The following is a 69,541-nucleotide window of genomic DNA, read 5'->3' as shown; positions in this document are numbered from 1 at the left end:
ACTGTAGTCAGACTCACTCGGTGCCGGACTGTAGTCAGACTCACTCGGTGCCGGACTGTAGTCAGACTCACTCGGTGCCGGACAGTAGGCCGTCTCACTCGGTGCCGGACAGTAGGCCGTCTCACTCGGTGCCGGACAGTAGGCCGTCTCACTCGGTGCCGGACAGTAGGCCGTCTCACTCGGTGCCGGACAGTAGGCCGTCTCACTCGGTGCTGGACGAGGTACTGTTGGCGGACACTCTGGACGAGGTACTGTTGCCGGACACTCTGGACGAGGTACTGTTGCCGGACACTCGGGACGAGGTACTGTTGCCGGACACTCGGGACGAGGTACTGTTGCCGGACACTCGGGACGAGGTACTGTTGCCAGTTTGGGGACACGCACTTCAGGGCTAGTGCGTGGAGCAGGAACGGGCTGAGTTGGACTGGGCTGACGCACTGGAAGCCTAGTGCGTGGTGCTGGTACTGGAGGTATCAGACGAGACACGCACTTCAAGGCTAGTGCGAGGAGCGGGAACAGGACATCCTGGACTGGGCTGATGCACTGGAAGCCTAGTGCGTGGTGCTGGTACTGGAGGTATCAGACTGGAGACACGCACTTCAAGGCTAGTGCGAGGAGCGGGAACAGGACATACTGGACTGGGCTGATGCACTGGAAGCCTAGTGCGTGGTGCTGGTACTGGAGGTATCAGACTGGAGGCACGCACTTCAAGGCTAGTGCGAGGAGCGGGAACAGGACATCCTGGACTGGGCTGATGCACTGGAAGCCTAGTGCGTGGGGCTGGTACTGGAGGTATCAGACTGGAGGCACGCACTTCAAGGCTAGTGCAAGGAGCAGGAACAGGACGTACTGGACTGGTCTGATGCACTGGACCGTAGAGGCGCACTGGTGGTCTCGAGCGCAGGACTGGCACCGCCCGTACTGGCTGGGTGCCCAATTCCCCCTGGCAAATGCGGGGCGCTGACACTGCGCACACCGGCCTAAAAACACTTGGCCTCTCCACAGTACGCAATAACCCGACGCACGGGACCTGTCCAGTCAAAGGTTGCTCAACAAAAGCACGGGGGTTTGGCTTGGGGCTTAATCCTTGCCCAGCCAAACTACCCGTGTGCCCCCCCCCAAAGAATGATTGGGGGTGCCTCTCCGGCTTCCTTTCCAGCCGTGTTCCCCGGTAGCGTTCCCGGTCCTCACCAGACTTCCTCCATGGGCCCTCTCCGGCCAAAATCTCCTCCCACGTCCAAAACTCCCGATAGTCCATATAATTATCCCGTTGCTCCTTACCCCGCTGCTTGGTCCTTGGTTGGTGGGATTCTGTCACGGTTGTCGTAGGGTAAAGTGGACCAAGACGCAGCGGGGAAATGTGCACTCATCTTTTTATTTAAATGGACAAAGAAGGTAAACCAAAATAAATACGTACACAACAAAAACACAACGACTAATAACAGGCCGGTAAGGCAACAAAGCTATACCCAGCACAATCTCCCACAAAACACTAAAACAAACACATACCTCTATATAGGACCCTCAATCAGAGGCAACTAGAAAACACCTGCCTCCAATTGAGAGTCCAATCCCCAATTAACTAAACATAGAAATACAAAGAACTAGACTAAACATAGAAATACATTAACATAGAACAATGCCCAAAACCCAGAATACTAAATCAAACACCCTACAACTAACACAACCAGCCCGAACCACATAAAACAAATACCCCCTGCCACATCCTGACCAAACTACAATAACAAATAACCCCTATTACTGGTCAGGACGTGACAGCATTTTACATTTACTATACTTTTTGCCGCATTTGTTGATAACAAAATATGAAAATACTCTGGATACATTCAGTAAGACTATTCCTGGAAAATATGCGGTAGGTGCAACATGAAACAAAGCAATGACAAGGGTTTGAGTGAAAGGACTAACTGGAGTCTCCAAGTGGCCACATACCTCTCCAAAGTGTGCAAAGTTCCTTAGTAATTTCAAAGCACTTTTAAGTCTTAAACTATAAGGTGCTTTTTTGAGCTCAGCTAGCTGTGTTGTTGAGGAACTAGAGCAGGGATGGGTAAATTCGATGGGGGTGGGGGCCAGAAAGAATTTGAACTCATCATCAGGGGGCCGGCCGCAGTTGCTTGCAGGTCTGCGTACGCAGAGAAAGCTGCCAGTACTGCACTGCTGCCACACATTTCCCAACTTTAGGGACATTGTCTTCAAGAAAATCGCTATGAGACATTGTCAACCCAAGTGAGCCTGAAGGCCCAAATTTGTGGGTTTGACCCATGGACTATAAAGACCAGAGATGGGCAACTCTGACTCTGGAGTGCCACTGTGTGTGTGTGCAGGCTTTTGTTCAAGTGTAACACTAATGCAGGGGAGCCCATCCTGGCTATGGATGGATTGGGTATCGGGGTTTGGAAATGGTGTCCAGGGAACATGACTACTATGTATCTAGTCCAGTCTAGCTCTAGAGAGCCCAAGGGGGCATTTCTACTGTAATGTAATGGATGGAATTGGAGTCATGATAAGGGAAAAGTCCAGCCAGACAGTTGCATAAACCATAGGGCAGAGTCAAAGCAGGACCAGGCAGGCATGTAGTATGGCACAACATGGTGGAGGCTGACCAACTGAATTAGATGAGGGCTCACTTCCAATACCCTAGAAAGTGTCAGTGTTATTTATATATTTACGGTGATTTCGTTTTTTAATCATTTCATTGTAAGTTGCATTTATAATCTAATCAAGTTGTATTTGTCACGTACGCCGAATACAACAGGTGTAGACCTTACAGTGAAATGGCTTACTGACAAGCCCTGAAACAACAATGCAGAAAAATAAGTGTTAAGTAAAAAATAGATAAGTAAAAATGTTTAATTAAAATAACAAATAGTTAAAGAGCAGCAGTAAAATAACAGTAGCGAGGCTTTATACAGGGGGTACCGGTACAGAGTCAATGTGAGGGGGCACAGGTTAGTTGAGGTAATTTGTTCATGTAGGTAGAGTTAATGTGACTATGCATAGATAATAACCAGAGAGTAGTAGCAGCGTAAAATAGGGGGTGGGGGAATGCAAATAGTCTGGGTAGCCATTTGATTAGCTGTTTGGGAGTATTATGGCTTGGGGGTAGAAGCTGTTAAGAAGCCTTTTGGACCTAGACTTGGCGCTCCGGTACCGCTTGCCGTGCGGTCGCAGATAGAACAGTCTATGACTAGGGTGGCTGGAGTCTTTGACAAAACATTTTTTAGGGCCTTCCTATGACACCGCCTGGTATATAGGTCCTGGATGTCAGGAAGCTTGGCCCCAGTGATGTACTGGGCTGTACGCACTACCCTCTGTAGTGCTTTGCGGTCGGAGGCCGAGCAGTTGCCATACCAGGCAGTGATGCAACCAATCAGGATGCTCTCGATGGTGCAGCTGTAGAACTTGTTGAGGATCTGAGGACCCATGCCAAATCTTTTCAGTCTCCTGAGGGGGAATAGGCTTTGTCGTGCCCTCTTCACGACTGTCTTGGTGTGTTTGGACCATGATATTTTGTTGGTGATGTGGACACCAAGGAACTTGAAGCTCTCAACTTGCTCATCGTCGATGAGAATGGGGGCGTGCTCGGTCCTCTTTTTCCTGTAGTCCACAATCATCTCCTTTGTCTTGATCACGTTGATGGAGAGGTTGTTATCCTGGCACCACACGGCCAGGTCTCTGACCTCCCCCTTATTGGCTGTTTCATTGTTGTCAGTGATCAGGCCTACCACTGTTGTGTTGTCGGTAGGGTTGCACATTTTTGGGATAATTCAGAGGTGGAAACTTTCTGTGGGAATTAATGGGAATATATGGGAATTAACAGAAATATATGCAAATTAATATTAATACCATTTAAATGTAGATGTTTTTTGCATTGGATATACTTACCATATCATACGGAGACAGAAACATAAACATTTTATCTTATCATAAGTAGACATAATTGAAAATGATGAAATCCTTCCAATAGAAATAAAAAAAAATAATTGTTACGAATTGAACTTTAATTAAATGAGTAGACTCTTCACATGGGACGATTTCACTGAACAACAAAAGAAAGGGAATATTGAATGATCCCCAATGATACATCGCATCTCCCAAAAACGTTTTCAACATACATCTGTGAAATTATAGTCTAGAAACGAATGCTTTGGTTGTCTTCCTCTCAGGCTTCCATGTCTTCTCCCTGGACCTCCTCAATGTCCACCTCTTGAACGTCAGTGTCACGCCCTGACCTTAGAGAGCCGTTTTATTTCTCTATTTGATTAGGTCAGGGTGTGATGTGGGGTGGGCATTCTATGTTGTTTATTTCTTTGTTTTTGGCCGAGTATGGTTCCTAATCAGAGGCAGCTGTCTATCGTTGTCTCTGATTGGGAATCATACTTAGGCAGTCCTTTTCCCACCTGTGATTGTGGGATCTTGTTTTTGTGTAGCTGCCTGTGAGCAGCCCAGAACGTGATGTTTCGTTTTTTCTCCTGTTTTTGTTGTTTGGTGAGTTTCATCTTCATTAAAAGATGTGGAATTCCATGCACGCTGCGCCTTGGTTTATTTATGAGCGGGAGTTTGAAGATAGTGAACGTGACAGTCAGACTCTGAGGCCTCATCTTCACTGTCACTTTCCAACCTTGTTGAGGATGGCTCGTTGTCAGGCTCAAAAAGCCTCAAATTTGCCTGGATGGCCACCAATTTTTCAACCCTTCTATTGGTCAGCCTGTTGCATGCTTTGGTGTGTGTGTTCCCAAACAAGGACCAGTTGTGCTCTGAAGTGGCTGATGTTGGTGGGATTTGGAGGATGATGGAGGCAACAGGGGAAAGAGCTTCAGATCCACAAAGTCCCTTCCACCAGGTGGCTGATGAGATATGTTGGCACGACTGCTGCATTGCATCTCCATCCCAAAGCCCTTGCTTGGAACTGTACTTCACCAGACTGCAAAGAACCTTGCCCTCATCCAGGCCAAGGTGGTGAGACACAGCAGTGATGACACCATAGGCCTTGTTGATCTCTGCACCAGACAAGATGCTCTTGCCAGCATACTTGGGGTCCAACATGTATGCTACGGCGTGTATGGGCTTCAGGTAGAAGTCTTCATGCATTTTGATGTATTTCAGAATGGCAGTTTCCTCTGCTTGGAGCAATAGTGAAGTGGTCAGGGCAGTATGGATTTCTTCTCTTACATCTGCAAGCAGTCTGAACATCAGACAGGATGGCATTGTCTCCCTCAATCCGTGCAATGGCTAGTGCTATAGGTTTCAGAAGTTTCAGGCTACTTACCACTCTCTCCCAAAATACATCATCCAGGAGGATCCTCTTGATGGGGCTGTCCATATCGGCAAACTGTGATATGGCCATTTCTTGGAGAGACTCCTTCCCCTCCAGGAGACTGTTAAACATGATGACAACACCACCCCAACGGGTGTTGCTGGGCAGCTTCAATGTGGTGCTCTTATTCTTCTCACTTTGCTTGGTGAGGTAGATTGCTGTTATAACTTGATGACCCTTCACATACCTAACAATTTCCTTGGCTCTCTTGTAGAGTGTATCCGTTGTTTTCAGTGCCATGATGTCCTTGAGGAACAAATTCAATGCATGATCAGCACAGCCAATGGGTGTGATGTGAGGGTAGGACTCCTCCACTTTAGACCAAGCAGCCTTCATGTTCGCAGCATTGTCTGTCACCAGTGCAAATACCTTCTGTGGTCCAAGGTCATTGATGACTGTCTTCAGCTCATCTGCAATGTAAAGACTGGTGTGTCTGCTGTCCCTTGTGACTGTGCTCTTGTAGAATACTGGTGGAGATGATGTAGTAAATTATTCCTTTCCCACGAACATTCAACCACCCATCAGAGATGATTGCAATACAGTCTGCTTTCTCTATGATTTGCTTGACCTTCACTTGAACTCTGTTGAACTCTGCATCCAGCAAATGAGTAGATAAAGCATGTCTGGTTGGAGGGGTGTATGCTGGGCGAAGAACATTCAGAAATACACATTGCCTGTGAGCATCAGAGGTGAACCAGTTGCATACACAGCTCAAGCAAGACATTCATCAGCATTTCTCTGAGTACGTTCCTCCATTGAGTCAAAAAGACTTCTGATTCCAGGAGGACCATGAGCTGTTGCTGTCGATAAGATGTCTGATTCATCATTTTCACCTCAAATAGAAATAGAGGGACTTTTGTCAGAGGTTGCTTGTTGTGAGAGCTGGGGGAGCTTTATGCACTTGACCAGATGATTCTGCATCTTCGTGGCATTCTTCACATATGATTTGGCACAGTATTTGCAAATGTACACAGCTTTTCCTTCTACATTATCTGCAGTGAAATGTCTCCACACATCAGATAGTGCCCGTGGCATTTTCCTGTAATGATTAGAAACTAATGAGTAAAAATAATAATACAATTCCATGTACAGATAAATAGTTAAGCAGTTCAATTAAACAACTCCTTTGTAAGATACATGTTTTAAAATGAAACACGTATGGAAACAGGTGAATTAACACTCCTCAGTTAGCAGGCTCAAGCAAGCTAAAAAAAAACACGGTAGCAAAACGAGAAGAAATTGTTAACAAGTTAGAAATGATTTAAACACACTTTGCAGTAGGCTACTGTTAACCAGTGAATAACTAAATCATGTATGTCATATAAAATATATTCACCCCACCCAGTACAGTAATCAAAACTTACCAGAAAGCACGTCCTTGGCTCAGACAGTGTAGTAGTGTGGGCTCAATAGCATCTCATTAGTGTGCAAGATCTTGAGAATCAGCTGTACATGTGATGGAAGAATGCACTGTGCATGCAGAGGGTTGCAATTCCATTGAATTGGGGATAGTTTAACCAAAATATGCCACAAGACCTAGAATTGCCTTATGTGTATCCCACAAAAAAAGGTTCTCTGTTATAAGCTAACTTGTTTGATGAATGTAAGCAAAATTCACCAAATTCCAGGGCTTAACTTTCATTGGAAAATTCCCGTTAAGATTCTGGAAATTTACCGGAAAGTTTCCGACCCTTTGCAACCCTGGTCTTTGGCAAACTTAATGATGGTATTGGAGTCGTGCCTGGCCATGCAGTCATGGGTGAAAATCAAAGTTTATTTGTCACATGCGCCGAATACAACAAGTGTAGAACTTAAAGTGAAATGCTTACTTACAGGCTCTAACCAATAGTGCAAAAAAGATATTAGGTGAACAATAGGTAAGTAAAGAAATAAAAACAACAGTAAAAAGACAGTGAAAAATAACAGTAGCGAGGCTATATACAGTAGCGAGGCTATAAAAGTAGCGAGGCTACATACAGACACCGGTTAGTCGGGCTGATTGAGGTAGTACAGTGGGGGAAAAAGTATTTGATCCCCTGCTGATTTTGTACGTTTGCCCACTTACAAAGAAATGATCAGTCTATAATTTTCATAGTAGGTCTATTTGAACAGTGAGAGACAGTATAACAACAAAAAAATCCAGAAAAACGCATGTCAAAAATGTTATAAAATGATTTGCATTTTAATGAGGGAAATCTCCCCTCTACAAAACATGACTTAGTACTTGGTGGCAAAACTCTTGTTGGCAATCACAGAGGTCAGACGTTTCTTGTAGTTGGCCACCAGGTTTGCACACATCTCAGGAGGGATTTTGTCCCACTCCTCTTTGCATATCTTCTCCAAGTCATTAATGTTTCGAGGCTGACGTTTGGCAACTCGAACCTTCTGCTCCCTCCACAGATTTTCTATGGGATTAAGGTCTGGAGACTGGCTAGTGCTTCTTCTTGAGCCACTCCTTTGTTGCCTTGGCCGTGTGTTTTGGGTCATTGTCATGCTGGAATACCCATCCACGACCCATTTTCAATGCCCTGGCTGAGGGAAGGAGGTTCTCACCTAAGATTTGACGGTACATGGCCCCATCCATCATCCCTTTGATGCGGTGAAGTTGTCCTGTCCCCTTAGCAGAAAAACACCCCCAAAGCATAATGTTTCCACCTCCATGTTTGATGGTGGAGATGGTGTTCTTGGGGTCATAGGCAGCATTCCTCCTCCTCCAAACACGGCGAGTTGAGTTGATGTCAAAGAGCTCCATTTTGGTCTCATCTGACCACAACACTTTCACCAGTTGTCCTCTGAGTCATTCAGATGTTCATTGACAAACTTCAGACGGGCATGTATATGTATTCTTGAGCAGGGGGACCTTGCGGGCGCTGCAGGATTTCAGTCCTTCACGGCGTAGTGTGTTACCAATTGTTTTCTTGGTGACTATGGTCCCAGCTGCCTTGAGATCATTGACAAGACCCTCCCGTGTAGTTCTGGGCCGATTCCTCACCGTTCTCATGATCATTGCAACTCCACGAGGTGAGATCTTGCATGGAGTCCCAGGCCAAGGGATATTGACATTTCTGTTGTGTTTCTTCCATTTGTGAATAATCGCCCCAAATGTTGTCACCTTCTCATCAAGCTGCTTGGCGATGGTCTTGTAACCCATTCCAGCCTTGTGTAGGTCTACAATCTTGTCCCTGACATCCTTGGAGAGCTCTTTGGTCTTGGCCATGGTGGAGAGTTTGGAATCTGATTGATTGATTGCTTCTGTGGACAGGTGTCTTTTTTTACAGGTAACAAGCTGCGGTTAGGAGCACTCCCTTTAAGAGTGTGCTCCTAATCTCAGCTCGTTACCTGTATAAAAGACACCTGGGAGCCAGAAATCCTTCTGATTGAGAGGGGGTCAAATACTTATTTCCCTCATTAAAATGCAAATCAATTTATAACATTTTTGACATGCGTTTTTCTGGATATTTTTGTTGTTATTCTGTCTCTCACTGTTCAAATAAACTTACCATAAAAATTATAGACTGATCCTTTCTTTGTCAGTGGGCAAACGTACAAAATCAGCAGGGGATCAAATACTTTTTTCCCCCACTGTATGTACATGTAGATATGGTTAAAGTGACTATGCATGTTTGCTGAACAGAGAGTAGCAGTAGCGTAAAAGAGGGGTTGGAGGGTACAGGAGGGGACTGAACAGGGAGTACAGGAGGGGACTGATCACGCACCCCCGAGGGGCCCCGTGTTCAGGATCAGCGTGGCAGATATGTTGTTACCTACTCTTACCACCTGGGGGTGGCCTGTCAGGAAGTCCAGGATCCAGTTGCAGAGGGAGGTGTTTAGTCCCAGGGTCCTTAGCTTAGTGATGAGCTTTGAGGGCACTATGGTGTTGAACGCTGAGCTGTAGTCAATGAATAGCATTCTCACGTAGGTGTTCCTTTTGTCCAGGTGGGAAAGGGCAGTGTGGAGTGCAATAGATATCACATCATCTGTGGATCTGTTGGGGCGGTATGCAAATTTGTGGGTCTAGGATTTCTGGGAAAATTGTGTTGATGTGAGCCATGACCAGCCTTTCAAAGCACTTCATGGCTACATACGTGAGTGCTACGGGTCGGCAGTCATTTAGGCAGGTTACCGTAGTGTTCTTGGGCACAGGGACTATGGTGGTCTGCTTTAAACATGTTGGTATTACAGACTCAGTCAGGGACAGTTTTAAAATGTCAGTGAAGACAATAGACAATTGGTCAAATTCAGCTTTTGAGTGCCAGTGAGAGATGATGTGTCACAATTTAACCATTATCATCATGAAGTCCACATGGGCCTATTACAGAGGCTACAACCTTATAGAACATTCAGATAGAAATGTGTTGTGTAGAGAGAGATATGACTCGCTGTCATGTTGAATAGGGATATGATAGTGTCCATTGCAAGGCACTACAGAACATTCAGAAAATGTATATAATAAAACAGAAATGATAAAGTGCCATGTAGAATAGGCCTATTGGGAATCATGCCAGTCCTATATGCATTTATCCAGTCTTTATAGGCCTGTACGGCTCTATATTTAGTTACTTTCTGAACGTTTCAGTAGGCTCCTGAAAGTGGCCCGGTAGAAGCCAGGGGCCCTAAGGAAGGAAAGAAGAGAGGTGACTGAAAAACCTCAGCATTATAAAGAAGTATTCAAGAGTGTAGTCCTACTAGGCTATATGAAATAAGTTGTTGCATGGTGCAACCATTGAGATCCCATTAATGTATTCAAATTCCCATGTCCATAATTTACCACCATGCATGCAGTTGCAATTCTGATTTAACCAGATACATTGTATCATATTTGTACTGCATTGCAACATATAGGCTACATGTATTGAAATACACACTTTTCAACTATTGCATTTCCCAGACCCTGGAGATAACAGGCTATTTATTCTATCCTGCGCTGGATTTATTTCGCATCACCTCTTCGCCACAGCCAACAAGGGTTTGCTGCCCGACGTTTATGTTCATCTTATGCTTAGGGTGGCATAAATGACGGGTGTGATCATGGAAGATATATATTGGGACAATTTTCTCGCATCAGATGAAGCTACATGAGTTTAGAGGAGAGCCACGACGTGTGTCTCCCTCTCTCTCACACCGACCCCCCTCCTCCTCCGCTGGCAATTTATAAAGAACAAAAAATTCGACTAGGGAGGGGGTTGATACGCCGAAGCTGAAATCGAGAGGCGAACCCAGGAAAGGAGTATATTGTACACGCGACTTCCCCCCCCCTTCGTCCCCCAAAAGGAGGGGGAAAAGTCAGAATTGTGGAATCGAAAAGGAAAATAAGGTTCAAAAGACGTGAAAACGTCTTCCGTTGTGGATACCGTATATATTTTTAATTCGAAAAAATATGGCCGAGAACGTTCTGGACTCTGGCCCGCCTTCAGCCAAGAGGCCTAAACTATCCTCTCCGGCACTGTCTGTCTCCGCCAGCGATGGAAACGGTAAATGTTGTTTTTATTTGGTTTGTTTGGGTATTATGTTGTATGTTTTTATTTGGTATTATTTTCAATTAAATGTGATTTTTTTATTCGAAATAGGAAGGGGCCGTGCGATTGCCCCACTGTTTTTGTCGTACTAGCTCTAGCTAGCGAGTGTGTCGGACTTGACTAGCAATAGGCTAGTAATTTCAGCAATACGATGAACGCTGGCTACTACTGTAACTAGTTACGAATGCGGGGCTTCGATTTGTCGTTGGTATTTAGGTAATAAATACATGAAAATATAAATGGTATGTCAACAAAACGGTTAACATTTTAAATTACCCCCTATATTGACAAGTACTTATTCCTTTTAGGCGACACAGCTAACGTTAGCTTGCTAACTATTTGTAAGTAGCCAACGCGCTAGCTAGTGCTAAAGCTTACCGCTTGATCGGTGTGGCAAATGATGGTTGGAAAAACGTTTTATAATAAATTAGCTAAGTGGCAATCCATGAAACACAGATGGTTCAACTCGCTCACCAGTAAATTGACTTGCCTAGCCAAGTAGCTAGCTACTTTGCTAACTAGTTAGCTATTTGTAGGTTGCTAGTTAGCTCGCGAGCTGACTAAATAGCTAACTTTCAAAGCGAGTTATGACAAAGCTCATCGCCATTCCATGCTAACTAGCTAACGCGTTAACTCAAACGCACCAACGAACAGTAAAATTCAACACTGTCTGGTGTGTATATACATTTTCCAACAGAGTATTTCATAGTTATCATTAACTATCTATATAGCAAACGATATAACGTTAGCTAGTAAACTAATTGTTGAAGTTTCCTTCACCTGGTTACCTGGAAAAGTTAAATGTTTCCCATTTAGTTCGCTAGCTTAGTTTGATTGCTAGCTAACGTTCATTTCATAGTTAGATAGCTACTGCAGCAGGCCCATCCATGTAGCTAGCTAGCTAACCGAGTGATTGTTATGCTCAAATTGCCATTGTCAGTTTTTCTGAAGATGTGTGGGAGAGACTGGAGGATCCAAGCCAGCAACCTTATACAAAAAGGTGAACAATTACACGGTTAAGACAAAAAGCCATAGAACGTGGCCACATTATTTACCACTCTGATGTGTTAAAATGGCCTTCTGCAGATGCTCGCTAGTAGTTATGAGAAGGCATGTTTGAAATGGGACTTGAAACTGTTCGTACATTTTGTCATTGCATAGCTACGGCCTCCCATTGTCCATCTGATACGTGCTCAAGTCAGCCACTTGACACAAAATACTTTGAGGGTCCAAGTTACCCTAATAACAGAAAATAATGTACTGCACTTTTGAAATGTTTCCCCCCCATACTGCACAGAGAATGCTGTGGCGGTCCAATATATCCAGAAAAAAATCCTGTAGGCCTATATGTAATTTGTAAATTCTCTAGTTGTCGTTTTGTGATGAGCAGACTCATCCCTGGGTTGTGTTCAATACTCTAGCACAGCTTTGCATAACGTTGCCCCTCTTTTCTCCCGTTTGTTGCTTACTGAACATGACACGGTGATGGTCCAGAGGGTCTCTGTTATCCTGGCTCTCTGTGTGGTGTTAATGCAGTGTTGAGCCCCATCGGTGTAAACATGTCTCTGTCTGCACCGAGCTAAATCACGCTCGAGGTCCTGCACACAATCTGTGGTCGGCCACTGTGGTGGGGGGGGGTGTCTGTGTATCTGGCTGTGCCAATTAGCCACCTCATTTGATGCAACCATGTCTGAATGCAGTACACTGGATTTGGTTTTGTTACTAATAATTTGTTATGCCCGCAATGTACCCTAGCACACCTATCTTCCAATGCCCTCTTCTCTCACTCACATTCCCATCTTGCTCTTTCTCCCTCATCTCTCCATATGCTCTCGTTCTCTCCCTCTCTGCACAGACTTCGGCTCGTTGTTTGACCTGGAGCACGACCTCCCGGACGAGCTTATCAACTCCTCAGAGTTGGGCCTGGTCAATGGAGGGGACCTCAGCCAACTGCACACCAGCCTGGGAGGTGGGATGGGCCTGGGCCCTGGGGGAGGGTGTGGCCAGGACGCGGTGGCCAAGCACAAGCAGCTCTCCGAGCTCCTTCGGTCAGGCGCTCCACACGCCTCCACCCAGCAGGGCGCAGTGGGCAGCACAGGCGGGGCCAGCATGGGCCACCTGGGAAACATGAAGGTGTCCCCTGGGCCCCAGGGCATGGGCCAGCAGCAACACCTCTCCCCCCAGCAGCAGGCCAGCATGATGCAGCAGCAGGCGGGGATGGTGGGCAGCATGAACCGGGGAATGATGGGGGCCCAGAAGGGCAATGGTCAGCAGCAGCAATCCATGATGGGTGGGCAGGTGATGAACGGATCCCCCAGGATGGGCTTCTTGAACCAGGGGATTGGGGGGAACAATAACCTGCTGGCTGAGACTCTGCAGCAACAACAGCAGCAGGGGGCTGGTGGACAGGCTGGACTCAGAGTACAGCAACCTGGAGCAATGAACAAGGTATGCATGGACCCTTCAGACCACAGGGGAGAGATGTTTTTTAATTGACCTGTTCTTTATTTTACCAAGGAGGGGACATTGAGATTGGTGTCTTTTTTCCAAGTAAGCCCCCCTGACCAAGAAAGCTATAAGCAGTTTCTTTTGCCCACACAACGTTACTACCCAACAGTTTATTCATACGAAAAGAGAGCAGACTGAAAGAGCACGTTTCAGTACTCCTATTAAGGATGTATTAATCATGGTTTAAAAACGTACAAATTGGAGTTGTAGTGATCAAAAGCTTGGGATGGTTAAAGGCTCTGTCAGGGAGCAAGAAGACCATAGGAAAGAGCATGACTGGGATATGGAGGGAGAAAGCTGGGGAGGAGGGGATTTATGCAAATTGATAAACGTTCACTTAACCCCAAGTTCTTGGAGAGGTGGAGATGCATGAGCACACACACCTGCGCTGCTTCTTCTGCTTGCTCTTTGGGGTTTTAGGCTCGGTGTCTGTATAAGCACTTTGTGACAACTGCTGGTGTGATATTTTACTACAAATTGGGAGCCACGTGGAAGCCCTTGATTAATATTTCACATCAGTGGTCGTCTTATTCCAACATGTCAACGTGAAATGTGGGGCAACCGTGGCATGGCGGAGTAGTAATTGGTCTGCCTGTTCTGAGCCATCATTAATGAGTTAATTGAACCCACCAGCGCTACCTGCCGCTAATTGATTAGAAATGAAGTACATTGTCTCTTTAGAAGTGGTAGATTTAATTGGTGTGTAAATGGCAGGGAAGGGAAGTTGATTAGTGGTAAAAAGCAGCATGATTTAATCTCTCTCTGAAAGGAGATGGTGGTTATTTTAGCTTAGATGCTCTTCACTGTAAGTGGGTAATATCCCTGGGGTTGTGTTCATTTAACAGGGCTACTGTCTGAAATGACACATTTGACTTGAACACTTACATTTTCATACACATTATTTGGAGCAGCATATAAAAGCTGTAGAAATAATGTCAATTTATTAAACTGTTTTTCTTCTCTCCCCCCCCAAATCTCCTCAGATGGGTATGATGGGTAACCCGGGCTCCTATGGAGGCCCCTATGGAGGGCAGCAGGCAGGCCAGGGCCTGGGGGGAGCAGGGCTGGGCCCTCCGCTCCAGAACAAAGGCTCCATGCCCAACAGCCTGGCCCAGTTCAGCATGGACAAGAAGAGCCAGCCCATGCAGGGCATGTCTGCCATGGTTAGGAAGTTAGCTAGCTAGTCTCCTACCTATCACTTCTCACTTACCTGTCACAAAGCTTTCTTATGCAGGAGGTGCTACCGTTTGGGTACCAGTCAACTGCACTGACCAGCCCTTAACCGACTATCACAGTTCTCTTTTCGCTCTTCCTCCCCTCTCTATTCCCAGGCCTCCCAGCAGTCCGCTGCAGGTGTGGGCGGTGGAGCCGGAGGCACTGCAGGGATGGTCCCCAACGCCCAGGGAGGCCTGGGGCCCGCCGTGTCTGTAGCCGCAGCTGCCGCAGCAGCCGGGGCACCCCCTACGGCCGACCCTGAGAAGCGCAAGCTTATCCAGCAGCAACTAGTGCTCCTGCTACACGCACACAAGTGCCAGCGGCGGGAGCAAGCCAACGGGGAGGTGCGCCAGTGCAACCTGCCACACTGCCGCACCATGAAGAACGTTCTCAACCACATGACCCACTGCCAGGCTGGCAAGTCTTGCCAAGGTGAGCTGATGAAACACAGAAGAGAAAGACCTGCAAGATGGTTCCCTGTCACACCTTTACCTGAGATGTGTATGATATTCACAGTTGTCTGAAGTACTCCTCACATTAGCCTTTTCTCCCTCCCTCCCTTTTTTATTTTCCTCGCCTCTGCCCCACCCCCCTTGCCCTCCTCTCTCTTCCCCAGTGGCTCACTGTGCTTCATCCAGACAGATCATCTCTCACTGGAAGAACTGTACACGGCACGACTGTCCAGTCTGCCTGCCACTCAAGAACGCTGGGGACAAGAGGAACCAGCAGTGTGAGTGTCTCTGCCCATCAAACGCTACCCCCCCCAGCTGGGTCATGTAACAGTAGTATGCGCTTGTAGTATTCTTATGTGCTTTTAAAGAGCCGTCGGGTCTCAACTATTTTTTAAGTAGTGTGTATGGATGTATACAAGTGGTCTAGATGCTTTGATAGACTGTCTTATGATTGAACTCTGCCATGGACTGGATCTGTTGCCTTATAAATATGTTGTGACTACATTTGAAACTTCGACAGATCAACTCCTTGTGTTCCTGACCTAGGTGTTCATAGCATACGTCCTAGAGGACAGAAATATTAACACCGATAGATCTGCCTCTCCTGTCTCTACAGCTCTGCTAGGAGGTGCTGGTGTAGGTCTGGGTAGTTCCCTGGGCTCAGTGCCTGGAGGCCAGCCCAGCGCCCCAAACCTCAACCCCCCCAGCCAGATCGACCCCAGCTCCATCGAGAGGGCCTACGCCGCCTTGGGCCTCACTTACCAGGGCCTGCAGAGCCAGCCCAACCAGGCTTCTCTGCCCTCACAGGGCCTGCAGAGCCAACCGGGCATGAGGCCGCTCAATCCCATGGGTAAACTGTTTAGTTAGTCCAGTCTAATGTATTTTTTTATTTTTTTTTGACTGGTTTAAATAATTGATGTACTACAGCAACCGTGTGCATGTCCTCTTGGGGATTGAAGCTGTAACCAGTCAATATCCACATTAGTAAGGTTATACTGCTGCTTTCCCTAACTCCCCCTCTTCTCCACTTTAATGGGAATTACTCCAGCACACACACACACACACACACACACCTATCTCTGCACGTTTTGTTTGTCAACATTTGTCAAGTTGGCCTTTTTTTATCAAGTCATTTGCAAATAAAACACGCAGGGGGAGTCATTTCTATCATTGACTTACAAGTAGTGTTTGTTGGTGGCTCTTTGTTTTTATTCTAAGGTCATGTTCAATATTGACTGTGTTAATGTTTCTTACACTCTGTCAGGGGGTAACCCAATGGGAGTGAATGGAGGTGTGGGTGTTTCACCCCAGAACCAGCAGGCCAGCCTGCTACAGGACACCATGCTACACCTTAACATGAACTCCCAGGGGTGAGTAGCAGACCTGCCTTCAAATATACTTTATTAGCTTTTTTTTCAATACCCGGCGCAATGGAACCAATAGAATAGTCCCTGAAGTGCAAACCCCATCGACCATACCTGACACTCCAGGAAGGCGCTATCAAACACTCAAAGTTGTGATTTTTGGATAAAAAATAAATAATTTTACAGTGATGAATTTAACTTTGTTCTCTCTCTGTGTGTTCTAGTCTGATGAGTGATGCGGGCGGGGCGGGTAACATGGGATGCATGCCCACGGCGACCCCTCCCTCGGCAGCGGGCATGAGGAAGAGCTGGCACGAGGACATCACCCAGGACCTGAGGAACCACTTGGTGCACAAACTGTACGTGACTTTGAGCTGGAATGGAGGGACAAGAGCCTCTGGATGAGGGCTTAAAATACTCTTATACGGCTAAAGAGTTACAGCCTGTAGTGGGGTGTGTGAGCCTATAGCAGAACACACTATTCTACATTTGCACACTGTACATAAATTCAAAAATCTTTCTTTTGTGTTATTGACTGTGCGTTTGTTTATGTGTAACTGTGTTGTTTATGTCACACTGCTTTGCTTTATCTTGGCCAGGTCACAGTTGTAAATGAGAACTTGTTCTCGCCTGGCCTACCTGGTGAAATAAAAATGTGTGGGGCGTGTGAGCCTATAGTGGGGCGTGTGAGCCTATAGTGGGGCGTGTGAGCCTATAGTGGGGCGTGTGAGCCTATAGTGGGGCGTGTGAGCCTATAGTGGGGCGTGTGAGCCTATAGTGGGGCGTGTGAGCCTATAGTGGGGCGTGTGAGCCTATAGTGGGGCGTGTGGAGCCTAAAGGGTCTCTAATTTGTGGATAATGAAGACATCCTGCTAAATTTGGCTTTTGGTTTAGCAGTTTCTTTCATTTGATTTTGGTTCAATTAGTTGTATACAAGCCAAAAACTAGCCCCCGTTTCAATGCAGCTAATGCTGTCTCATGTCATAGATGGGTATCCTGTAAGAACATTGAATTGCTAGACAAATAGGAAATATGAAGAGAGCTATTTGTGGTAAATGTACCAGCAGAACAGGCCGCAGACAGTTTCACAGTAAACTCACATCCTCTGGGTTTTCATACAGCGCAGAACGACTATGACAGAACACACTGACCACATTCACCACATCTAAGCACCTCCCCACTGTCTCCCAGCTCAGACACAGCTAGCTAGGTGTGATTGTCTGCTTTCAACGCTCTTCCCTGCTGCATCTCCCCTAGTGTTCCTCTTAACTTTTATTTTGTCCCATAGAGATGATTTAACAAAACGGTTTTCTTTGCACTGAAATGTGATTTGCGTCCTGCTCTCGTTCATATCCCCCCCACTTTCCTTAGTCTCTTGTCTCTCTCTCTCTGTGTGTATGTAGGGTGCAAGCCATCTTCCCGACCCCAGACCCTGCTGCTCTGAAGGACAGGCGGATGGAGAACCTAGTGGCGTATGCTAGGAAGGTGGAGGGGGACATGTACGAGTCTGCCAACAGCAGGGTAAGCTGTTACACTGACTGAGTGAAGACTTTCACTGAGTTGCTGTTGAGAGGGGGGCAACCCTTAGACGATACAAATGTCTGTGGAATACAAATGCACTTCAGAATTTCTCTCATTTTGTGTATTTGTCTGTTCCTAGTATGTTAACTCATTTCACCCTCTTTCCCTTACGCTGTTCCCCTTTCTCATCATTACCCCTCTATCATCCTAACCTTCATTCATCTCGCTGTCTCCTTCACTCTATAATTTCTCCTTGCATGTCTCTCTCCTCCTCCCAGGCGGAGTACTACCACCTGTTGGCTGAGAAGATCTATAAGATCCAGAAGGAGTTGGAGGAGAAGAGGCGGACGCGACTCCAGAAGCAGGGTATGTTGGTGCCCACCCCTACAGGGTTTAGGGCCCTGGGCCAGCTGGCATGCCCCCTACAGGGTGTAGGGCCCTGGGCCAGCTATAGCCACTGCCTCTCACTGAGTGGACAGGACACACATGTAATATCACAAATAGATGTGCATACTGCATTCAGATTCTCAGACAGGACACATTCTTTAGAGTGCAACAGAGGCAATACATCTTCTCTCTCCATCTTTTCACCTCTCCACCCCTACAGATGGTCCCCTCCCTGACCACTCTCTGGTGCGGCCCGGTGGACCCAACCAGATGGTTAATAGGATGCAGAACCCTGCAGGTGAGTCCATGGGGACAGGAGAGGGGTCGCCAAACAGACCTTATAGTTTCACTTGAGAGGTTACTACATTTGGCTCATGTTGACAATATTTTATTCTGTAACTTTGTTAGTGTGCCTTGAGCCATCCTGCTTACTATGTCCAATATTACACAGCACGTTTAGATGCATAAGCACCTAAATGCGTTTTCTTTATATGATAATCCTCGTGCATGTTTTCTTCAGGTATGAACCAGTTCAACCAGATGGGGATGCAGTCTATGGGTCAGAGGTCGACCCCTCCTCTCCCCCTCACACCCATCAACCAGGTCAGTACTCTTTTTATATTCACTTAATGGGCGCTGTTTTGAAAAGAGCATTATACCCAAATACAAAAGTTTTAGTGTTCAATTGATCTTATAGATGTATTTTGATGCAAGAGGAACCGTATCTTGTCATAGCACTAACGTATACATTGATTCAACACATGGAGTAGTCCCTAGTATCAAAGTGTCTGAAAGGACTAATGAGCTCTGTTCTAAACCAACGTCTGTGTCCCCTTTAGATGGGCATGGGGAACCCCAGGATGAGCCAGCCCAACGTGGGCCAGCTCCAGAACCAGTACCTGCCCCAGGGACAGTTCCCAGGCTTAGGTCCAGGCCTCAGCACGGGTCAGCCCGGCATGGCACAGCCTAGTATGAACCAGCAAGGCAACCAGGGAGGCATGGCACAGCCTAGTATGAACCAGCAAGGCAACCAGGGAGGCATGGCACAGCCTAGTATGAACCAGCAAGGCAACCAGGGAGGCATGGCACAGCCTAGTATGAACCAGCAAGGCAACCAGGGAGGCATGGCACAGCCTAGTATGAACCAGCAAGGCAACCAGGGAGGCATGGCACAGGTGAGAGAGGTGGGGAAAAGTGGAAGTATATGGTCTGTCGCTGCCCTCAAAGTCCTATGTAGATGCAGGAAACGGAAGGACAGATTGGTTTTAATTGTGAACTATATCACCAAAACAACTCAACACAATCGCTAAGACATTCCCACACATCTGTACATGCACAAGTGAAACTCTCCTTCCTACACTATTGTTTCCCCATGTAGGTTCACTGGAGGGATGCCCCTGTCATACATAATGTATGTTAATGTCTGAATAATGTATGAACTGTTAATGCTAAATGCCTCATCTCTCCTTACAGACTCAGATACCCATTCCTTCCCCTCTCCCCGTCAACAGCCCTCTAGCCGGGCCCGGCTCGGTCGGAGGGGGTAGTGGTGTCCCCTCGGTGGGGCCCATGGGTCCCCAGAGTGTGGGTGGAGGCCCCTTGTCCAACAACCCCCAGCAGCCCAACTCCATCCCCCACCTCGCGGCCAAGCGCCAGAGTTCGCCCTCCCCTGCCCGCAGTCTCACCCCCACACCCCACCAAACGCCACCCAGGCTAGCTGGCTCACAGACCCCCCAGCCCCACACCCCCAACCCGTCCCAGCTGGCCCCCCCAGGATCTCAGCAGCAGCTAGGGCCCGGCAGCCAGGGGCCAGGCTCCAACAAGCCCATGCAGCAGGGGATGGGGGCGGGGTCCACCACCCCATCGCACCCTGGTCACCCCTCCACAACCCCCAACCCCCATGGAGGCCAGCTCCCTCGCACTCCGGTGAGATTCACTTGTTAGATCATGTAGAAAAGTACAGCTATATCTCCAACATGTAGTATGAATAGTACATTGATTCAGTACCAGTTTTACAAAAGTGATCACAACATTGACATACAGCTGCAAAATGGAACAGTTAACAGCCAATGTACTAATGACTTGTTTTGGAACTTCCTCTCACCCACCTTACTGCACTCAGTTACCTGTCAATTTCCTCACCTTCACTAACTCCCATGGGGGTTGTTGCATTCTCTTGTAATACCAATTATTTTCTAACCAGTGTCCTGTTCGTCCCCCCCCCAGATGTCCCAGAAGGGTGGTTTCCAATCCCAGGACGGTCAGGCTCTGACCCCAGCATCGGTCAGCAGTGTGGACACAGCCTCCCAGCAGGCCTCCCATTCGGATGCCTCAGCCTCCGTGGACCCCAAGACGGAGGTCAAGCAGCAGCAGGACGAGGAAGACGACGGGGAGGAAGGCTGCTCCAAGGGGGGGAAGTTATCCAACGTCAAGATGGAGAACAAACCCATCAAAATGGAGGGGGTGAAGAAAGAGGAGTGTGGGGGCAAAGGTGTTCCCATGGAAACGTCATCATTGGTGGGTGTAAAGAGTGAAGACAGGGTGAAGACTGAAGACCGGAAGCCAGAGGTGAAGAAGGAGCTAAAAGAGGAAGAGAAGGGATCTGAGTCCCCTGGTACACCGTCTGGTGCCCAGAACAAGAGGAAGAGTAAGGACTATGTTATTTTGTGATAGCATGTGTACGAGTTGTTTCTATACTCTGTGTGGTTATGTTCCTGCTTCTAAAAATGTATGCAGTTATCTGTTTCTGAATCTGACTTGAACCCTAACCTGTCTCTCTACCCCTCCTTCCTCAACTCCTTTCACCTCTTCTCCTTCCATCCTTCTACCTCTCTCAGTCTTTAAGCCAGAGGAGCTGCGCCAGGCCCTCATTCCCACCCTGGAATCTCTATACAGACAGGACCCAGAGTCTCTGCCCTTCAGACAGCCTGTGGACCCTCACCTACTGGGCATACCTGTATGTACTGCATATTCACACTGTTTCAGTTAATGCTCCATCAAAAATGTGCTTTTTACATGTGAAGCTAGCCAAACCAATTTCCCCCTCTGTGGAATAATAAAGCAACCTTAACTTGACCATACCTCTCTCCCTCCCCAGGACTACTTTGACATAGTGAAGACCCCCATGGACCTGTCCACTATAAAGCGGAAGCTTGACACGGGTCAGTACCAGGAACCCTGGCAGTATGTGGACGACATCTGGGTCATGTTAAACAATGCCTGGCTATACAACCGCAAGACGTCCCGTGTCTACAAGTACTGCTCCAAGCTGGCTGAGGTGTTCGAGGCCGAGATAGACCCCGTCATGGTCAGCCTGGGTTACTGCTGCGGCAGGAAGGTGAGATGATGGGAGGGAAGCAAGCAGGAGATAGACCCCGGGATGAAGGGCCTGGGCTACTGCTGTGGCCGGAAGGTGAAATGGGAGTGTGATGCGGGGTTATGTGTTTGTGTGGTTGGTTATTAGGGTGTGTGACGTATAGTGTCAGGCTAGATGTGGTTATTACGTCGTTAGTTTCACATCCCATTCTGTGCATGGAGACGAGGCTTGGCTAATTTCAGCGTTGGCATAACACCGCCATATTAACTTTCAACACTTTTTTTTAATATTGAGCATAACCTCTTGAATGGGCTAAGCAAAGTGGTCAACAGGGATTACTTGAGCGTCTCCGTTCATGAAAACGAGGCAAAGCGGTGTGGCGGTCGGGGCTCAGCCCCATACAGCTGTTGTCTTGTACTGTGACAGTGAGCCTGATGAAGGTCCATGTGAGCCAGGACTGACACATTCCTCTGGCCTAACCAAGTGACCCATGATGACGCCAAAACATTGTTCTATTGCTTTGGGCAGAGGCTGTAGATGGTCTAATGGTGCTCATGATCATGTTTCCCTGGTCGCATGGTCTGGTAAAACTCCTGGCAATGCGTAACAACAAAAAGCGGATTTTTAATTAGCCATCTCTTTTCACTCTCCTTGCTCCAGTCTTTTTGATAGTACTTACATCTCTTTTCACTCTCCTTGCTCCAGTCTTTTTGATAGTACTTACATCTCTTTTCACTCTCCTTGCTCCAGTCTTTTTGATAGTACTTACATCTCTTTTCACTCTCCTTGCTCCAGTCTTTTTGATAGTACTTACATCTCTTTTCACTCTCCTTGCTCCAGTCTTTTTGATAGTACTTACATCTCTTTTCACTCTCCTTGCTCCAGTCTTTTTGATAGTACTTACATCTCTTTTCACTCTCCTTGCTCCAGTCTTTTTGATAGTACTTACATCTCTTTTCACTCTCCTTGCTCCAGTCTTTTTGATAGTACTTACATCTCTTTTCACTCTCCTTGCTCCAGTCTTTTTGATAGTACTTACATCTCTTTTCACTCTCCTTGCTCCAGTCTTTTTGATAGTACTTACATTACTTTTCACTCTCCTTGCTCCAGTCTTTTTGATAGTACTTACATTACTTTTCACTCTCCTTGCTCCAGTCTTTTTTTTACCTGTATTGAAAAGCTCTGTACAAATATTATATTCCTCCTGGTATTGAAGGGTCAAACTATTTTGAAAATGTAGTTTGGGTTTAATAAGTGTTCATTTATCTACCTTTCTCTTTCCTGTCTTCCTTTCTTCTCCTCCCTCAGTTGGAGTTTTCTCCCCAGACGTTGTGCTGCTATGGGAAGCAGCTGTGCACTATACCCCGGGACGCTGCCTACTTCAGCTACCAGAACAGGTATGGAGAGGGGGGGAGGAATCTGAGTGACTCACACACGGTGATCAATAGAAAAGTTATTCTATGTTGAATTGTGTTTCTATGGAAATAAATGGTTTGCCACTTCATTTTCATATCTGTTCAGTGTCTGCATTGTCCCATGTTTCCCCTCCAGTTGATTCTGTCGCTGCTGTGGTGGTTTTGCTCATCATGTCCAAATGCTAATCTGTGCTTTGCCTCGACCTTCTGCTCTGTTGTCTTGTCCTCCCTCTCCTCACCATCCAACCCTTTCGGTCCTCTCCCTCTGTCGTCAATGCCTGTGACATCTGCGTTGGCTTGCTTTTGTCTGATCCAATCATGCGCCTCCAAACCCCTCCCTCCCCTTCAATCCTGAATCATGATTGGCTGTTCTGATGACGACCCCCGCCCGCTCTGCGCTCCTCCTGCGTGCTTGCTCCCGCCCTGTCCTGCCATGCCTTGCCCTGATTGGTGGCTGCCTCCCCGTGCCTTCTCTGTGATTGGCTGTGCTGTTGGGGAACGGTGTAGTTCACCAAAATTTGGGCTTCTTGCTGACAGGTACCACTTCTGTGAGAAGTGCTTCAACGAAATCCAGGGGGACAACGTGTCCCTAGGAGACGACCCCTCCCAGCCTCCGACGTGAGTAGAACGTTACCCTCTAGCCTTCCCTCAACTTATCTTTTAGTTTTAACGTACATTTGATTTTATATTTAGGCTTTTATTATTTGACTCCTCATATGCCAAGCTTCTCCCTCATATCTGCTTAAAGTACCTCCATTTGCTGTTATTGGTAATATTTTGTGAATGTCTCCCTTCCATTTCTATGTTTTCTGTGGTATTCTGTCTTCTGCAGTAGGTAATTGGTTTTATTGTACATCTGTACTGCCGCTGTTATTGTTTGTCTCACCTCTCAGACTGGTCTTCCTCTATAGCCCTACATCTGTTCTGCAGCATCTCTTTAGTAAATCAAGATTGGGATGAAAACACGGTGTATTTAAAAAATCTGGCCAGGATATCTGGCAGGTTTCATGAGTCTTAAACTTTCTATATGAAATGTTGGATGAGGCCACAGCCAGATAATCCAATGCTCCAAACTTGTGGTGGTTTTAGAGTTTGATGTATTTATTTAATGGTTTGGGGAGGGGGGCCGAGGGAGAGGGTTGGGAAACCCTGTAAAGGTTAGACCAGTGGTTTTCATCCGGTGTGCTCTGGCACGGTGGTGTTCCTTGAGGAGTGCTCGTTTGTGCCGTGAAACTTTACCTAATTTAAAAATAATTTAGCACTCATTTGTAAACGTGACCTGTTGAATGCACATGGAATTTTGATTTGGGAGCACCAGTGGCGCTCAGATAAATACATTGAATAGCACTTTGTTACATCTGTATTGTCCTTTCAAGTCTGGTGTGCTCAGGCTGTTACATTTGTATCATTTGAGGGGCACTCATCACCAGCAAAGTCATTTGACTTTGCCAGTGAGAACCATTTAGCCCAGGCACTTTACAGCTAAGTAACACGTCTCCATGCACACAAGCATGGCTTTGTGTCCGTGTTTTACCTTTACAATGCAGAAAACCACTTGCCTCTAGCTCAAACGTTCAAAACTAAATACCTTATTTAATTTTGTGTGTATATATATATATATATATTTTTTTTTTATCATGAGTAAGGAGCTATGGCAATAGTTAAACAAAAAATTGAAACGCAACATGTAAAGTGTTGGTCCCATGTTTCATGAGCTGAAATAAAAGCTCCCCAGAAATGTTCCATACACACAAAAAGCTTATCTCTCATGTTGTGCACAAATGTGTTTGCAACCGGTTAATGAGGGATTCTCCTTTGCCAAGATAATCCATCCACCTGACAGGTGTGGCATATCAAGAAGCTGATTAAACGGCATGATTATTACACAGGTGCACCTTGTGCTGGAGACAAGAAGGCCACTCTAAAATGTGCCAGATAATTAAATGTTAATATCTCTACAATAAGTTGCCTCCAACATCGTTTTAGAGAATTTGGCTGTACTTCGAACCGGCCTCTCAACCGCAGACCATGTGTATGGCGGCATGTGGGCGAGCGGTTTGCTGATGGGGGGGGGGGTTATGGTATGGGCAGGTGTAATCTACGGATAACGAACACATTTGCATTTTATCGATTTGGGAATTTGAATGTGCAAAAATATCATGACGAGATTGTGAGGCCTTTTTTGCTTTTTAAGCTGTCAGTCACCAACAGATGCATATCTGTATTCCTAGTCATGTGAAATCCATAGATTAGAACCTAATGAATTTATTTCAATTTACTGATTTCCTCATATGAACTGTTACTCAGTAAAATCTTTCAAAGAAGTTTGGGAACCACCTAGGCTGTGGTTCATCCATCTTTTTCCATTTTTATAAAAAACTCATGAGGCTTTTGACTGGGTGTGGCCTGGTTGCGGATGTTGACTGGGGGTGGCATTTCTTCTTTCTCACTTCAGTTCCATCGGTAAAGATCAGTTTGAGAAGAAGAAGAATGACACATTGGACCCTGAATTGTAAGTCCACCATTAAGTAAATATCTTGTTGAGTAATTGCATTCATGTTGTGATTGCATTGTGAGCGCAATGTAGTTGTGCAGTTGTAAGCAGTCGCAGTGATTGATTTGGCTCCTCTCTGCAGGCTTGTGGAATGTATGGACTGTGGACGTAAGATGCACCAGATCTGTGTCCTGCACAACGACACTATCTGGCCGTTAGGGTAAGTCTGTCTGCCCTGTAACCTAGGAAAGATGAGGCAGTTTGAGTTTAAGAGTCTGGTTTCTCTAATGAACTTTCTCCTACCAGTTTTAATTGTGATGGCTGCTTAAAGAAGTTGAATAAGACACGTAGAGAGAACAAGTATGCCGCCAAAAGTAAGTACCAATGTCTTTACAAAAAAATTATCTAAATATCACTTACCTGTGTCCATTTTGATGTAGTTCATCCCTCTTTACCTAGCTTACTTGTAACTAAACTAAGCTTATCTCCCTCCCTCTCCAGGGTTGCCCCACACTAAGCTGGGCTGTTATTTGGAGACGAGGGTGAATGACTTCCTGAAACGTCAGAGCCACCCTGAGTCGGGTGACGTCACCATTCGAGTCGTCCACGTCTCTGACAAGGTGGTGGAGGTCAAACCAGGCATGAAGTCCAGGTAAGGGACAGGCACCATTGGGGGGGGGGGGTTGTTATATATATGTGTGTGTGTGTTACCCTGAAGAAATAGAACAGGAGAAAGGGATATCTGTAGCGGTGGAACAAGTGCGGTTAATGTAGTAATTTGTTGAAGCCAAAATCAACCCATAGCCACTAGGGATTGGATCACTTCTTTCTCTCAATTTGAGTTTTTATTTTATTTTTTATTTTTTTTTTGGAATTGTTAGATGGAGAAACAGTCACTCTCTGAAAGGTGAAGTTTTGAAGATATTGGTATGCAGGGTTGGGGAGTAACTGATTACATGTAATCAGTTAAGTTAAAAGCAACAATATTGCAGTTATATTAGACACTTTTGAGAACTAGATTACTTTTGAATTCAGAAAGGATGTTTGAGAACAAATACATTGACACCTTTCGGTTTCCTCAATGAAATTCAATTCAACATTGAGAAGGTGTACATTTTAAGTTTGTTCCACCTGAGTGAGTCTGATCACAAGTCGTTGATCCTTTTTGCCTTCTAATGCCTCTTAAGGGCACAGTAATCTAAAAGTATCAAAGTAATCCGATAGTTACGTTACTGATGACCGTAACTAGTTACTAACGGATTACATTTAGAAAGTAACCTACCTAACCCTGTTGGGATGCATGCATTGTAGCATCAGTTTTCTCACTCTTGTCGTGTCTCCAGGTTTGTGGACACTGGGGAGATGTGTGAGTCGTTCCCATATAGAACGAAAGCCCTGTTTGCCTTTGAGGACATCGATGGCGCTGACGTCTGCTTCTTCGGCATGCATGTACAGGAGTACGGCTCGGACTGCCCTCCTCCCAATCAGAGGTAATGGTTCTGTTAAGGGTCAATTTTATCTTAACTCAGTTGGGAGCAGTTTTATGTACATGCATCAAAGGACTGGACCTCATCTTTGCGCTTTCTCTCTCTGCCTACGTGTCTACCCCAGACGAGTGTACATCTCGTACCTGGACAGTGTTCACTTCTTCCAGCCTCGTTCTCTGAGGACTGGTGTCTACCATGAGATTCTCATTGGCTACTTGGAGTATGTCAAGAAGCTGGGGTACACGACGGGTCACATCTGGGCGTGCCCACCTAGTGAAGGGGACGACTACATTTTCCACTGTCACCCTATGGACCAGAAGATCCCCAAGCCCAAGAGGCTACAGGAGTGGTATAGGAAGATGCTGGACAAGGCTGTGGCGGAGCGCATAGTGCACGACTTCAAGGTAAGAGTCTTGAGGAAGGCTTGAGGGGTCCATGCAGGAACAGAGTTCGAATTTTAAATGGCTCCATCCACAAGTGGAAGGGTTGAGCGCACAAGGACAGAGTCATGGATTGGCTTCTGAGAAGGAGCACAATTTTTATCACTGCTCATGTTTTGGTGTTACGCATTTGTTACATAAAGCAGGACGAGTGGAGGTTTAATCCCTTTCTCTCCCTCTCTCAGGACATCTTCAAGCAGGCCACGGAAGACCGTCTGACCAGTGCCAAGGAGTTGCCGTACTTTGAGGGGGACTTCTGGCCCAACGTGCTGGAGGAGAGCATCAAGGAGCTGGAGCAGGAGGAGGAGGAGAGGAAGAGGGAGGAAAACAGCACTTCCAACGAGAGCGTAGATGTAAGTGGGATAGGTATTTACTACAAGGTACATTGCTGTGTGTTCTTATGGGTCTTTTGATCTTTCAATGTGATCATTTGATTCAATTTTAAATACAAAATGTTACATTGATGCTTGTATGAACTGCATTTCTACATTTGATCTAAATCAAAAATGGTTACTACCGTGTATATAATTCACCTTCTTCCCCACACTTCCAGGCCACGAAGGGCGACAGCAAAAACGCCAAGAAGAAGAACAACAAGAAGACTTCTAAGAATAAGAGCAGTATGAGCCGAGCCAATAAGAAGAAGCCAGGCTTGCCCAACGTGTCCAATGACCTCTCTCAGAAACTCTACGCCAGCATGGAGAAGCACAAAGAGGTAGGAGGAAGAGACCATTGAATGTTTTTAATGTATTTCTGAACATAAGTTACAAACATTAGGTAGTAAATCAGGCTCCCTTGGAGTAAATTGGTGAGAATCAGATTTTAGGACTGGCTGAACGAGACACTTTCGCAAACACAAAAATACTTTCCACTAAGACAGTATCTTCTCACTCTTCTCTGTTAACCCTTCTCTCCTCGCCAGGTATTCTTTGTGATCCGTCTGATAGCAGCGCCCATGTCCAACACGCTGGGCCCCATCACGGACCCTGACGGCCTGATGGCCTGCGACCTGATGGATGGGCGCGACGCCTTCCTCACCCTGGCCCGGGACAAACACTTGGAGTTCAGCTCGCTGCGCAGGTCCAAGTGGAGCTCCATGTGCATGCTGGTGGAGCTCCACAACCAGAGCCAGGACCGCTTCGTCTACACCTGCAATGAGTGCAAGGGCCATGTGGAGACACGCTACCACTGCACTGTCTGCGAGGTGAGGGGCTGGTGGAGGGTTAGAGGGGGAGGAGGGAAGAAGAGGGGATGGGTAAAGCTGGGATGATAAACTGAAAATTAGACATTGCCTTCCTCTTACCAAAGCAATTTTGCTTACATCTTTTTTTAAATGTTTTATTTTCTAAAACAAATTCGATGCCCTGTCCATGTGCACACTAATTAGGGGGAGAGATAAGCACAAGTATATGTCCATTGTGCCACATTTTACACATTGCAATTGTGGAAAAACATACTGTTTTTAAAGCAACTACCATTATCAAAGAGAGGAGAGTAAGCTTTAAGGGTATAACATTTTATTTCTCATCCAATATTGAGCAAATGGCACCAGCACTATACAAATGATTGTGAAGCCTAATATGGTTGAGATGATGCACCTGTGGAGAGTTGCACGTCATTCATGGTGAATACATCAAGTAGCCTAGGCCTATAGGACATTAAAACTAGAATCCTTAGTTGCTACATACATTTTTGAACTTATAAATTGATGAGTGAAGTGTGGAGTAGTAACCAACACATGCTTTCTATCCCAGGACTATGACCTGTGCATCACCTGCTACAATACTAAGGGCCACATCCACAAGATGGAGAAGCTGGGTCTGGGCCTGGATGACGAGAGCAACAACGCAGCGTCCTCATCCATCGCCAACCCCGGGGACTCGCGGCGCCTCAGCATCCAGCGCTGCATCCAGTCTCTGGTCCACGCCTGCCAGTGTCGCAATGCCAACTGCAGCCTGCCGTCCTGCCAGAAGATGAAGCGCGTGGTGCAGCACACCAAAGGTTGCAAGCGCAAGACCAACGGCGGCTGCCCCATCTGCAAGCAGCTCATCGCTCTCTGCTGCTACCATGCCAAGCACTGCCAGGAGAACAAGTGTCCCGTACCATTCTGTCTGAACATCAAGCACAAGCTGAGGCAGCAGCAGCTCCAGCATCGGCTCCAGCAGGCCCAGATGCTGCGGAGGAGGATGGCCAGCATGCAGAGGGTGGGTCAGCCACCTCCGGGACCGGGGGGAAACGGTGGACTACCATCTCCGGGAAACAACGGCACCACCGGGCCCAGCACCCCCATGTCTGTGGGCACGCAGCCCCCCACGCCTCAGACCCCCACCCAGGGGAACATGCCCCAGCAGGGGATGGGCCAGGGCCCCCCAGGGCAGCAGCAGGGCAGCATGCCCCAGCAGCACCACATGCAGCACCAGTTCCAGCAGCAGATGCAGCAGCAGGGGGGAGGGGGAATGATGAACTCTCCTCAGCAACAACAGATGGTCCAACAACAGCTCCAACAGCAGCAACAGGGCCAGTCTCCAAATGTCCAGCAGATGCAGCACCCAGGAGGTCTGCCCCCCTACACCCCCAGACCTCCAGGAGCCTCGCCCCTCCACCAGTCCCTGGGTAAACCCGGTCTGGGCCCAGCCACCCCTCCACAGCAGCAGACCAACCCTAGTCAGGGCTCCATGCCCCAGGGGCAGCAGCAGCAGGGGCCTCCTCAGGCAGCAGTGGAGATAGCGTTGAAGATCCAGCGTGTGGCAGAGACCCAGCGTCAGATGGCCCAGGCCCAGGCCCTCCAGAGGCAGCAGGCGGCCCAGGGTGGAGGCATGATCCCTCCTCACCACCAGAACCCCCAGGCCCAGATGCAGGGCATGGCCCACCCAGGAGCAGGCATGGTAGGGCCCCAGGGCCAGGGTCTGGCAGGGAGGACCCTGATGGAGCAGCAGGGGATGGTGGTGGGGCCAGGAGGCATGCAGCAGCAGTCCCAGGTCCCCCCTCAGGTTCAGCTCCAGCAGCAGGCCCGACTTCAGAACCCCAACCAACAGCAGTGGGGAGGCCCTGGTGGGATGACCCCCCAGCAAAGGCAAGGCATGATGGGACAGATGGGTCACCTGACACTGCAGCAGCAACAGCAGCTTGCCCAGCAACAGCAGCAGCGGCAGCTTGCCCAGCAACAGCAGCAGCAACAACAGCAAGGTCAGCAACAACAACAGGCAGGGCAAGGGGGGTTAATGGGGTTGATGGGAGTTCAAGGCGGTGTGGCTGGGGCGGCGGCGGCAATGGTGGGGACAGGGAACCTCCCCCAGGCAGCTCTACAGGACCTCCTGCGTACCCTCCGCTCTCCCAGCTCCCCCGGCCAGCAGCAACAGGTCCTCAACATCCTCCGCTCCAACCCCCTCCTCATGGCTGCCTTCATCAAGCAGCGAGCCGCCCGATACCAGGGAGGTCCAGGAGTGCCTGGGGCACCGGGAGGAGGCCCAGGAGGGGGGCCTGGAGTCGTGCGGTTCCAGGGGGCCCCTGGTGGGGTAGGAGTTGGGCCTGGTGGTAACCAGGTTGTTATGGATGGTCAGCAGGTCAACGTAAACCCTGGAGCGGCCCAGGCAGGTATGAACATGGGCCAGGGAGGAGGAAATATACCCACTATGGCTCAGCTACAGCAGTTGCAACAGCAGCAGCAGCAACTGCAGCAGCAACTGCAGCAACAGCAGCAACAGCAACAGCAGCAACAGCAACAGCAGCAACAGCAACAGCAGCAGCAACAGCAGCAGCAACAGCAGCAGCAACAGCAGCAGCAACAGCAGCAGCAACAGCAGCAGCAGCAACAGCAGCAGCAACAACAGCAGCAGCAGCAGCAGCAACAGCAGCAGCAGCAGCAGCAGCAGCAACAACAACAGCTGCAGCAACAGCAGCGCCCCCTCTTGCCTGGGAGTTTGCAGCAGCAAATGGCAGCGCAACAACCGCAGCAACAACAAGGTGGTATGCCAGGCCAAGGCACCCCAATGTCCAACATGACTCCCCAGTTCAGAGAGATTCTGATGCGAAGGCACCTGCAGCAACAACAGCAGCAACAACAACAGATGAGTAACAATGGTCAGTTCCAGCAGCCCCCCCAACAGCAGCAGCAGGGCTTCATGCAGCAGGGCCAGCCTGGTCAACCTGGCCAGACCCAGTCTGGGGGAGGAGGGCCGCAGCAGGGGGGGGGTCAGGGGCCCCAGCCGAGTCCAGGGCAGGGCCAGCAAGGGCAGGGCTACCCTGGAACCATGTCCCAGCAGGTAGCCACAGCCCTGCAGCAGAGGCTGCAGCACCAGATGCAGATGCAGCAACAGGATGGTGGGGGGCCTGGGCAGCTCCAACAGGGGCAGCAGGGTCCCCAACAAGGCCAAGGTGGTCCCCCCCAGCCCCAGTCCTCCCATGCCATTCTCCAGCAGGCCCTCCACCAGAGACTCCTCCAGCAGCAGCACCTAGGAGGGGGCTCGCCTGCCCAGCACGGCAGTCCTATGAGCCCCCAGCAGCAGATGGCCCAGTCCCCACACCCCCACCTCCAGGGCCAGGCTCTGGGCGGTCAATCTCTCAGCAACCAGGTGCGTTCTCCTCAGCCTTCCCCTCGTCCACAGTCCCAGCCGCCCCACTCCAGCCCCTCGCCACGCATGCAGCCCCAGCCCTCCCCTCACCGCATCTCCCCCCAGACCCAGACAGGCTCCCCGCACCCGGGTCACCTCTCCCAGCACCACCCTGGCATGGTGGCCTCCCAAAATCCACAACAATTGTCACACCAACAACAACAGACTAACTCTGGGGACCCAGGTACATTTGGTTCGGACCCCAGTGCTATGATGTCCCAGATAAGTGGGATGGGGGGCTTGCATGGCCCAGGGCAGTCGGACATGTTGGGTAATAACAACCAGGACCTGGGGACGAACATTAACCACAACAGTTTAGACATGATGTAACCTGCTACTACGTCTGTCTCAGTGGTCTGAAGAACTGCCTTCATGGGTCTTGCTGGGATTGAATGGAAGGTGGATGGCAGTTTTAAAAGTTATTTTTATTTAATATTTTTCTGATGTATAAATGAAAAGAACTTAACTTCCTATGGGAGATGCAACATTTTAAATCTACAAGTCAATAAATGAATAAATTAAACGAATGGTAAGTTATTGCTGTTTATGTTATATATTATATATAACATTTTTGCCAATTGTGTACATAAGGTGTAAGGGGTTTCTGGATGTGAGAGTTCTTCCTTAGTATATGACACAAGTAATATTTTTGGGGACAGAATTATTATTATAACTTTTTTTTTACAAGTATTTTTAAGATTTTAAATGTGGTGGAAAATTAGTGAGTTAATACAATGGACCTTTTTATCGTTCTGTTTTCCTTCATAAAACCAGTCATGATTGTATCTGTTTTGCAGAAGTATTTTATTTTTTTTTTTTATTTTTTTTTAATATATATATTATAATGATCAATATTTTCGCTGTATCTACAAACAAACATCACAACATATCTTCCTGCCTTTTTGGGGGGGGGAGGGTGGACTTTTTTCGGTAAATGTACCTTGCGACTGCTACATTTCACAAAATATATTTTTGAAAATGACTGTCCAAAAACCGAGAGGATTGAGAAAGGTGAGTTTTTATTTGGACTTTTTTCTGGTTTTGTAATGGGGTTAGGGATCCAAGTTAAACTTAAACAGTGTTGTGGGGAGGGTGTTGAACACTGGGTGGCTGGCTGATCTCCCTCTTGGACTGACGGTCTCAGGTCGGAAGCTTTCAGTTTTGACGCCCAGATCTTCTACGCGAGCACCTCTTTTCCCCCGTGTCTCCCAACTTTTTATTTATTTTTGTCTCTCCCACGAATGTGCACTCCCCTTTTACCCCCACACTTACTACAGAATGATGGATGGACTTACTGAGGATGTTGTCTGTTGCCAGCTGATTCGGATAGATGATGGCTGTGCATACATACATACATACATACATACATACATACATACATACATACATACATAAATGAAACGCAGAGGAACGGGGGATATGGCAGTGGGGAACGTGTAGCGGGGTTTGCTAGCTATAAACTCGCCTCTTTTTTTTTAAATATTTGTTTTCTTGTCAACAATGCCGCCCTTTCCCGCCTCTCTTCCTAGTCACGTCTCCCTTGTAGTCTTTTGCCCTGCACCATTGAGTGTAATCTAATATTACTGTACAAAGAACTGGACTTTAATGAAATGCTGTTTTTGTAATAAAATGAACAGCATAAACTTGAGGTGTACAGACTTTAACCAAGGATGAGCAGAGACTCTTTCAATTATAGATTTTCTCCTTTTGATTTGGTTTCCTAGCAACTCGGGCTCCTCCCAAATTGAAAGTATTGAGGTTTCTGTAAGGTACAGTATGGGGTGTAGGTCAAATGAGCACCAATGCGCCTTTGTATTTTTGACAAACTGGGGTTATTCAAACATTCACAACACAATACCGGGGAGAAGGCTTATTAGTGTGGTCAGAAAATGAATTGGTCATTAAAGATTTCACAAGTTCACTTATTTTTCTCTAAAGGTTGGGATTTGGGGGGAGGAGGAAAAAAGTGGCAAAATCTTGACTTATTTTATATAAAAAGACAGTCTTTTATATATAGATATATTATTTAATTTTTTTTTTTTTTATATATATATATATATAACTTGAAGCTACAGGAATTAGATTAAACTTTTTTTGTATTAAAGATGTGATGCAAAATGACACTGCGGTCATTGATACTGCGGGTTTGAGTATATCATGCCATTTGAAGAGATGTACATGCATATAAATGTACACATACTGAATCACTGTAGAAACCATGGCAACTGAACTTTGTGTTTCTTCCGAAAGAGACTGGAAATAAGACTATTTAATATTTGTTTAGTGTTCAAATGGAATCTTTGACCACTTCTCTTACCATATTTTGGTGCTTGTGCTAAAAGGAAGCAAAAAACAACTGTTGCTCCATTTTTCTTTAGTTTCAAATTTAAGTTATTTTGGTGGTCTGATTTGTATTTTTTTTTGCAAATAATTTAATTGTACAATAAAGTATGTTTGTACCATTGGAAAAATACCTGTAACGTCTATTTACACAAGCTACAGTAACATGATTCAGCCAATCGTACATTGGTTGCACGGACAACATATTTACTCCATTATCGACCACATGACCGCCGATAAATTAAGAAATCAGTCACAAATGAACAATTTAAAGATCAACATCCATTTATTTTTAGTACAATATAAATAATCTGACATTGACAATTTATAGACAATGGTTTTCTTATTAGATAAGATTTGCAGCCCAAATAAATGCTTTACAGAGTTCAAGTAACGGACACATCTCAACATCAACTGTTCAGAGGAGACTGCGTGAATCAGGCCTTCATGGTTGAATTGCTACAAAGAAACCACTACTAAAGGAGACCAATAAGAAGAAGAGACTTGCTTGGGCCAAGAAACACGAGCAATGGACATTAGACCGATAGAAATTTGGTCCCAACCGCTGTGTCTTTGAGACGCGGTGTGTGTGAACGGATGATCTCTGCATGTGTATTTCCCACCGTAAAGCATGGAGGAGGAGGTGTGGGGGTGCTTTGCTGGTGACACTGTCTGATTTATTTAGAATTCAAGGCACACTTAACCAGCATGGCTACCACAGCATTCTGCAGCGATTCGCCATCCCATCTGGTTTGTGCTTAGTGGGACTATAATTTGTTTTTCAACAGGACAAGGTCCCAACACACCTCCAGGCTGTGTAAAGGCTATTTGACCAAGTAGGAGAGTGATTGAGTGCTGCATCAGATGACCTGCCCTCCACAATCATCTGACCTCAACCAAATTGAGATGGGTCAGACCGTAGAGTGAAGGAAAAGCAGCCAACAAGTGCTCAGCATATGTGGGAACTCCTTCAAGACTGTTGGAAAGAATTCCATGTGAAGCTGGTTGAGAGAATGCCAAGAGGGTGCAAAGCTGTCATTTTGATCTGTTTAACACTTTTTTTGGTTACTACATGATTCCATGTGTTATTTCATAGTTTTGATGTCTTCGCTATTATCCTACAATGTAGAAAAAATTGTAAAATAAAGAAAAACCCTTGAATGAGTAGGTGTTCTAAAACTTTTGACCGGTAGTGTAGGTGTCATAACCAGCCATAAAATAACGCAATGTGTGTTATGACATGGTTATGACACTGGGTGTCAAGTAAAGTGTTACCAAAAAAAATCTGTTCAGTATTTACTAATACACAAGTTTTCTCCTTCAAATAATAAATACATTGAATTACATTCAGTCAGATCGATATATAGAAAAATAAGGACTAGAAAGACAATACCCTTCAGTCTGTTTCTCCTAACCCTGGAGTTAAGGTGGAAGAAGCATTCCTCTTACTTCAAGCTCAAAGGATAAGCTGAATAAACATCCAAAAAGAGGGGGCAGTTAGTGTTGCATTGTTGTGTGTGCACGTGCAGACGCACGTTTACAAGCCCCAAAATATCTCCAAAAAGAGTAACTTCAGGCAGTCCCATAATCCCTTGCTGCATTGTGATCACAGAGGGAGATCATTTTACCGAGTCATACTCACAAGACACTATCAGCCTCGGCTTGGAGTGGGATAAACAGCCACTGACCAATGGGAGATTCCACAAAGACGACAACATCATGATGTAAATACAGTGCAATTCAGAACAGACTGTTCCCAAGTCAGTTTTTGGTAAAAAATAAAATAAAAAAGGTTTTGGTTCCACTTTTAAGGTTAGTTTACACTGCATGTGTTGCGCAGGGCGTTAGTGGGATCCAACATGTCTTGATTATCACTATGTACCCATAGAGAGGAGAGGAGAAAAGTATGCAGGCCGATTAAGTCATTTTGTAGAGGATTTCTAAATCATTACAAGACTCTAAGCCACATCTAATAATAACAGTCCAGATGCAGTGCACAAAACCCTTTTTTGTATAGAAGGCTATGATATACAGTATACTGTGTATAGCCGGCTCGATGTAGGACGAGTGTATGCCCATCTCAATGTAGTCATGTATACTGTACACTACAGTCTGCCTATTGAACGGAAGAGTAAGTTAGTGTGGACAGAGGTCACTCACAAGGCCAGAAAGGGAAGAAGGGTAAACGTATGAGGAGAAAAAGTGTTCCCGCATTCCCAACAGTGTGAAGATAAAACTCAAGAACCTCTCGAACTCTAGAACTCTAAGCCCCAGCCTCTGAAGAAGCCTTTGGCTGCCAAGGCCTCTCTGAAAGTTACTGTGAGAGAGTTTATGGTGACGTCAGTCACGGTCACCTCCCCTGGGCCAATCACTGGGTTCCAAACGGCCGACCTCTCTGACACGGTCACTTCCTCTGAGCCAATCACGGAGCTCCAGTCCTCTGCCCTATTCTGCCCTGACGGGGGGGGGGGGGCACAGGAAAGTGGGAGAGAGAACAGGAGAGGGTAAGTTTGCTGGGATTTAATCAAGTCTATCATGTGTATTGAATGTATGTGTACATCTTACCATTCTAAATCAACTGATATGTCAGCTTCATGACTTTTAACAGTTTTTATCATTATGATAAAGGTTAAATAACACTGTGCCTCCAGTAGGAGTTGTAACATCAATGATGGTAACACCAATGACACATTCTAGTTAACTGAACATTTTTGGCATGGAGACCACAGATGGACACATCTAAGGTTATTAGCCATTTAAACATAATTTACTAAAGTTATATTTTGAATGATTTTGCTCACAGTAGCTAGGTATCCATTAAATTGGCGACAGAATTGCATGAGAATATTCTAGAATCAGTGTAAAGAAAATATGAACATTTTCCCTCCAGTGGTATGTTTCCACAAATCGACATGTTGTTGAGGATAAAAATCAGTGCGTGATGACATAGTGCACACAAAATGCACTTTTTGCTTAAATTTTCATGTACAGAATAAAAAACTAAAGTTCAATGTGTTTGCGTCGCATTTTCAACTCTACACTTAGTTTTATGAAAAACTGTTGTGTTAATTAGCAAATGTGCCTACTCTGGTCTTGGCACATGCGCTCTAGCCAACACCTCACAGATACAGTGCAGATAGGCTACAGTGCAGATAGGCTACAGTGCAGATAGGCTACAGTGCAGATAGGCTACAGTGCAGATAGGCTAGTCTACATGATGAGATTATTATGGACAACAGCGAGAATATTTGTATTTGTCAAACGGCAGTCAAGCATCGATCATCATGTCACCAGAATAAGACCCTCAAATTATTAGAAAGGAGCATCAAGCTCATCATCACCGTGCACTTTCACCACCCTGTGAAGTTCATTATCATTTATTTCATCTGTAGCCTAATCAACTGCATGGTTTCCCAAGTCGTAGTGAGAGGGCCACACCATATCATCGCGTGATTCCAAATTTACTTCGATGTGATGGTTATTATATTAATATTTGTGCATATAGGTGTTTTTACCGCCCAAATGTTATCACTACAACTCTACATCACTACAGGGACAAACCAATTTGCTTGCTCTTGGTACTTTATACAATGTATTAAGGTAAGGTTTTGCAATATAAACATCATCCGTTATGTTTTAGTTCATTATAAACAAAAAAACATGTATGATTTGTAACTATTTGGTCATTGTAAAGTGTTTTTCATGGTTGCAAAGCTGGGAGACGCAAATGCCACCGCAATTCAAGAACAAACGTATTATTAAGTTACGTTTCTATGGTGACCTAGATTGTGTATCTCATTTGTCTTTCGTTCCTGATATCATGAACTCACTGACAAAGATTGATAAGAGCACTGTGCATTGCCTGCATGATGAGTACATTGCCTGTAGGCTATGCATAGGCCATCTGTGTTCTACCAGGAAGATTGACATGTACTGTTCTGCGCCATACATTAAACCCCATTGTCAACCCTCGCCCTTGCCATTACTTGTGTCTGTTTGCTGTGCCCAGTTTGGATGGGATCGGGGAGCTTATGTTCCTGCTTGTCTGCCCAGCGGGCCTCCTGTACTATATCTACTAACAGGTTGACACACACACACACACACACACACACACACACACACACACACACACACACACACACACACACACACACACACACACACACACACACACACACACACACACACACACACACACACAGCAGTGTCATAGTCTAGAATTAGGTGAATTTGGTGATTAGGCAGAATAGAAACTTCCTGTGACCGACTGATACACTTACCATTCAGAATGCCGTTGGACATCTCGGTCTCTCGCGCTGACTCATCCTGTTGAGCTTCCTCCTCCTCCATGTCCTCCTCCTCATCTTCCTCTCCCCTCCTTCCCCAGTCCTCATGTGTGGGGTCCTGTGTGGGGGTAGGGGGACCAGGGGGAGAGGCCAGGCGCACGAACTGTGACCTCCTGGGTTTGTTTTTGTGGTGGTCCAGGTGGGGGTGCACACTCCGTCTACAGGCCCCGTAGGTCGGATCCTCTGCCTCAGAGTCCAGTGAGCGAGTCAGGGAGAGACGTAGGCGAGCTGGAGGCTTCTCTGGCACCTTGTGGGCACTACGGAGATCCATGGTGTAAATAGTGTTCTACAGAGAGGGGAATAATGAAGATGTCTTATAGAGTAGCAGTGTTTCTCCAACATCCTTACCCCTTTAGTTAGTATGCCAACTAGTATTACTCTGTCTAAACAGACACAGGAGAAGATACATTTAACATTAACCCATCCCACCTGTAGTAGAAGCCTTTTAGCTTTGGGTCCTCTCTTCCGGTACCCTAGAGCTCTGTCCTTCTGGTCTCTGGTGGAATGGTAAGGTCAGTCAGTACAAACAGGCATAGTTTACTACTACTACAGTACGGTGTATTAATACTACTACTACTACTACAGTGCTATCATATTTGTTAGCTAGGTAAGGCCTCTACGTAATGCGCTCTACAGTGTCTCATGGACTTACTTTTCCTCATAGGCCTGCACCAGACGCTGGTCCAAGATGTGCTCCTCTGGTTCCCATGTACTGTATCTGTACAAAGACATCGCTGTGGTTACTCATCCTCGTCCATCCAATAATACTCTGCATGACTCATGGTCCTGGATTACTGGATATGATGATGACATCATAGATGATACTCACTTGGGGGGCCATCCCTTCCACTTCAATAGATATTCCACATTCCCCTGTGACACAGAAGGTTGGAGACAAACATCAATCAGGGAGAAAGAGGAGAGTGTGTGTGGGAGGATGTTGATGGTAATATTGCTATGCTCACGGTCTACTCCAAGCACATAGTGCCCCTGTGACAACAATTTTGGACCCCCTTGTGGCCCCCCTAAATGTGGAGTAGGAAATCATTTTTACATAACACATTTTTGCTATCTTTCTTTTTTTACATCCATTATTAGACAGTGGCAACGCGGAACATGGTATTTTGCCTGCTAATGCCTTCAATGCAGTGAAGAAAACGATATGACAACAATAACGTCTAATGTAACTGGCCCCTCTAACAGTACAACTGGCCCCAGCTTGGCCCCCCCAGTTGAAATGGTCTAGAACCGCCACTGCTGCACGGACAATGACTCATGCGCTTACGGAATAGAATTCACTTTTAATGCAATGCAAGACCAACACTTACAAGGACTTCGTATCATACAGTATGCTTGTCAAACGAGACGGCCGCGTTTCGCGCCCTAATAACCCACAAACCTGTATCTGCCATTTCCTCAAGCGAAACTGCGTAGCTCTTCACAAATGCGCAATAATTGCATAACCCGTGGTCTATTCTTCTGCCAATGCACACGACTGAATGCAATGTTTAGGTTCCGATATGAGGCTTCCGTTAGGATAGACCACTGGCACCCGGAGTGTAAAGCGATTGCAACACGCTCCACGTTATGTTAAAGTTAAAGAGATACTCCCCACTCTCACGCCCCCTTAAACGTTTATGTCAATGGATACTGGATATAAATAGACTACTGGTACAAGTGCTTTTCAATGTAGGGTACCCTATAAAGGATATTCTCCTAAGTGCGTAAAAGTGTCATTATCTAATTATGGTACATGCGTTTAATTTCCAATATGAACGCCTTACCTTTCTAACTCTTTTCTTGATTATTGATTCCACTGCAAACACTTGTTCACCAATCGCTGACAGCTCCATTGGTCCGATATAGAACGTTCTGCTCACTCTTTGAAATAAACTGATCTAGTAGAGATGAGAATAACCGCTGTTAGTTCAGCTCTCCGCTACAAAGTAACTGTATAGGCTATGACAAATATCTAGACGTCGTGCTTAAAAATGGTATTCTCCTCCCCCAACCCTCCCTCTAGAAAGTGAGCTTTGTTTTCGCTTTAGTTCCAGATTATTTCTCCATTCCACTCGATCTCTCCGTACGTACAGTGACTTCTCAAATCTGCGACACATCTGCACCGTTTGGCGCGTCCCCGTACTTCCAAACGCGCGCTCTTCGTTCCACAGTGCCAAAACAACGCTCAGCTCGAGCGAAACGCCCGTAACATGGGTCCGCGCACGCAAATGACACTAACAAGCAGTAGCAGGAAAACAAAGCAGGCAACGTAGGGTTTATTATAAATGCGCTCCATTTTCCATCCAAATTCCAACAATTGCACTCAAGAAATTAAGCCACATCCTCAGGTGTACATATAAAGTGCCATTACAGGCATTTTATTTCTGTGAAAAAAGAGAAAACAGTAACACAACCAGGACCCTTTAACAGAAGGGAGAAGGTGGGTGGGATTGTCATGGCAAAACGCTAAATCCACTATGTCACTACTTACTGGTTTGAAAGGGATTTTCTACCAGTGAGTTTGGTTTCCCAACCTGAAGTCCCCTAGGGGCATCCTCAGACCAGCAACCTCATTGTTTTGTCTCATGATTAGTGACTGTTGCAAATGATTAAATTATCAGTTGAATGAACCATGTGATTGGATGCTCAGATGAATAGGAAAGCTTTTAGGATTGAGCCCACCAGGTGCAAAATTTAACAACCCCTATTTTGGTAGACAATAATGTCTGTGTCCTCTGTAAACAAGTTAAGGCCTTATCAAGTCTTGAATAATTCACAATATGTTGTTGTGATGATAAATATCTATCAACCAAATCTCTCAAACAGCTGTCAAAAACTCTCAATTTGTAAACTAACAGGTTTCTTCGAACTTTCCCTTTCTCTTCTACACATCAGACATACTTTCTCTTTCCATTACTCCCTCAACTGTCAACCTTTTCCCTCTGACTCCAATTTCCTTTTCAAAACGTACCAACTTCCTTCAACACACTCAGCATTGTGGACATTACAGCCAAGGCATCTTCAGATAGATCAAAATCTAACATCAGTGCATTTCCAGCGAATAACTGGAAACCTTGGATATAATTAGCACTTGTACCAATTCCACAATTCTGTATATTTGGCTGGTGGATTTTTGCAGACAACCATTTATCCATGGTCAGTCGCACATGTTAAGGGTCAGGAGTTTTTCTTGACCACATGATCTAACCAGAAAAAACTCTGGGCCCTGATTAGGTTATAATACAAGTTTGTGGCTTTTCTTGGTCAGGCCGCATGGTCAAGAACAAATCCTGGCTCTACCATGATACAATATATAGCCATTTGTCAATTAATTAATTAATTATAACCTTTATTTATATAGCCATTTGTCAATACCTGGGCCTAACATGGCTTCAGCCAAGAGGAATTCTAATTTCAAGACATGAACTAGCAGAGTTTCCTACTAACAGACAGGCATGGTCTCAGAAGCAACTGAGAGGATAAAACAGCTACATAAACACGTCCTCCTGTGCTATTGAGAAAACGTGCTTCTCACCAACTATATTACAGTCTATGTACACAATAGACACACTATGGAGTGCTTGGCATTCCATTGGTTGCTGTCATCATTAGCTCTGTGTTTGTACAAACGTTTAAAAAAGGCGGGATTTAGTGGGATTTAGTGTTGTCCGAGTGAAAAAAATAGAATTGTGAGCAGTGACATGATCAGAGGAAGACAGACAGGTAAAGAAGAGATGTACACTATCACAGTAGAGCAGAGCACGACAGATAGGAGAGAGAGGGCCAGAGAGAGAGAGCGAGGACGAGAGCGAGAGGGGACAGAGAGAGAGAGCGAGGACAGAGAGAGAGAGCGAGGACAGAGAGAGAGAGCGAGGACAGAGAGAGAGAGCGAGGACAGAGAGAGAGAGCGAGGACAGAGAGAGAGCGAGAGAGCTAGCAAGAGCAAGAGTGACAGATGGGTAGTATTACACACAGTCACATGCCTCTCACACTTGGAAACTGGAAACGTACAAAAAAAATCAAAAGTAACATGGAAAAATAGTCATCAATATATATAAAAACACATTAGAATCCCAAACACCAAACATAATGTTTAGAAATCTGAGTGTTGTGTAGCGTGATTTCTTCATGACCTCCCTGTATTCATCTTTTTCCTTCGTTGCTTCAGGTCTCATCAGCCAGAGTCCAGCAATGGGGGTGTGAGAAAAAAAAAGTATGTCTGGTCGGTGTGCATCTGTGTGATTGGCTGAACACAACCCGACCTGCTCTTCAATCTGTCCCGATTGGACCATGCCTGTTATCCTGAGCAACAACTGGGAAAAGTCTATTCCGGTAGACAAAAGGTTGCCGGGCACATTCAATCAACAGCCATCTGACCTCCATGTTTGGTGGACCTCCACCTCCTCAGACACCACCAATAGGAGCTCACCATTTTTCCCTCTCAGCTGGTAACGCAGGAACTTCCTGTTGTGTGGAGGGAATCGAAAAAACAGAAGGAAAATAAAGATGTCAGCTTGTTATTTATTAGAAGTTAGACAAGGATCAATCATCATTGTGGATGGCGGCTGTGGAATTGATTATTATTTGAGAATGAGACTGATTTTGTATTACTATGTGGCAGCACCTAGTGGAGACAATACAAATTACATTCTCTCTTGGCTGCTCCACAATGTATGTAAAATGAACAACGCAAATTATGATGGACTCAATCTACTGACTGGACAGGATAATTGGGATGACACACACACACACACACAGTACCTGAGCTCATCAGGGTTTCCGATGGTATGTGGGCTACGTAGTTTGGAGTCGAGGTTGTAATAGACTCCGCCCACCTCCCGCACCCCTATCCAGTGCTGGCGTTTGAGTGACAGGCGCAGCGGACCCCAGCGCAGATTGGACGGGACGTTCAAGATGAAGCCCGTTACGTTGGATAGTGCAATACTGCCCACATCCCTGCAGGAACACAACACACAAGTCAATCACGAGTTCCCGAGTGGCGCAGCAGTCTAAGGCTCTGCATCTCAGTGCAAGAGTCGCCACTACAGTCCCTGGTTCGAATCCAGGCTGAATCACATCCGGCCATGATTGGGAGTCCCATAGGGCGGTGCACAATTGGCCCAGCGTCGTCCGGGTTTGGTTGGGGTAGGCTGTCATTGTAAATAAGAATTTGTTCTTAACTGACTTGCCTAGTTAAATAAAGGTTCCACAATCACACACAGACTTCCATGAGTGGATTTTCAGTAGCTACTGTAATTTTGTAAATCCATGATGATGTCTGTGGGGTAATTTAAGCCACCCTTTGTTTCTAGATAACTATACACAAACTTGATCCTGTGACCAAATATTTATGAAGAGGTCATCATTTCATGGCATCTGTGATGGAAGAAACCACATGGAAAAAGTGATAAGCAAATTATGTCCAAAGAAAAGATTTTCACAAATTCTAATGATTTTGATGCTTTTATCTAAACCAAAGTAGATACTTCAAAGATTGTTCTATACATCAGTTGGGGTCTCTATAAGCAACAATATGCAGTCCTTAACATTGCATGAACATGTAACCTTGTAGCTGTGTGGGCTAATATAGCCAAAATGTTTGCCTTGGGATAAATTGAGCAATTGGCCACCATACCCCATATAAATGATGATTACATTTAGTCAGTTCTATGCATAATATGCATAGAAGCATAGTATTTTTGCAATGTGTCATGCTTATGAACTCAAGATCATCATGCCTGTGTTTACAAACGGAAAACAAGCAGGGTTCTAGCCCCCCTTAAGGTTCTTGAAAGAAGCAGCCAAGGAAGTGAGAGAAGGGTGCGTGTCCATTGGAGCAGCAGCAAGGGATGAAACAAGTTGACTGAATGACACTGAAGAGGTACATTGACAAAAAAGAAAACAGCAGCATTGTCTTATCTGATGACATGGAGTCTGAGCTTGATAAACATATCCGGAATTTTGCGGACCAGTTTCACGGGCTTAGTAGCCTCTAATGCAGAGAACTTTCCTACAAATTGGCACATTGAAACAACATCCCTGTCCCAGACAACTGGTGAAGAAATGGAAGGGTAAGTCATATTGAACGAAGATATCTATATATGAATGTAGGAATACATTCAAGATATACAGTGTACAAAACATTAGGAATACCTTCCTAATATTGAGTTGCACCCCTCCCTTTTGCCCTCAGAACAGCCTCAATTCATCAGGGCATGGACTCTACAAGGTGTCGAAAGCATTCCACAGGGATGCTGGCCCATGTTGGCTCCAATGCTTCCCACAGCGTTGTCAAGTTGGCTGGATGTCCTTTGGGTGGTGGACCATTCTTGATACACATGGGAAACTGTTGAGCGTGAAAACACAACAGCGTTGCAGTTCTTGACACACTCAAACCAGTGCACCTGGCACCTTCTACCATACCCTGTTCAAGAGCATTTTAAACTTTTGTCTTGCCCATTCACCCTCTGAATGGCACTCAATCCAGGTCTCAATTGTCTCAAGGCTTAAAAATCATCTACAAATCCTCCCCTTCATCTACAATGATTGAAAGTGTATTTAACAGGTGACATCAGTAAGGGATCAAAGTTTTCACCTGGACAGTCTGTCATGGAAAGAGCAGGTGTTCCTAATATTTTGTACACTATAATATATTGAATATATCAAAGGGGGCTGCGGAGGGGAGAACGGCTCATAATAACGGAGCAAATGGAATGGCATCACACACCTGGAAACCATGTTCGATACCATTCCACTTACTCCGCTCCAGTCATTACAACGAGCCCATTCTCCCCAATTAAGGTGCCACCTACCTCCTGTAAAATATACCACACCCCCATTCCATGAAATCAACTTTGACCTACCAGCCTCATCACCCACTTACCCCAAGCTATGTTTTCAAAACTGTAATGTTTACATGAATTCTGATTATTTCCAGGGATACACAACATCCTGAAATATAAGTAGATCTCTTTGTTAGAAAGAAAACTATATTTGCCTTTACGTAGTGATGCTAAATGTAAAAAAATGACTTAACTTACCCCACTCTCCCCTATGAATGCACTGTACTTATGTCGCAATTGCTTTGATTTTGAAAATATCAGTTTCGGTAGCTGTTTGGGTAATCATGAGTCTTGTGCTCGACAGGGATTCAGAATGAAGAGGATATGTAAAGAAGTCTTCCTCTTTCCACTCTATAGCTGGCGTACGGCCAGTGATTGAAGTGAACTAAATTGAGCACTGCTGAGCCGACTAACATAGTTGCAGACAACACACGCACCAAAAAGGGAGAGGAGTAAACAAGATGAAGAACACAAATGAGCATAGCATTATGGTTCCAATGGCTCAGATGGTGCTTGTTGTGGAATTGAACATTTCTGCATGGGCCACATACATCGTTTTGGATAAAAATGTTAGTTAAATGACTAGATATGGAAGAAGGCCATATAGCTTTGATGAGAACAGAGGTATACCTTCTTTTATCCCACCAGACAGCCTCGTATCCTCGGGTCTGCAGAGCAGCCATAATGACATTCACGTCATAGTTCCCATTTCCAAGCATGCTCTTCTTGTGGGGGGTTACCAGAGTGCTGGGAGAAAGTCTGTGGAGAGGGACAAGAGAGCGATGAGGACAGAAGAAGCAAGAGAGAAAAAGGTTGAGAAAGGTAGAGAGATGCAGAAGGTAGAAAGATGCAGAAGGGGGGGAGAAAAAGAGAGAGAGGGGGTGAAAGAGGAAAGGAATTTGAGAAATATCTCCCCTAGAGGACACAACTTTAACCCCCCACCTCTGGTAGATGTCCTGGAGAGTATCCCTGCTGAAAGCTGCCCCATCCTGGAAGACGTTATTGAGTGCGTGCAGAGCACACAGCTCCCGCCGCTGCTTCTCGTGGTAGATGGGCGGTGGAGGCGTGGCCGGAGGGGTCGAGAGAGCATGCTCTCCCAGGTCTGACCTCTCCCCCCCCACCCCTCTTCCCATCCCTCCCCGCGCCACCACCCCTTTCTGCTTGCTCAGCTTCCATGGAATACAGCCCAGGTCCTGCAGCCCTCCTCTCGCCCTCCCGGAACATGGAGCACTCCCCATCACCCTGTCGCTACGCCGACACGACTACCATCGTCATGGCAACCTTTCAGTTGCTGTAGGGGCGTGCGTGTGACAAGGGAAGGGGGAGGTGGGTCTACTGGGTGATACTGAGGGGCGCCAGGTCACTTCAGCTACACCTGCTGTTTCAAAAGGGACGATTGGAAGAAAATAAAATAAAAACTGCTGGCAAACAAACAGTGTTCAAGTTCAGTGAGGAGGCCCGGATTGAATTATGTGGACAAAAAGTTGGGTGTGTAGACATTGATATTCCAGTTACTTCAATATAAAAAATAGAATGAACCACAAGGGTCATCTATGGAAAAATAAAAATTAGCAAGAGAAGCAAGAGTATGCGTCTCTTTTATCAACTTCCTCCATTCTGATGTGTGTCATCGTGACTTTTTTTTTTTGAGTGTCACGAGAGCTTAGGAGTTCTTTCCATTTCTAGAGAGCCCAGAGGACCACAGCTCCACCACTGCGAGTTTGCTCCAGTGGAAACGATGAGGGACCTGATACAGGAGGCTCTGTGACATGTAGACAGACGACTCCTTAACAAAACAGCTGAGGGAGGAAAAGGCAGATATCCATGTTTAGAGGTTGTCACCTAAATCAATGTCATGCTGAGATAACAATTTAGGGATAACTAGATGTTTTTCTAAAGCGTCTTTTCAGCAGTGGTCAGCAGGAAGGAACACAATACACAGGGTAAACATTTATACTAACAGCTGACTCGATAAGAGCGGCATGCTTGTGGCATCACAGTAAACTGATAACTAGACAACAGGCGTAAGAGAGTCTTGGTATCATTTAGTATTCTGTAAAACAAGTGATATTTACAGATTAGCGAAATATGTCAAATCTACCTGGTATTCAAATCCATAGCTCTAGCTAAAATCCAGTGGAACAGGAAGGCAGCTGCAAAGAACGACTAGATGTTCTTTCTATAGCTGGCTGTACGTGCCATTTGTTTGATAGCGTAAACATGGATGCGAAACCCTTCATATTTAGTATATTTCTCTGTTGCCACTTACCTTTCGCTTCATGCGATACTGTAGTAGGGTTGTCATAATCCTGGTTAAATTAATTGTTTCGCCTCTTTTCCTGGGGTTGTTTAGTCCTTTGTCTTTAGCACCTTTTCCTTGTAGCGCCCTCTCTATATGAGCATGCGCAAAACGTCAATAGCTTGTTTGCTTGTCATAGGGCTGACGCAGTCTATCTGCGAACTGTAGTCCCTCCACTCCCTCGAGACTAAACTAAATCTAGGGTTTAGTTAATCTAAAAATGGGTTGAGACCAAAAATTTATTTTATGCAAAAACATCCGCAAATTGAATGAAAGTTTAAGGCCGCTTGACTTGCAGTTACACTAGCAGGAAATACAGTCCGAGTCACTCCACTTATTTGGAAGCAACTTTAATAATACTTAAATAAAAAATGAAACCATGGCACAAATGTAGACGACAGACAAGTGTGTGCAAGAAAACAATTAGTGTACATGAAGACAAATTGACATGGATTAAATACTGTTCAGTAACAGCAGTACTGTAAGAACATCATATTGATTTCACAAAACAAATTGACCCAACAAGACCATGCTAAATCTGACATACTTGACAATAATCCATGCAGAGACAGTGACATCCTGAGGATCAATTCCCCAAAGACAATAACAAACCCAGAATGACAAAAACAGTCAACAAAATGCACCTAAACCCAAAATGAAGTATTACTCTTCAACTCTCAATACTCCTGTCCCAGTTTCCGTGCCAACACCGAGGCCATGTCCATCAGCAGTTCCTCCCTGACTTGGTCCTCCCTTTTCTGCAGCTCGTGGGTGTAGTGTCCCCTCAGTGCCCTCATCTCTGCCAGCCTCTCCAGCAGCCCCCTCGCCAGCTCCCTCCTCTCCTCCACCGGCTTGTCTGGGTTGTTGTCCACAAGCTCAGCCCTCTGACCACACAGATACAGAGCAGTTCTGAGGCCTCCAGCATCATCCTCCAGTAGCTGGGCTAGCGTGGAGCCCGGACCCAAACAGTCTGCATGGGTGAGGACAATGAGGATGTGGCCTGTGGCACTCTCTCCGACCAGCTCCAGGAGGGCCTTGGTGGCGCTAGCAGCATCCTGGTCCACCCCATCTCCAGAGCCAGGGGTCTGAAGCACCAGCAGGAAGGCATGTGGGCCTGGGCTGGCCAGCTGCAGGCTGCGGAGGGTCTCCAAGGCTCTCTTACTGTCACCCAGCGATGGACCCAGGAGGTCTGGGGTGTCTATTATGATCAGCTCTCTCCTGTCCACCACCACCCTCCGCTTGGTACACTCCATCACAGCCCCTAGGGACCCCCCAACCTGAGGGAGGCTGCAGCCAACCAGGGCATCTGCAAGGGAGGTCCGACCGCCACCAGGAGGCCCTGTAAGGATGAGCCTCAGCCCAGGCTCTATGGAAATAGGGCTGGGAGAGGGCTCTGTGCCTGGGGGACTGTCACTAGAAGCCCCTGGAAAATAAATAGACATGAGTGCATAAATAATTAACACGTTTGTTCGTCTAAGCAAACATAAAAGAGACATGAGTAGAACAGTTAATTCAATGAATGGACAGTGTTTTGTGGCATGATTTCATCAAGTGCTAGTTCTATTATTAAGGAAAACAACCCACAAGACTAAAGGACAGTTGATAGGATGTTTTTCGTGTAGGAATACAGACGCAGCAAGGAACATAATAGAAATGTCTAATTTCCTCTGTTTGCTGACAGATTCCACACATAGGTTCACTATCAAATGTGAAGCAGAGGGGAACAGTATGGGAAACTAAATTACACATACAGTACCAGTCAAAAGTTTGGACACCTACTCAGTCAAGGGTTCTTTATTTGTACTATTTTCTACATTGTAAAATAATAGTGAAGACATCAAAACTATGAATTAACACAGTAACCAAAAAAAAGTGTTAAACAAATCAAAATATGTTTTATATTTTAGATTCTTCAAAGTAGCCACCCTTTGCCTTGATGACAGCTTTGCATACTCTTGGCATTCTCTCAACCAGCTTCATGAGGTAGTCACCTGGAATACATTTCAATTAACAGGTGTGAATTGTTCAAATTTGTGGGATTTCTTTCCTTCTTAATGCATTTGAGCCAATCAGTTGTGTTGTGACAAGGTAGGGGTGGTATACAGAAGACAGCCCTATTTGGTGAAAGACCAAGTCCATATTATGGCAAGAACAGTAGTTCAACTAAGCAAAGAGAAATGAGTCCATCATTACTTTAAGACATGAAGGTCAGTCAATACGGAACATTTGAAGAACTTTGAACGTTTGCAAAAACCTATCAAGAGCTATGATGAAACTGGCTCTCATGAGGACCGCCACAGGAAAGGAAGACCCCGAGTTAACGCTGCTGCAGAGGATACGTTTATTAGAGTTACCAGACTCAGATTGCAGGCCAAATTAATGCTTCAGAGTTCAAATACCAGATGACATCTCAACATCAACTGTTCAGAGGAGACTGCGTGAATCAGGCCTTCATAGTCGAATTGCTGCAAAGAAACCACAACTAAAGGACACCCATAAGAAGAGACTTGCTTGGGCCAAGAAACACGAGCAATGGATATTAGACCAGTGGAAATCTATATTTGTCTGATGAGTCCAAATTTTTGATTCCAACTGCCGTGTCTTTGTGAAGCATGAAGGTGGTGTGATGGTGCTTTGCTGGTGACGCTGTCAGTGATTTATTTAGAATTCAAAGCACACTTAACCAGCATGGTGACCACAGCATTCTGCAGTGATACGCCATCCCATCTGGTTTGCGCTTAGTGGGACTATCATTTGTTTTTCAACAGGACAATGACCCAACACACATCCAGGCTGTGTAAGGGCTATTTAACCAAGGAGAGTGATGGAGTGCTGCATCAGATGACTTTGCCTCCACAATTACCCAACCTTGACCCAATTGAGATGGTTTGGGATGAGTTGGACCGCAGAGTGAAGGAAAAGCAGCCAACAAGTGCTCAGCATATGTGGGAACTCCTTCAAGGCTGTTGGAAAAACATTCCAGGTGAAGCAGGTTGAGAGAATGCCAAGCATTTGCAAAGCTGTCAAGGCAAAGAGTGGCTACTTTGAAGAATCTAAAATATATTTTGATTTGTTTAACACTTGTTTACTATTCCATGTGTTATTTCATAGTTGTGATGTCTTCACTACTACCACAATGTAGAAAACTGTAAAAATAAAATAATAACATTTGAATGAGTAGGTGTCCAAACATTTAACTGGTACTGTATAAAGGAACAGAACTTGCAATTAACGAGAAGGGAAAAAAAAGAGGGAGAAACTTACCAGAGTTGTTTTGAATGATAACAGTGAAACCGCTGAGTTTTGAGAATGAAGCTGATAGACGAACAAAACCACATCAATACATTATCAACACTTTCAGAGTTATGAATCAAAGACATAATTTATAGGGTGGGTGGGTATTAGCAATCTCTTACCAACTATAAACCTCCAAATACGCGACAGCCACTTCAGTAAGTACTGTAAGCCTGACACACAAAGACAGAATTAACAAATCGTTCACCACCACATCATACATTACTCTATAATTACCCGAAACCTGTGATAGCAATCAATTAATCTACTGCATATTTACATTCAGATGAGTTTAGTAAACATGTTAATGAATATTTTCCTGCGTGTGGGTTTTGATAAGAGAAAGGGAAGAATTGTGACGGTACGTACTACGAAGAGTTCCCATCAGGTGGCTCACCCAACCCCACAGTGAGGACAGACCTAAAACAGAGGGAATAATATTTAGTTTTAAATAGTATTTAATCAACAAGACATTTAATTTAATCTGTTGCTCAGATGAAGATACTCAAATGTTGATGAATGATGACATATGCAGGCGGAATAATGCAATAGGGTTCAAGGTTCAACCTCCAGGCATGATGACGTACCAGTGAGTGTGCAGAAGAGATGGATGGGCCATCTTATCAGAGCTGGGAGGGCTGTAGCGGACCAAAGAGACAAATGAACTCACTCAGTATCAAACTAAATTATATTTACGGTGGCATAACAAATTGATTATAAAGCAAATCAGATACACAACACCAGTTGATGTTAAAACCATACAGTCAGTCCCCAGATGGGAGAGAGGATCATTTTACAGATATGACGACATTATGTACATCAAAAAGCATTTGCTGAAATAGTACTGTTGTGGTGTAAGACTTCTGACCCTGTGAGAATCTGTAGAGGAGATAGCCCAACACAGTGAGAGCTCCTGTCAAAACACTGTTGAAGTCCAACCACAGACCTGCAGGGAAAGATTAGTGAAGCATGAGACTGATCAATGTTCTTCACTTATCAGGAGTTTAACCTTTAACCCCAATACATTTTGAAACGGGATATTTTTTGTTTTACATTTATAAACTGTGGGCTTATCAGCTTGGTATACTTTTGTGTTTTGTATTGATTTTCTAGTCTAAATGCGTTATTGTATACATTTATAATATGTAGCCTACATTTCGGACTCAACGGCCTCTACAAAGATTGAAACAGAAAAATAAACTCCGGTCGGCATGTTACACAGACGGAGCAAATGTCGGTATGATACTTGTTACTTTTAGATCTCGGACGGATAGGCTAACAGTTACATTTATCGGGTGTGAATATCCTTCTTACCAGTGCTACCATCTCCACAGTAGGTTGAGGTACAATCGCTGTCCGGTTTGCAGTCGCACTGGTCCATATTAACAGGTAAACCCGGTCCGTATGCTACTGGCCAAAACCAAAGCGCCATCTCTCGTTACGTGGAAGTACTTTGAGGAGTCGTCGGAACAAAAGTGTTCTTTATTGTAACTGAAGGACCGATATAATGCAGTATGAGTGGCACTGAGACACGCCTTTTTTCTAATCATACAAGTAGGACGGGAAATAAAGGTAACTGCCAAAATAAAGGAAACACTTGCGTAAATGAGGGTATATAAATTATATTAAAAGCAGGTGCTTACACACAGGTGTGGTTCATAAGTGACTTCAGCAATTAACATCCCATCATGCTTAGGGTCATGCAGAAAAATGCCCATTTTTTTTAGCTACCATGGCAAGAAGAGACCACAGTAGCTAGGTTTCCATCCAATTGTCTACAAATTGAATGCAAATATTCTAACAAATATATGCGCTTTTTCCCACCAAACTGACTTGTGGAGAAAAATCAGTCAGTGATGACGTATTGCACACATTTACTTTTTCGCGTACATTTTAATGTACTCTGGTCTTTGCATGTGCAATCTAGCCAACAACTTGCAGATACAGTGAGGGTAGGCTATAGTCTACTCATGTTGATATTATTATGGATAAGAGTGAGAATATTTGTCAAATGGCAGCCAATCATCGAAAATGTCACCAGAATAAGACCCTCGATATTTATTGGGAAGAGGCATCAAGCTCATCACCATGCACATTCACCACCCTCTGTAGTTTATCATAACTTATTTCATCTGTAGCTTAAAATATACTGCATGCTTTCCCGAGTCATAGTGGGAGGACCACACAACATATCATCCCGTGACTCAAAGTTTACTTCGATGTGATGGTTCTTACACTCACTGAACTAAAATATAATTGCAACATGTAAAGTGTTGGTCCCATGTTTCATGAGCTGAAATAAAAAATTATAGTAATGTTCCATACTCAAAACGTTTCTCGAAAATTGTATGCACAAATGTGTTTAAATCCCTGGTAGTGAGCATTTCTGCTAAGATGATAGATCCACCTGACAGGTGTGGCATATCAAGAAGTTGATTAAATAGCATGATCATTACACAGGGGCACCTTGTGCTGGGGACAATAAAATACCACTAAAATGTGCAGTTTTATCACACAACACAATGCCACAGATGTCTCAACTTAAGGGAGCATGCAACTGGCATGCTCTGGCATGTAGGAATGTCCACCAGAGCTGTTTCCATAGAATTTAATGTTAATTTCTCTACCATAAGCTGCCTCCAACATCATTTTAGAGAATTTGGCAGTAAGTCCAACCGGCCTCACAACCACAGACCACATGTAACCACACCAGCCCAGGACCTCCACATCCGGCTTCTTCACCTGCGGGATCGTTTTAGACCAGCCCACCTAGACAGCTGAGTATTTCTGGTCTGTAATAAAGCCCTTTTGTGGGGAAAAACTCATTCTGATTGGCTGGCCCAGGCCCACCCGTGGCTGTGCCCCTGCCCACCCATGGCTGTGCCCCTGCCCAGTCATGTGAAATCCATAGATTAGTGCCTAATGAATTTATTTACTAATGAATTTTATTGACTTCATTATATGAACTGTAACTCAGTAAAATTGTTAATTGTTGCGTTTTTATTTTTTGTTCAGTATAGTTCTGTAAAAAAAAAAATGTATTCAGTACATGGGACTTTAACCCATCATGCACAGGCTTTTATCTGCAACAAGTCAATTTCATGGAAAATGCACATCGTTTTTATGCAGATTTTAGAATATTCACATGAAAATCTGTTGCCAATTGGATGGAAACCTAGCTAGTGACTTTGGAAGAGGGACCTCAAAAGGTACATAGGGGGTTTAAAGGGTGTGTGCGTGTCAACCTTATGAAACACTTATGGAAGATTCTGGAGTGGAGCCTGAGACAGCGTTTACCACCATCAACAAAACACCAAATTATAGAATTTGTCATGGAGTCACATCCCCCCAAAAGTGTTCCAGACACTAGTACAATCTATTCCAAGGCGCATTGAAGCTGTTCTGGCAGCTCGTGATGGCCCAACACCCTATTAAGACACTATGTTGATGTTTCCTTTATTTAGGCAGTTACTTTTATGTTCAAAAACTGCAGACAAGTAAAATTTGAAGCAATTACAGACAATTATATAAATTGTTCCTTTTAATTTTTTATTAAAGTTTAAAACATGTAAAGAAACAAATATTATTCTAGCAACACAAATTAGAAACTTTCCATTTGAAGTACAGTGATATCTCAAACTAGAAACCTTGAAATGGAAGCCCAAAGATAGACCAATAACCCTGCGATCTAGTGCCTCTGACCAGAATAGACAGCGTAGATGTCAACATATTTTGACATCTACGCCTCATTTGGTGAGCTGTGCAGTCAGGGCGTCTATTAGCTCCTGTTTCTTGGTCCCTGTGACCTTCACCCCAAACTGCTTACAGGCGTCCTTCAGCACGGGCACCGTCAGCTTACCCAGGGTGCCTTTCTGTACATGACCCCTCAGCTCGTCCTCAGACATCTCCAACTTGGGCTTCTTTTCTGCGCCGCCTGCCGCCTCAGCTGAACACACACAGGGCCAGGATGTTACAACAACTAGTATTTCAACAGTGAGACTGCCAGCTACTACCCTGTTCTTTCTTACCCTATGGGCCGGACCCAAATCTCCCCTACAGGACACAAAGCAAGTAAACCATACACCACATTATAGATCATACAGAACTCACCTGGTTTGCGTTTGGGTCCAGTCTTGCCCTCTGGGTTGTAGTCAGCAGGGTACACCAGATCTCTGAACTCCTGAGCCAGGGAACCAAGACGCTGGTCCATCATATTCACATTGGGCACTGAGAGGGAGAGAGAGAAAGATAAGGAGAGATTGAACAGAAAGAATGGATGAGAAAAAGCGAGCTTGAGCACTGCTAAAAAAGAAGCATGTGGGCCAATCAGAAGCATATGGTGTGTGTATTCATCTTACTGGTGTGATCCTCTATGTGCTCCGGGGCCATGAGATCTAAAGCCAAGGCTTCCAGGTTCCTGTAGTGCTGCTGGAGGACTGGGTTCTCAAACGCATCACTCCTGGCAACACAGACAACACAGGAATCTCAAGACTCATTCAGGTCATATTCTAGGACGTTTACAATAGTGTTCCCCTTGTTTTCTGCTATTCTTTCACTGTTATGTTTTATGCTTTAACTCTTTTCAAAATGTGAATCCTGGTATGAAATAATAATGTTTAGTGTTCACTGTAATAAAAGGGCCGTACCTGTATTTGAAGCGCAGCTTGTGTACTATCTCCTTCATCTTGTCTACCTGAGGCTCGGAGGCTGTGGGGAGCTGAGGAGTGTCCAGGGTACGGATGTCATCCGCGTAGGGCAGGAAGATGCCATGGAAACCTGAGACAAACACACACACGTCACTACAATTAGTCTGAACGTTTAAAAGTATTTTAATTGTGTGGCATTTGTGCAAGACCACGGCTGCAGTGGGACCCAATGACTGTACCTGGAGCCGCAATCTGGGCCTGGCCATCATCCACCTCCTCTCTTTGGGGCACCAGCGCTAAGAAGCGCGGGGGAGAGTTACGAATCCGTGTATATTTACACAGAGCGAACACGTTCCTCACACTACACCTGCGCAGCAACGCTGTGAACACACAGGCACTCCCTGGGATGGAAAAACAGGACATGGTGAAAGGAGTTAAAGTTGGAACTGAAAATGGAACTTGGAGGACGAACGTGGGCTGACGTTTCCTAGATTACATTTTGACTTGTCACCGTTTCTCTTCCCATCATAGTGACAGGTTCACACACACCTGTGACCATTTCCTCCTCTGGGTAGATGAAGACAGCAGATCTGAGGTGGTGGTGCAGTTTGAGACGCTCCATGGGCTTGAACCCAATCAGCTCCAGACCCGGGTCAGAAAACTTCTTTATCACATCCACCTCGTCTTTCTCCATCACTATCTGCCTGCCTGCATACACCTATACAGACAACACACATCACATCTAGACCGAAAGTAACCGGACAGAATGAGAAATATGAAATCATACATTTTTTTATACCCCTTTTTCGTGATATCCAAATTGGTAGTTACAGTCCCATCCCATCGCTGCAACTCCCGTACGACTCGGGAGAGGCAAATGTCGAGAGCCGTGCATCCTCCGAAACACAACCCAGCCAAGCCGCACTGCTTCTTGACACAATGCCTGCTTAACCCAGAAGCCATGGGTCTCCCGGTTGCGGTGCCGGCTGCGACAGAGCCACTGCGCCACTCGGGAGGCCCATACTTTCTTTGATACACTTTAAATATATATTTCTTTGGTTTGATTTGAGATTCCCACTTAGTTACCTGAACTCTCTTGGTGTCGCTGGGGAGCAGCAGACTGCCCGTCTGTGTGTGGTAGAGGCGTGTCTTGGTGCGGACGGGCTCGTTGTTGTCTCTGTAGAGCTTGATGGCGTTAGGCTTCCTGGCCTGTAGGGCCGTGATGTACACACCCACTGCCACGTTCATCCCTTCCCCCAGACACAGATTCAACCTGAGACACAGAGGACAAGAGAGGAGCCATCAGCAACCAGGGCCCTGTTCAGTTTTATTAAACATTTGTAACATCTAAACATGTCCTATAAGAACACAGTGCCACACCTAAACAATGATGAGGGAAACTCTGTACCTTGCGACCGATCTCTTCTTCATCTCCTTGGCTCTGACCCTCTTCTTGAGGTCCTCCAATTTCCCACAAGGCTCCATCTGCAGACCCAGCTCAGCCTCGTCCTCGGGGGGGCTCACCACATCGCAGAAGAAGAGCGAGACGTCGAACCCACCTGGCTTCATCAGATGCATCAGGTCTATCACCACACCTGTGAGTGACAGAGAGAGAGAGAGAGAGAGAGAGAGAGAGTTCACTGATCCAACATTGTTTGTGATAAAATAAACATTTGCAAGAACAAGATGTATTTCCGGCCCCTTTCAAACCCCTTCAACCCTGTTACATCAAGGAGGCCAACTGCCATAGAGATACAACTATGTATGTTCTCTCTCTTTGACAACTGCCTTCCCCCTTTCTCCAGACCCACCGGTCTCTTTGAGGTCGCTAGCCTTGGTGCGGGCCTGGCGGTCGCGCTCGCTGTCTCCCCCATGTGGTGTGTCTCGGCAGGTGAAGATCATGAGGCGTTTGTGGGAGAGCCGAAGCTTGATGTCACTGTAGAGGTTGGAGCAGCACCATAGCGCCTCACCCAGGTTGGTATTCCCACTGCCCATGGTCTCTCCTGCCACCTGGGCACCCTTCTCCCCACGCAGCCCGTCCACGTCCTGCACCCGACGGGCACCTAGAGGAGAGAGAGATGGGAGGAGATAAAAGAAAAGGATAAACAGAGAGATAGGTGAGGAGGAAGAGTAAAGATAAGTCGATTGGAGATACACAGAGAGAATAATAACAAATGTTCAAATGGGTTCCAGAAGAATCCAAGACTCTTTCAGAGCACACACTGAAACTGCAGGCCAGGGGGACATACCAGGTGAGTCCAGGTCATGGTAGATATAGACATGCTTGAAACTGTTCCTGGGGTTCTTGCTCTGTTCCGTCCCATAGAACACTAGAGCCACCAGGTCCTTGTCACTGCTGATTATTTTACTGGTGTAGACACTGCGGACACACTAGGGAGGGAGAGTAGCACAATAAAACACTGTCAGAGGGCTAAGTAGGACCACAGAGATAAAGAGAGGAGTGGGAAAGGGCCATCAGTCATGTCACTTTTCATGGTGCTAAGAGTTCAGTCATTTTGATCACGTCTGAGATAAGGAGAGAAAGAGAGGCAGGGGAGGGGGTGAAGAAAGGACAGGAAAGGGTAAGGGAAAGCAGAGAGGGAGTTAGAGACAGCGAGAGAGAAAGATTACCTGCATGGTCATGTCAAATGGCGAGGGCTCTTCATCCTCCCCCTTGATGAACATCTCCTTGGAAGCATCCACCAGAAACACCAGGCTGTCACGGCCTGTGCTCTTATAGTCCACTGTGGAGAGGGATTACATTACATATGCTAACCCCCATTCTATTCAGTATTGATCCATTCAATCACCATCAATGTTGGTCTTACCTCCAGACTCATCCCTTTCCTCTCCATCCACATCTTCATCCTCATGGTGGTAGTCGTTCCACTGTGCCATTGGGACATGTACTAGTCTTGCCCTGAAAGTAACAAGGAAACAAACGCATACGTGCACACACACACAGTGTGTGAGAGAACTGTGGTTGTTATACAACTCTGATCAGGTAATACCAGATGATGTCGGGGTAAATTTAATGTGGCACTCCAGTCACCTTTTGGGTAAGTGGCTAGTTAGTTCTTGAGAACTCAAGGGGGGTATACCCACTTTACAGTTCCCCCCCCTTTTGGGTTCTTAGCTGATAGTATGGACCACAGCTACTCTCCCTCCCCATGTGAACCACAATCCCGACACTCTGTTTACTCCCGACACTCTAAGCGCAAATACGCCTCTTGCGATAAGGTTTTGTAAACCTTTGGAATGTAACTTTCATATATGCGAGAAATAATATTTAAAATACAAAACACAATTTTACTGTTTAGCAAAGTTGCACCCGGCTGTTTTCACACACTGCCTCAGCTACAATACCTCCATTACACCAATACGTTCCACATTTCCGGTGTTTCTTAAAAATACAGCCGTGTGCAACTTTCAAAACTGCATGCGGTAAGTCTTTTGTATTTTATTATTTTTTTCCCCCACTTATATTCAAGTTAACTTCCAAATGTTTCCAAAACTGTATCCAACACCTGCATTTGCGTTTAGACAGAACATTTGGGGGAGCGTCGGGGAATTAGGCGGCAGACAACTTTTTGAATATAATCACAGAGTTTCTAAACGGTATATGGTTATCTTAGCATCCACGTATCAGCATAAATAAGAATGCACTCTCATTTAAACTATACAGCCGAATGAAAGCATACCTTATGGCCGAATGTATGCTGTTACAAAAGTGGTTTCGGTGGAAATAGTTAGCTACAAGCCTTGTTTTGTCTTGATGCAGGTGTTGATATCAGACCATAGTCGTGTCACTGGTTTTAATTACGTCGTCAGTTGCGACCTGAAAGCGCATTACTTTTTCTATGGTGAAAATGTTGGTGGGTTCATGTAAAGCCAAATGTGCATAGCGCCATCTACTGTGCTATTGAGGTAGAGACGATTTATGAAACAAATATCGTCAAAATATTTGTCATATCAATCGTAAAACTCACTTGCATAAACACAAGATTTCTTAATTTTATTACGGATTCTTGCGTCCATTTCATAATATTTTATCAGACGCTTTGACGATGTAGGTCGTCACGGTCAACTATTTGAAGCTAGCCACAATACGGATTGTGGAATTTGCAGTTTCCCTTCAAAATAAGATTCCCCCATTGAAACATGCAAATGAATACAAATAGTGGAATAATACCTATTTGGACTAGATGCCAAACAAGGTTGTAATGTTTTTATATACATTCAAAATACAATAAGTAGTTCATTTGACAAAAAAAAGTAAAGAGTCAGTTGAAATCGCACTGTGGATGTAATTAGACTTCTGTATTGCATTGGGGGCATACTTATAATAAGCACTATCAAATCAAACACATAATATGCTGAAACACTTAAAAAAAACTTGTTGGCGTCAAATTAACAACTTATTGTCTTTTGTTGAATTTATATATCAATATTCCAAACTTGTTTAGGATGATCTAGTCCAAATATGGCATTATTCCACTATTTGTATACATTTGCATATTGCAATGGGTAACTTTTATTTTGAACGCGAACCCCACATTCCACTATTGTGGCCAATTCTTATTGTTGCTAGCTTCACACAGGTGTCCCAGTCTCACTCTATCCATTCATTGGCTGTTTTTTAAGCCATATGTATCTATGGGCAATTTTGACAGATCTATTTTGTTTTGAGTCACAGTGACACAGCAACAGCTGACTAGCATGTTAGCTAAGAGCTTCGTACTGTCGTGAATTTGCCTCAATTATTAGATAGATATTCGTTGTAATTAAGCTTAGCTACTATATGCCTTTTTATTTTTCCCAACATAAGGCATTTCGGACTATTTGTGTTTTTCTATTTGCGGAACCAGAACGAACTATAGTAACTTAACTAGTTACGTTAGATAACACTACGTTAACTAGTCGGATAGCTAGCTAGATAACACTAGCTAGCTAGTTCGTACACATTGAAGACAACACAGCACTCAACCTAATTTTACACCATCAAGCTGAATTATGGATCCAAATAACACCTCGTACGCTGTGAAACTGTATGTTTACGACATATCTAAAGGAATGGCTCGCCAGCTGAGCCCCCTCATGCTAGGTAAGTTGCTAACGCGTTAGTTAGCTAACTAGTTTTGCTTGGAATATACATTGTTTTACCCGCGGATGTAGAGTTTGGATTGATGAGCAGAGGCCGAGGATGCATTTTAGGCCTATGCGCTGAATTTAGAATCAATTTCTGTATCTTATGTACCCCAAGTTCGCTACAAAATGTAAACTTAATGTATAACGTTATCAACTATTCTGTTATATTCACAGGTAAACAGCTTGATGGAATATGGTGAGTAAATTATGTATTTTTTTGAATGATTGAAATCCTTATTTTAGTGAGGACAAAGGTCAAGTTATGTACACCTTTAAATATTTATATTATATTCCCCCAGTGTTTTTAAGTCTGTTAATTGGGAATCTGTCTTTATGTGAAATAAACTGTAGCCTTTTTCCTCTCACTTAGGCACACTGCTATAGTTGTACATGGAGAGGAGTTTTTCTATGGGGGAGATGGCATCACAAACTGCCCACCTGTAAGACAACGTTTTATTCTATTCCTTCCTAACATAAACTAGACCTGTAAATCTCTTTCTTATTGGTGTACATAAGTCTAAGTTAGTTACCCCAAGCATAGATCCTGTTAGTTGTGATAGAAAACGAATCCTGGGGCTGCATATGGGCTATTGGAGGACAACTGAGCAAGCAGGTGGCAGGTAGCCTAGCGGTTAAGAGTGTTGGGCCAGTAACCAACAGGTTGCTGGTTTGAATTCCCAAGCCTGCAAGTTGGAAAAATGTGCCGTTCTGCAAGGCAGTTAAATCCCCAACAACACCTGCTCCCTGGTCAATTTAAGGCACCCCTCCGCACCTCTATGATTCAGAGGGGTTGGGTTAAATGCATTCGATTGTACAACTGACTAGGCATCCCCTTTCCCCTTACAAGCTGTTTGTATTTGTTGTGTGTTTTTAGGGCGGAACGTCCCTAGGACAACCCAACTCCATAATAGACCTGGGCACCACAGAGGTGACTGAGGAGATCTTTATGGAGTACCTGTCTTCACTGGGAGAGTCCACGTACAGGTGAGGCTGTGGTACCTGGTTGATCTCAACCTTGTGGATCTCAACTCCACACGTAATGGCGATGTGCAGTCTCTCTCCCTCTCTTTCTCCCTTTACTCTGTTCCTATCTTTGCCTCACATCTTCTTTATCTGTAGGGGGAACCAATACCATCTGTTTGAGTGGAACTGTAACACGTTCAGTAACGAAGTGGCCCAGTTCCTCACTGGCAGCAAGATCCCCTGCCACATCACAGACCTGCCGGCTGAAGTGCTCTCCACGTGAGTTACACCTCTCTCCCCTCCCCTGTCTCTATAGCAACAAGAACCTGTTGTCAGACATTTAGTGTAGTGCGGGAGCATGGCACAGCGATAGTCGAGCACATATTGTTCATGGGTAAGAATTCCACCACTGACACTTTCATGCTGTCTCTCCTCGACCTGTAACTCTAAATCTACTTTCAATACTGTCTGAATAAAGAGAAAAATATGGAAGGAGGACAAGTCTCTGTTCACATGTAGAGTGTAGACACTATAAATATATACACACAGTTGAAGTCGGAAGTTTACTTACACTTAGGTTGGAGTCATTAAACCTTGTTTTTCAACCACTCCACAAATTTCTTATTAAACTATATTTTTGGCAAGTCGGTAAGGACATCTACTTCGTGCATGACACAAGTAATTTTCCCAACAATTGTTTACAGACAGATTATTTTACTTATAATTCACTGTATCACAATTCCAGTGGGTCAGAAGTTTGCATACACTAAGTTGACTGTGCCTTTAAACAGCTTGGAAAATTCCAGAAAATGGTGTCATGGCTTTAGCTTCTGATAGGCTAATTGACATAATTTGAGTCAATTGGAGTAATACCTGTGGATGTATTTCAAGGGCTACCTTCAAACTCAGTGCCTCTTTGCTTGACACAACTGGAAAATCAAAAGAAATCAGCCAAGTCCTCAGAAAAAAATTGTAGACCTCCACAAGTCTGGTTCATCCTTGGGAGCAATTTCCAAATGCCTGAAGGTACCACGTTCATCTGTACAAACGATAGTATGCAAGTATAAACACCATGGGACCCCGCAGCTGTCATACCGCTCAGGAAGGAGACGTGTTCTGTCTCCTAGAGATGAACGTACTTTGGTGCGAAAAGTGCAAATCAATCCCAGAACAACAGCAAAGGACCTTGTGAAGATGCTGGAGGAAACAGGTACAAAAGTATCTATATCCACAGTCAAATGAGTCCTATATCGACATAACCTGAAAGGCCGCTCAGCAAGGAAGAAGCCACTGCTCCAAAACTGCCATAAAAAAGCCAGACTACGGTTTGCAACTGCACATGGGGACAAAGATCGTAGTTTTTGGAGAAATATCCTCTGGTCTGATGAAACAAAAATAGAACTGTTTGGCCATAATGACCATCGTTATGTTTGTAGGAAAAAGGGGGAGGCTTGCAAGCCGTAGAACAGCATCCCAACTGTGAAGCACGGGGGTGGCAGCATCATGTTGTGGGGGGTTCTTTGCTGCAGGAGGGACTGGTGCACTTCACAAAGTAGATGGCATCATGAGGAAGAAAAATTATGTGGCTATATTTAAGCAACATCTCAAGACATCAGTCAGGAAGTTAAAGCTTAGTCGCAAATGGGTCTTCCAAATGGACAATTACCCCAAGCATACTTCCAAAGTTGTGGCAAAATGGCTTAAGGACAACAAAGTCAAGGTATTGGAGTGGCCATCACAAAGCCCTGACCTCAATGCCAAATAAATTTGTGGGCAGAACTGAAAAAGTGTGTGCGAGCAAGGAGGCCTACAAACCTGACTCAGTTACACCAGCTCTGTCGGAGGAATGGGCCAAAATTCACCAACTTATTTTGGGAAGCTTGTGGAAGGCTAACCAAAACATTTGACCGAAGTTAAACAATTTAAAGGAAATGATACCAAATACTAATTGAGTGTATGTAAACTTCTGACCCACTTGGTTATGTGATGAAAGAAATAAAAGCTGAAATAAATCATTCTCTCTACTATTATTCTGACATTTCACATTCTTAAAATAAAGTGGTGATCCTAACTGATCTAAGGCAGGGAATTTTTACTAGGATTAAATGTGTATTTGGCTAAGGTGTCTGTAAACTTCCGACTTGTAGACTTCCGACCTGTGTGTGTGTGCTATAAATCAGGACAGCTTGTTCAAAGCACAAGTCGCTGTGTATGGAGTTCATCATGTTACTCCCCGTTGATCAGATTCTAATTTGTGGTGTTCCACTCTCTGTCACCCACAGGCCTTTCGGCCAGGCGCTACGCCCTCTACTGGACTCCATCAATATTGCACCTCAGGGGGGCAACACCTTCAACGGACACTATGGCCAGAGATAGACCAGAGATAGACCAGAGATAGACCAGAGATAGACCAGAGATAGACCAGAGATAGACCAGAGATAGACCAGAGATAGACCAGAGATAGACCAGAGATAGACCAGAGATAGACCAGAGATAGACCAGAGATAGACCAGAGATAGACCAGAGATAGACCAGAGATAGACCAGAGATAGACCAGAGATAGACCAGAGATAGACCAGAGATAGACCAGAGATAGACCAGAGATAGACTGATAACACAGGTGCACAGAGTAATATATTACACCAACAGTCTGTGTGTGAGGGGTGGGAGATCTGCAGCTCACCTTTTGTGAGTCCCTTAGGCTGCGTTTACACAGGCAGCCCAATTCTGATATTTTTTTCACTAGTTGGTCTTATGACCAATCAGATCAGCTCTGAAAAACATCTGATGGGAAAAGATCTGATGTGATTGGTCAAAAGAGCCATTAGTGACAAAAAGATCAGAAATGGGCTGCCTGATGTATGTCAGTCAGTGGGCCAGGCAGAAACCTAAGCCTACCTGACCTCTTTAATACCTTAACACCAACCAAGCCTGGCACACCCCATCCCCAGCCGTAACTTGATTATACCTAACTCTCCCCTTTTCCACTATAAAGTTGGCCTGATCCGTGCTGTATTTTAGTATGTCCACGGATATCAAGATGGCCGTAAGTATATAATAAGATGGAGCTTTCTTCTACTCTCCGTAGGATCCCATGATCGGCTGAATGTAAAACTAGAGAGCTGCAAGGTTTCTCTCTAGAAAGTGCAGCTCTTTCCTACACGGGTGGGGGTAGGGTACCTTTTACATACCTTCTATGTTTTACTAAATAAGTATTAAGCTATTTTACTGTTATATTGTTTTGTGTTCTTTTTTAATTACCATGATATGACTGGGTTGCCACTAGAGGGAGCGAAGGAAAGGAAAAGAGAAACAGCTAAAGTGGTGATAAAATCTAGCCAAATTCTGATTTGCACTTGCCTTTGTATTGGGAACTTGCGTATTCACATGTCTTCGTACCAACTGTCTTGTGTCAAGGTTTATCCATCCCTTGAATACATCGTCACACACACTCAGGGTCATCATGCGACGACCTCAAAGTACTGAATGTGTGATTTTTATAACTAAAGATACCATAGCCGGTCGTTTCAAATCGGAACAAATTAGTCATAATGGGCAGAACAAGCAAGGAGGTGGGCAGAGCCAGTTACAAGCTAGCGAGATCCTTTTGGCGCGTTCTAGCATACATTCGCATATTTCTGCTAGGGAACACCTACTCTGTGAAGTGCGCGTGTGCAATAACTCAATTCGCTTTTGCACTTCTAAACAGTGCCATTTTTTAAAAACTTTAGCAAAGGGTAAATTCTAGGAAACTTAGTCCACTCTGTTCATAACAGATTAAAGTTTTGGGAACAGAACTGTATTGAGATCAAATGTTTCATCAATTAGAAATTAGCAGAATCTCAACCAAAATCCATCTCGTTCCATCTTCTCCCACTGCTGGCCACTGGGCCTCCTCTCACGGCAAAAGCAAAGCGGATGCTTCACATTTATACAGTCGGTGAAATATCTGGCTCATTGTTCTATCTGTGTCTGAATCTTTCCAGAGTTTGTATTCCCATACCTTTTCAAATGAGCAGGAATACACCATATACAGGAGTTCTCTAAGATTGAAATGTTATGCAAAAATCACTCTTCATATCACGAATCATGCCAATCTCTATTCACTTTTCCCCTGATATTATCAGTGATTTTTCTTTTGTGGTATATTTATTTATTTGGATAATATATATATATATATATATATATATATATACAAGGCTGTCTTTGCAAGTTAAATATTTTAATGAATTCCCTAATGTCATTATGGTCATATCGTTATAGCTATTGTATCATCAAGGCTAATCTATTCAGTCATTCACATTGGTGTTAAGTCAATGTTGTGATATCCCCCCCAAAAATCCATCCTTACCCTCTCCACTATTGTGATATAAATGATCCCGTTTATATTTTACGAAACTCTTGCCACTACTTGATAAAGAACCTTTCTCTATAAGTATTGTTGTCTGCGTCTTGTGTTAACTCGACGATCTTAAGAAAGATCGAGAAGGACGGTGTTCCACAGTGAAATGCACACCACAGTGCAGTGTTACCAGCCTGTCTATGGCTATTCTAGGACTGGTAGTTTACTGAACTAATAGTTAAGTTATCCCTTCACCAAAATAGCCAGTGATCAGTGGGAGAGCGTTCTACATGCGTTATGTGATGGTTTAAGATACTGTACACTGGAAAATACAAGTGCTTTTGATGATAATTCCCAGAATGTCCACATGGGGGGATGGTAGTTTTCTAGTTTCAGATTATTTTTAATGTCGACAATATAGCTACAGAGGAAAGTTATACAAATAACACTTATGAACCTCTCTTTGAGAGACATTTAAAAGTCTTACAATAGTTCCATCGTATTTCACCTTTCTCTGAAGTCAGTGGCATCAAAAACCTAACTAGAACATCTTCATATACACTACATACAGGAACAAATAAGTAGTCGATCTTTGATATACATAATTTTTTGGTCCAATATATCCTTGATTATTACGTTTTTATTCAGCACAATATCATACATGTATCACACTTCAGTTAGATAATTATATATTTGGTCATAGTATCTTAAACATTTTAATAATGCACTGTATAATTTTGCCGCAAGTCGGTATATATTTTGCATTGGTCTAGTTGCATTTGTCTCAAACTAGGCTGTAGATTCAGTCTTCAGCTGTGTTACTGTGCTGCAGTGAGAGGCAGCCCGAGCTGTGGATCTACAACTGAGCAGAAGATAACCTTAGTCAGACAACATCAACACATCAGGGATTTCCAAAGGGGAACTGTAGAATCTGAATGTCAGATCAAAGTTTATTGGTCATGTACGCAGATGTTATCGCAGGTACAGAGAAATGGTTGTTTCTAGCTCCAAGCGTACAGTAATACCTAGCAATACAAAAACATTTAAGAAGCATAATCCAAAAAAATACAGATTTTAAGAAATCAGAACGAGCAATGTCAGACACTGGAATATAAATAAGCAATAAGGCCCGAGTGTGTGTGCTATATGGCAAATATGCCACGGTTAAGGGCTGTTCTTATACATGATACAACGCGGAGTGCTAGGACAGAGGTCTTAGCCATGGTATATTGGCAATATATCACAACCCCCCCCGAGGTTCCTTAGTGCTATTATAAACTGGTTACCATCATAATTAGAGCAGTAAAAATGTTTTGTCGTACCCATGGTATACGGTCTGCTTTACCATGGCTTTCAGCCCATCAGCATTTAGGGCTTGACCCACCCAGTTTATAAATATATGCAGTACCAGTCAAAAGTTTGGACACATCTACTCATTCAAGGGTTTTTCTTTATTTTGACTATTTTCTACATTATAGATTCATGTAATTCCAGGTGACTACCTCATGAAGCTGGTTGAGAGAATGCCAAGCGTGTGCAAGGCTGTCATCAAGGCAAAGGGTGGATACTTTGAAGAATCTCAAATATAAAATATATTTTGAATTGTTTAACACTTTTTTTGGTTACTACATGTGTTTTTTCATAGTGTTGATGTCTTCACTATTATTCTACAATGTAGAAAACAGTAAAAATAAAGAAAAAGCCTTGAATGAGTAGCTGTGTCCAAACTTTTGACTGGTGCTAATGTAACAGTGTAGGTTCCGTCCCAACCCGGGCTCGAACCAGGGACCCTTGCACACATCAACAACTGACACCCCACGAAGCATCGTTACCCATCGCGCCACAAAAGCCGCGGCTTTTGTGGCGCGATGGGTAACGATGCTTCGTGGGGTGTCACTGTCACCTGGAATTAGGGGAAACCCTACTTCAAGTCTCAGAGCGAGTGACGTCACTGATTGAAATGCTATTAGCCCGTACCACCGCTAACTAACTAGCCATTTCACATCGGTTACACTCACCCCCCCTTTGACCTCCTCCTTTTCCGCAGCAACCAATGATCCGGGTCAACAGCATCAATGCAACAGTGTAGGTTCCGTCCCTCTCTTCGCCCCAACCTGGGCTCGAACCAGGGACCCTTGCACACATCAACAACTGACACCCCACAAAGCATCGTTACCCATCGCGCCACAAAAGCCACGGCCCTTGCAACGCAAGGGGAAACCCTACTTCAAGTCTCAGAGCGAGCGATGTCACTGATTGAAATGCTATTAGCGCGCACCACCGCTAACTAACTAGCCATTTCACATCGGTTACACTAATTCTTAAATTTTTTTTTTATGGAGTATCTATCTACATAGGCGTACAGAGGCCCATTATCAGCAACCATCACTCCTGTGTTCCAATGGCACGTTGTGTTAGCTAATCCAAGTTTATCATTTTAAAAGGCTAATTGATCATTAGAAAACCCTTTTGCAATTATGTTAGCACAGCTAAAACTGTGGGTTCGATTACAGGCTCAAAATGGCCAGAAACAAATAACTATTTTCTGAAACTCGTCAGTCTATTCTTATTCTGAGAAATGAAGGCTATTCCATGTGAGAAATTGCCAGGAAACTGAAGATCTCGTACAACGCTGTGTACTACTCCCTTCACAGAACAGCGCAAACTGGCTCTAACCAGAATAGAAAGAGGAGTAGGAGGCCCCAGTGCTGAGCAAGAGGACAAGTACATTAGAGTGTCTAGTTTGAGAAACAGATGCCTCAAGTCCTCAACTGGCAGCTTCATTAAATAGTCCCTGCAAAACGTCTCAACATCAACAGTGAAGAGGTGACTCTGGGATGCTGGCCTTCTAGGCAGAGTTGCAAAGAAAAACCCATATCTCTGTCCAGTGTCTGTGTTCTTTTGCCCATCTTAATCTTTTCTTTTTATTGGCCAGTCTGAGATATGGCTTTTTCTTTGCAACTCTGCCTAGAAGGCCAGCAACCCGCAGGTCGCCTCTTCACTGTTGACATTGAGGCTGGTGTTTTCTGGGTACTTACATGGCTTTCAATGGCCTCCATTCTGTGTAAAAACTCCAGCTGATTTGGTAACACCATAGTGGACTCTGGTCTGACAGATCAATTGCAATTCAATAAACTCTATCAATTTAAATATACTGTTTCACAGATCATAAAGCTCTTATCCAAACCAAAAATGTCAACTCCACATAATACACTACATTATATACAGTGAAAACATGATTTTCTGATTTCTTCTCCC

General features: G+C 45.0%; 6 protein-coding genes across 7 annotated transcripts; 2 read left to right on the top strand and 4 right to left on the bottom strand.

The window, feature by feature from the left end:
* The first annotated feature begins 10,349 nt into the window (after positions 1 to 10,349).
* LOC106608924 (histone acetyltransferase p300) lies at positions 10,350 to 34,534 on the top strand. The gene is made up of 29 exons (XM_014207157.3): positions 10,350 to 10,809; positions 12,710 to 13,302; positions 14,346 to 14,525; positions 14,694 to 15,009; positions 15,194 to 15,307; positions 15,646 to 15,879; positions 16,294 to 16,399; positions 16,618 to 16,752; positions 17,797 to 17,914; positions 18,193 to 18,280; positions 18,522 to 18,599; positions 18,822 to 18,904; positions 19,141 to 19,476; positions 19,775 to 20,227; positions 20,528 to 20,948; positions 21,139 to 21,257; positions 21,399 to 21,638; positions 22,926 to 23,014; positions 23,570 to 23,650; positions 25,488 to 25,544; positions 25,669 to 25,746; positions 25,833 to 25,900; positions 26,028 to 26,178; positions 26,870 to 27,016; positions 27,138 to 27,417; positions 27,639 to 27,806; positions 28,007 to 28,168; positions 28,376 to 28,657; positions 29,208 to 34,534. The coding sequence occupies exons 1-29, from the start codon at positions 10,716 to 10,718 to the stop codon at positions 32,391 to 32,393; spliced, it is 8,457 nt and encodes a 2,818-aa protein (XP_014062632.3). The 5' UTR covers positions 10,350 to 10,715; the 3' UTR covers positions 32,394 to 34,534.
* Positions 34,535 to 34,670: 136 nt separating this feature from the next.
* cbx7b (chromobox homolog 7b) lies at positions 34,671 to 40,973 on the bottom strand. Its single transcript, XM_014207190.3, has 6 exons — positions 40,534 to 40,973; positions 39,579 to 39,622; positions 39,402 to 39,467; positions 39,179 to 39,245; positions 38,684 to 39,035; positions 34,671 to 36,858 (listed from the first exon to the last, which is right to left on the bottom strand). Exons 1-6 carry the CDS (start codon positions 40,600 to 40,602, stop codon positions 36,659 to 36,661), a joined length of 798 nt encoding a protein of 265 aa, XP_014062665.1. The 5' UTR covers positions 40,603 to 40,973; the 3' UTR covers positions 34,671 to 36,658.
* Positions 40,974 to 41,100: 127 nt separating this feature from the next.
* LOC106608955 (josephin-1) lies at positions 41,101 to 48,113 on the bottom strand. Its single transcript, XM_014207212.2, has 5 exons — positions 47,861 to 48,113; positions 46,534 to 47,390; positions 46,222 to 46,350; positions 43,511 to 43,705; positions 41,101 to 43,213 (listed from the first exon to the last, which is right to left on the bottom strand). Exons 2-5 carry the CDS (start codon positions 46,827 to 46,829, stop codon positions 43,111 to 43,113), a joined length of 723 nt encoding a protein of 240 aa, XP_014062687.1. The 5' UTR covers positions 46,830 to 47,390; positions 47,861 to 48,113; the 3' UTR covers positions 41,101 to 43,110.
* A 111-nt stretch (positions 48,114 to 48,224) lies between these two features.
* Positions 48,225 to 52,771, bottom strand: LOC106608935 (GTPase IMAP family member 4). The gene is made up of 7 exons (XM_014207179.3): positions 52,499 to 52,771; positions 52,053 to 52,130; positions 51,772 to 51,822; positions 51,554 to 51,604; positions 51,307 to 51,357; positions 51,155 to 51,205; positions 48,225 to 49,313 (listed from the first exon to the last, which is right to left on the bottom strand). The coding sequence occupies exons 1-7, from the start codon at positions 52,614 to 52,616 to the stop codon at positions 48,568 to 48,570; spliced, it is 1,146 nt and encodes a 381-aa protein (XP_014062654.1). The 5' UTR covers positions 52,617 to 52,771; the 3' UTR covers positions 48,225 to 48,567.
* A 1,936-nt stretch (positions 52,772 to 54,707) lies between these two features.
* xrcc6 (X-ray repair complementing defective repair in Chinese hamster cells 6) lies at positions 54,708 to 59,637 on the bottom strand. 2 transcript variants are annotated; one of them, XM_014207104.3, is made up of 13 exons: positions 58,883 to 59,165; positions 58,659 to 58,750; positions 58,462 to 58,574; positions 58,080 to 58,221; positions 57,642 to 57,893; positions 57,239 to 57,425; positions 56,917 to 57,103; positions 56,380 to 56,548; positions 56,070 to 56,231; positions 55,831 to 55,960; positions 55,543 to 55,643; positions 55,295 to 55,411; positions 54,708 to 55,130 (listed from the first exon to the last, which is right to left on the bottom strand). In XM_014207104.3, exons 2-13 carry the CDS (start codon positions 58,726 to 58,728, stop codon positions 54,931 to 54,933), a joined length of 1,830 nt encoding a protein of 609 aa, XP_014062579.3. In that variant the 5' UTR covers positions 58,729 to 58,750; positions 58,883 to 59,165; the 3' UTR covers positions 54,708 to 54,930. The 2 variants fall into 2 exon arrangements, with proteins under 2 accessions (XP_014062579.3, NP_001133439.1); NM_001139967.1 differs by lacking the exon at positions 58,883 to 59,165 and adding an exon at positions 59,532 to 59,637 and having other exon boundaries at positions 54,720 to 55,130.
* Positions 59,638 to 60,523: 886 nt separating this feature from the next.
* On the top strand, positions 60,524 to 64,479 carry LOC106608961 (desumoylating isopeptidase 1). Its single transcript, XM_014207226.3, has 6 exons — positions 60,524 to 60,934; positions 61,153 to 61,174; positions 61,349 to 61,418; positions 61,853 to 61,962; positions 62,098 to 62,220; positions 64,224 to 64,479. Exons 1-6 carry the CDS (start codon positions 60,844 to 60,846, stop codon positions 64,315 to 64,317), a joined length of 510 nt encoding a protein of 169 aa, XP_014062701.1. The 5' UTR covers positions 60,524 to 60,843; the 3' UTR covers positions 64,318 to 64,479.
* The last annotated feature ends 5,062 nt before the right edge of the window (positions 64,480 to 69,541 follow it).

This window comes from Salmo salar, chromosome 01, assembly GCF_965601325.2.
Source record: "Salmo salar chromosome 01, fSalSal1, whole genome shotgun sequence".
Classification (NCBI taxonomy): domain Eukaryota; kingdom Metazoa; phylum Chordata; class Actinopteri; order Salmoniformes; family Salmonidae; genus Salmo; species Salmo salar.
This window is presented reverse-complemented; position numbering and strand designations above follow the sequence as displayed.

Bases quoted from the DNA above. Each gene is read 5' to 3' on its own strand.
- LOC106608924 (XM_014207157.3), top strand. From the start codon at position 10,716: ATGGCCGAGAACGTTCTGGACTCTGGCCCGCCTTCAGCCAAGAGGCCT. The intron at 18,281-18,521 runs GTATGTTGGTGC...CCACCCCTACAG, and splicing joins GACGCGACTCCAGAAGCAGG to ATGGTCCCCTCCCTGACCAC. The intron at 28,169-28,375 runs GTAGGAGGAAGA...TCTCCTCGCCAG, and splicing joins GCATGGAGAAGCACAAAGAG to GTATTCTTTGTGATCCGTCT.
- cbx7b (XM_014207190.3), bottom strand. From the start codon at position 40,602: ATGGAGCTGTCAGCGATTGGTGAACAAGTGTTTGCAGTGGAATCAATA. The intron at 39,246-39,401 runs GTAAGTCCATGA...CCATTCCACCAG, and splicing joins GTGCAGGCCTATGAGGAAAA to AGACCAGAAGGACAGAGCTC. The intron at 39,036-39,178 runs GTGGGATGGGTT...CCCTCTCTGTAG, and splicing joins CTAAAAGGCTTCTACTACAG to AACACTATTTACACCATGGA.
- LOC106608955 (XM_014207212.2), bottom strand. From the start codon at position 46,829: ATGGGGAGTGCTCCATGTTCCGGGAGGGCGAGAGGAGGGCTGCAGGAC. The intron at 46,351-46,533 runs GTGGGGGGTTAA...CCCTCTCCACAG, and splicing joins CTCCAGGACATCTACCAGAG to ACTTTCTCCCAGCACTCTGG. The intron at 43,706-46,221 runs GTATACCTCTGT...GTGTTCCTGCAG, and splicing joins GTCTGGTGGGATAAAAGAAG to GGATGTGGGCAGTATTGCAC.
- LOC106608935 (XM_014207179.3), bottom strand. From the start codon at position 52,616: ATGGCGCTTTGGTTTTGGCCAGTAGCATACGGACCGGGTTTACCTGTT. The intron at 51,605-51,771 runs GTACGTCATCAT...CCTCTGTTTTAG, and splicing joins TCTCTTCTGCACACTCACTG to GTCTGTCCTCACTGTGGGGT. The intron at 51,206-51,306 runs GTAAGAGATTGC...TTCGTCTATCAG, and splicing joins TATTTGGAGGTTTATAGTTG to CTTCATTCTCAAAACTCAGC.
- xrcc6 (NM_001139967.1), bottom strand. From the start codon at position 58,728: ATGGCACAGTGGAACGACTACCACCATGAGGATGAAGATGTGGATGGA. The intron at 57,426-57,641 runs GTGGGTCTGGAG...TGTCACTCACAG, and splicing joins TAGCGACCTCAAAGAGACCG to GTGTGGTGATAGACCTGATG. The intron at 55,131-55,294 runs GTGAGTTCTGTA...GTGTGTGTTCAG, and splicing joins TGGACCCAAACGCAAACCAG to CTGAGGCGGCAGGCGGCGCA.
- LOC106608961 (XM_014207226.3), top strand. From the start codon at position 60,844: ATGGATCCAAATAACACCTCGTACGCTGTGAAACTGTATGTTTACGAC. The intron at 61,963-62,097 runs GTGAGGCTGTGG...CTTTATCTGTAG, and splicing joins CTGGGAGAGTCCACGTACAG to GGGGAACCAATACCATCTGT. The intron at 62,221-64,223 runs GTGAGTTACACC...TGTCACCCACAG, and splicing joins CCGGCTGAAGTGCTCTCCAC to GCCTTTCGGCCAGGCGCTAC.